The sequence below is a fragment of the Dermacentor silvarum genome, chromosome 9 (assembly GCF_013339745.2).
Source record: "Dermacentor silvarum isolate Dsil-2018 chromosome 9, BIME_Dsil_1.4, whole genome shotgun sequence".
Classification (NCBI taxonomy): Eukaryota; Metazoa; Arthropoda; class Arachnida; order Ixodida; family Ixodidae; genus Dermacentor; species Dermacentor silvarum.
Window position 1 is genome coordinate 60,844,143 of NC_051162.1, and position 72,089 is coordinate 60,916,231.

At 46.1% G+C, this 72,089-nt stretch overlaps 1 protein-coding gene across 3 annotated transcripts; it reads left to right on the forward strand.

Moving 5' to 3' along the window:
• The first annotated feature begins 7,770 nt into the window (after positions 1 to 7,770).
• LOC119465272 (uncharacterized) lies at positions 7,771 to 14,008 on the forward strand. 3 transcript variants are annotated; one of them, XR_007463443.1, is made up of 5 exons: positions 7,771 to 8,404; positions 9,478 to 9,546; positions 10,263 to 10,324; positions 11,382 to 11,462; positions 13,753 to 14,008. XR_007463443.1 is itself a non-coding variant. In XM_049656045.1 (4 exons), the coding sequence occupies exons 1-4, from the start codon at positions 8,239 to 8,241 to the stop codon at positions 13,845 to 13,847; spliced, it is 411 nt and encodes a 136-aa protein (XP_049512002.1). In that variant the 5' UTR covers positions 7,778 to 8,238; the 3' UTR covers positions 13,848 to 14,008. The 3 variants fall into 3 exon arrangements, 2 of the variants coding, with proteins under 2 accessions (XP_049512002.1, XP_049512003.1); XM_049656045.1 differs by lacking the exon at positions 10,263 to 10,324 and having other exon boundaries at positions 7,778 to 8,404; XM_049656046.1 differs by lacking the exon at positions 7,771 to 8,404 and having other exon boundaries at positions 9,339 to 9,546.
• The last annotated feature ends 58,081 nt before the right edge of the window (positions 14,009 to 72,089 follow it).

The following is a 72,089-nucleotide window of genomic DNA, read 5'->3' on the forward strand; positions in this document are numbered from 1 at the left end:
CGCTCGGACGCCGGTTATTCGCTCCATGTATTCCGGCCTTAACGCGCACCGACAGTGAACGCTTCGGTGGTCTCAGTACTACGACGCCTCGATGCCAGCATTCGAAGGGACGCTGGCATCAAGAAGCACTACCAACGCCACCTAGGTGGCGTTCACCGTACTCAGCACAGCGGAGCGTGGCCTCCGCAATTAGCTCTGAAAATGTTTCTGAAGTTGATCGCGGAGGCTGCAATTGCGACGCGCTGTACGCGCTGATTTGACTCGGTGACGATTCAGTTACGTGCTTTGTCTTGCGCGTTGTATTAGTGTGTCAGTTACGTGCTTCGTCTTTCGCGTTGTGCTAGCGTGTGCAGCGTAGTGCAGCTTCCATATGCACGACGGTTGCTCATGGTCATCGACGTTGGTAGTCGTGATGGAGGAGACGTGCCACCAGGCGTCAGCGTGGGTGTATCAACGCCTAAGGGCTTTGCTTATTTGTTCGCTTTATTAGTTTCTATTCTGTTTTCTCTTCCTGCCAATTGTTTGTAATACGTTTGTATTAACCCACCATGCTAAAATTCTATTTTGGGATTGCAGTATCTATAAACTAAATAAATAAATAATACCATGTTTGCCGTTATTCTCGCAGGTACTCAACACAAGTGAGCCTCTTTACTTGTACTACACCAGTCAAAAGATTTCCAATCTTGAGGAGTGCCAGGGTGACGCATGCATTGAGGAAATGTACACGTGTGCGCATATGCGTAAAGTGAACCTCACTGAAACAACGTACAATTTCACAGAGTCGTTTCTTAATTTATCACAAATATGGTAAGACTCTTTCGTTCAATTGTTACTATGGATGATGTTATGAACTAACCGTGCTGTTTGCCGCTCATACACTTCAACAAGAAAAAAGAAAGCGTCGACCAAGTGTCGACGTTAAAGGGGACAATGTCGACGCAAGTGGTCGTTGCAATGAGACGATGGTGATCTTGAATATGGGGCCACGGCACGATTCACGCTTTTGCGTTACACGGTGCTCCACGAGCTTCGGAAGTTCGTGCGCAGCTGGCATGCTCTTTGGCGAGATGGGCTTTAGGCGCGTCGGCGCACAAACTCAGCCATCGAGCACGCAATCTCTGCGGGCTTGCATTAGGGGCGCTTACATTTCCTTTCTTCATCGTCGACTGCTATCTTGCGACGCACCGGGGTGTTGCCGTTAAGAACCTCGAGCACAGTATGAGCTGCCCTACCGTGCAAAGGCTGCGTCAAAGTCGGCTAATTGCTCGTTCAGGAGTGTTATTCACCTGACAATTGGGCATAACCAAGGAATTTTTTTTCAAACTTCCTTGGGCATAACCTGCATAACAATTTCAGGCACATAGAGATTATTCTTAAATAAAAAAAAAACGTTCCACTTCGTGAACGCGGGTTAAGCGCAAGCGTATGTGTGCCATTCCTACATACTTGCGAGATCAATGACATCGACACTTCAGGCGCATTTCTGCCGTCGTTGTAGCTGCGATGCTCCGTATAAAGTTCAAGGGCTATAACATTGTCCTCGCGCGCCGTATGCTGTATGTTCGAGCGAAAGCGTGCGGCGGCGAGTCGAATCGCGCCCAAGTGAGGAAAGTGGGAAGGCAGCGCGGGAGGGAGGGTGTGCTGCTTGTACTCTGGTAGCAACTGCGCATTTTACGCAGGAGCGCCCGCCGTATCTTGAAAGCGATCTGCAGATGCGATGACTTCGGTGTCGGTCGATTCGCTTGCGTTGCTCCTCCATCTTTCTCGCACGGCGCTGGGTAACTAGATCACGAGACGAAACCGGTACCTCCAACCCAGCCTGCTTCGTCTACCTTCCTCCTCTGCGAAGCTTTGCCTCTTTTGTCCTGTCCCGCTTCGCTCAACGCATCCTAGACTTTGCTCTAGGATGCGTTGCTTTGCCGCCCGCTCCGTGCGCTCCTCCGTAATTTCCCCGGCGCGTGATTCTCTTCCCCACTTCAAGGCGCCTTCCTCCTTCGCCTGCTTTGTGGCTTCACACTCAGCATGGCTGTAGGTTTTCCAAAGAACCTATCAAGTGTTCGCAACGTTTCAGCCCTGGTGTCCTCATGTGCCACTTATGCATACCTTGCTAAAAATTCGAACATTTGAATTTTTTTTGTACCATACTTCCGGAAGTTTGTTCACGTAAAATATGTCAAGCAAAATAAAATTTCCCAGAATAGAACGTTCAGGACAGAAAGGGTTAATGGCAACTACAATATCGGCTATACTCGTTTGCTCTCTGTTGTTGCTTCCTGTCTCTTAACGTAACGCCTATCATTTTTCTTCCTTCGCTCTTTCCGCGGTACTTAAAAGTGTTCCCGAGCTTCTTTGTACCCTAAAAAGGTTCTGCCCCTCTAATACCACCGGTTGAAATAAATTATTGTACACTTGTCTTTCCAACACAGTTAAGCTCCCAGTGAGGATTTGGTACTGCCTGCCGTGTGCACTCCAACTCATTTTTATTCTTTTTATTAAATTTTTTTTTCTCTCATGATTAGGGACCCTGTGAGTAATTGACCAAGATAAACGTACTTGTGCGCCGACTGTAGAGATTGACTGGGGGTCATGAATTCTTGTTTTCTTGCCCAGCTATTGAACATTACCTTTGTCTTTTGCACAATAACCTTGATACCTACTCTAGGACGTTCCGGTTTAGGTTCTCATTTGTTGCAATTCATACCCAGTGTCGGTGAACCGGACAAACCGAAGCAAACCGAAGGTTGTTGAGATATTTTCAACTGATCCTCGCTCCTAAGTCTTTGCGTCTAATAGCTTCAATACGTCTATTGATGCACTGAATGTCATTCAAGGAATTGTCTCCTTGCCTTGCTTTTCCTATCGACAAACAATTTAGCTAGGGAATATTCGTTTAAATTTCACAAGATAATCGCCTATGCAATGTCCACTCCTTGATTACGCAATGCCTCCATGACTGCTGAATCCAATGACTTTTCATGCGCTATGAAAGCCATAAAAAGAGGTTGGCTTTACCTCCGAGATTTCACAATTAACGGATTGATGACATCAATCTATGTAGTTGTACTTGGCTGGAGGAACCACGAAACAAAGTGGACACATGTTGACGCTCCGCTTATTGGCGCTGCACCGGAGTCAGGGCAGCCTTCTTCCTGCCGCTGTTAGCAATGTATGCTCACAAACACTGGTTCTTTTCCGGTGTCACTCAGGTGCCACACAGTAGTTTACGCAGAGTGGGCAAACACTTCACGATACAAACACTAAAGGTTTTCTGTCTGTCTCGTGGCCACCCGCAAGGTTTCTACTTTATTTATAACAGTGATGCAAACGCATCATGATTTAGATGGAGGAATATGCTCACAAATGCTCAGCACTTACGTCGCTTATTTGGCACACCTAACTGTGCTGTGGGGAACAGACGTGTGCGTCGTAGACGTTTGGCAAATTCACGAAGCCTTCAATATCATCCTGCTAATTGGTTGCAGCTGAAAAGCCCGTTGATTAGCTGCGGGTAGTTTCTATTTCAGAATTTGTCGGGCTTTAGCTATTGGCCCTCCTCTTTGTTTATTCGCCGCATCCCTGTAAATCTCAAACTGTTCTCTAAATGAAAGTACGATTGTTTCAACTTGTGGACTTGGTCGAGCCCATCGACGTAGATGTCTTGTTTCTGGGAAGCGTTGTGTTGTGCCCCGGGAGAAGATTGTCCATTCCTTAGTTATGGGAAAATGTAAAAAAAATGAAATAAAGTGACTAGATGATCACATTCTGTTGTCCTTTTGACTTTCTTGCTTGCAATCACTCTATTCGAGTTCAGAATTGGTATTAAATTGCGGGTGCTCTTCTAGTCCTTCCAAGTAGTGAGACCTGCAATTGCGCTCACCACATTTGCATTGGCCACTGAAGTGTAACTCATTGTTTAACGGTCAATCATAGGAACTACGCTTCGTGTGTGTGGCTGCAGGAGGAACCACAATTAGCAGTAAGCTACGCGAGTGCAAGACCTACCACTATTTCAAAGAATTCGGCCAATTGGGTGAACAGTCGGACTGGATGTTTTTCAAACCGAGGACTGCTGACGGTCCAGGCCAAGAACCCGCTGCTCCTCAGAGACTAGAATTGGAAATTAGTAAATCTTGGGCTGGAAGTCGCTATCTCCCACTGACTTACTTCTTTTAATTATTAAACCTTAATACCTCTTGTTACGCTACGGAGCCGACCCGCCTCACGCGTGGACAATCCATGCCAATTCCTGGCCGTAAAAGTGGATGTACAACGAAGCTGTTGCCAACGTTAGACCACGTTAGACAAGCACCACCACCGCATGTGACGCACGTCACGCGCGCATGCGCGTGTGCGGAAGTGCAGCATACATCCCGCTTCTTCTAGGCGATCTGCCAAGCGCAAATGCCTTATAGAACTAATTGAACGTTTTAAAGTAAATTGTCTGAGAAAGTTCGTAAAGTACTACTTACACATACGCTGCCGACATGGCAGCTTCTGGTTGCAGTTCGAATATACAACAAAACATTATTTTTTTACACGGAATGTCAAAGAAAAATCTATTTTCCACTTGCTATTTGAGGTCTTTCTGAGTGGCTGGGGCCGCTAGGTGGCGGTACTGTTTTTGGGGGAAGCACTGAACGAGTCCACGAAAAATCTCGACTAAGTAGAGACTAACTGCTTCGCTGTAAAAAAGAACCAAAAAGTTCCCCTTCGCGCATAGCGTTCGCCGCAAGCGTTTCCCGGTAAAAATTACGGTTGCACAAGCTGCAGCTGCCATGAAGCCGCGACTGTAGTATACGAAATGAGTGACGTAACTGCACTTTCATATGTAAATGAGGAGCGCGCCTAGCAACTCATTTCAATTATGTTGTGATATCACTATGGAAAGGCCACGCATAGTTAGGGCTCCTGAAGAACAGCGTGAACACGGTGAATGACGACGGGGACAGCTACCTCAATATGCACAACGGCGTCATGCTCAGTCTATAGGCAGGATGCAGCGGTTCCGTCCCAAAGCAAGCCACGCCCAGTTAAGACGCGTGATGAGCAGCGCGAAAACGACGAGCGAGGAAAGGAACATCAACGTTAATACCGTGTCACGTAGTAGTGACGGTAAAGAAAACAGTCGCAAAACTGTGTATGACGAAACTGGTTGTTTATTGGGCGAACCTGTGCCCACAAAAGCAAGCTACACTCAAAGCACAACGATAGCGGCGAACACAGTCGGCGATCGTCCAAAATCTGATCAGCGGCGAAGCACAGAGAAAGGAATTCAACAAGAGGGGACACTCCCATAGGGCCCAGCAGCCGAATTGACTGCAGCGTGCCAAGCGGTCGGTGTCGATCACTTACATCACTTCCGGTTTCGGTTTTGGGCGCGCGTATTTTGAACGCAAGCTAGCACGCCAGCTACGCCCCCCCCCCTTTTTTTTTTGCTCTTCGTGCAAAATCGGTTTATTATTTAGTAAAAATGATTGCGAACGATCTCGTAAAGTCCCATCGAATCTGTGCCACGTGCAATTTCACAAAGTAGACGCAAGACCTTTTGTGCAATGAGGAAATATTTATTTTGCTCTATATAAAAGCTTGTTCCGCGCTTTTTGTGCGTTCATCCAACGTTGTGACACCAGCAGGTAAGGCAGTAGTTCCTGTATGAATCTCCACCGGACGGCACCAGCTGAAAGAAAAGTAAATTACAAGCATGTTACATTTGCAAGCACGTAACAGCATGTTACACGCATGACTCATTTTGGTATTTAGACATACTGCGTGTAGAGGCGAAACGTGCGAAAGCGGTGAATGGGCGGCATTACAAACAAAAGCAATTCGCTTTTACATACATGGCGTAGAAAATACCCGACTCATCCCAAACATATATGAAAACATCTGATTTCCAAGCGTTCCCCCATTTCCGGGCATTATTTCCTGCACTTTGGCAGCACAAATACACGAGCGACTTCGCGTTTCCAAAACTTGGCCTCGGGCGACGCGACGGTACGCTACATACATAGAGACGGACGCAACAGGCACTCAAGACAAATGCGTGGGTGCAATGCCTTTTTTCAGTCCTTTAGAAGACGTAATTTTCGAATTACAAGTTTCTGATATGTTCGTCGTTCGCGCGTTATGCCGGCGCCAGCAGCACACCACATGTTATCACTCTTGGCAATCGCCCATCGCGTTTTCAACAGGCGTGAGTACCGAAAGAAGGTATATGTTGTTACGGAGCCACAAAAAACGTCACAGACTTGTCCCTCTAAGATTCGTTACACGCCAAACTACCTTTATCACCACGGCCGAGCTGCTTATTGCTAACTGCGTCACAGCGCGCTGTGCGGCCAGCGTGCCTCAAAAGTACCCCAGAAAGTAACGAAATTACTTTTCAGTAATGTCTGGCGTCAGAGAAAGCGGCACAAACTTCTTGCAAGATGCACGAGCAAGATGCACCACGGCTGAGTTCTCGCTAACTGCGACACGGCGCCCTGCGCGGCCAGTGTGGCTCAAAAACCGAAATAAGTTACAATAGTCCCATAGGAAGCGTCGGAAACATGTCTCAGCACGATTCATTAACTCAAATTAACTGCGCCAGGATGGCCGAGCTGTTTTTCGTTAACTGCGTCTTAAGTCTCGGTCCCGTGTCGTAAGCCTAATTGCGTCGTAGACTGTGAAACAAGATTTCTCACCTTGCCGTAGTCCAATAGTGCAGTGGTGTCTTGTCCCAGTGCAGAAGGAATGCAAGAATACGCCGAGAACCCAATAAACCAAGTTAGATTTAAAAAAAGAAAAAAATAAGGAGACAGACGGGTCGCCGCGCGCGAGCGCTCAAACGCGCGCGCAGCCATCCTCGCTGGCTTCGGGGGAGTGTCTGGCGGATGACGCATGTATCTGGCGCGTCATTTACCTGTGGCTAGGTAAGGCAAGGAAAAAAAGTCGCAAAGTTTAAGTTCATTTATACGCAAAACATTTTAGTTTTCGCGGCAAAGAATTAAAAAAAATAAATCAATTCCTGTTAACTTAAGTTTACTTTCTTTTTTTTTCGATGCTCGCGGCAGCTAACGTTCGGTGTAAAAAGTATAGCGTGACGTATGGTGACGTGTTTCCTGTTGCCAGTTTTTGCCGAGTGTCCCCTCTTGTTGAATTTCTTTCTCTATGGGCGAAGCGCGTCGGCTTTTATACCCCAGTCATCGAAGGTTCCAGATTAATCCCTGATGCCCGCGTGTCTTCCAGAAAGTTCTAGACAATTCGCGTCGCTCATACAATCAGATTACATGAGCGTCGGTGACCGCAGACGAAGGATAGAAGCATCGATAACGTTTAACACTTGCTAGCCGGTGGAAAGCGGCCACCGGTGAAATATACACATGTATACGCATCAATACCCACGACGGCGTCGTGCTCAGGCTCGGCAGCACCTAGCCCAAACCTACATCACATTGGTCAACGGATCAGGTGATGCCACAATTTCGCTGGCGAACCACCTTCACAGATTGGATTGGAGCGCCATTTTTTTTCTTGATGTGCGTCGCTGTAATGGACTAGGTTCTATGCTGCCATGTTACGACAAGTCGCTCTGCTGCACAAACAAAGTGAATACGTACTCACCCAGCAAGACACTTTTTCTGGGTTCGGAATTTGCTTCAGTCCCATGGCAAAGACGCAAATTACACATGAACCCACACATTGTGAGACCCCTCAACGCAACCCGTCAGGCCAGAACCACCGTGGAATTAGCAGAGAGTAGGATAGGCGTACTTTTCAATCCACCTCTAGGATCCGCGTACACTCTTAGTCCGGTCCTGGATAATAGCCTGGCTAGAACCGGCACCCTTCGACGTACTGCTTAATATAACGGCTATGGGCAGCCCGACAAAGGGAGATATACGTGACACTCTTCAAGCGGCCTCCAAACCAACTAGTACTGCCTATATGCGCTCGTTGTTACGCGGCCGCTGTCCGTATACGGCCCCTCACACCGATGTTCGTGCGCGATGCGTGACGGAATGCGCCGAAGCGGCCGAAGCATGCCGGAGCGCCGTAAACAAACCCACCGCGCACGCGCGAAGGAAAAGAAAAAATATATACAAGAGAGAAGAAGTTTCGGATTGACATCGGAGGAGTCGCCGAGCCGCGCGGACGCGCCATGGCGAAGCTCCCGTTCTGCGGACTTTTCGTGCAAACTGGTTGCAAAGATTGGAACTGTGTTGGCGGCGCCCTTCGCGTGCGCAGCAGGGCGATATGTTTTCACCAGTGGACACGAAAGGTGTGTTGCGAGGCCATTGCAATGCCCCGCAATGTGAGCGCGACGGATTTTGCCGTTCCGCGAACAACGTACCTGCTGCACCATTCCAGGCCGCTTGGTGCTCATACTGTGGGCACAGCCCAGTACAACATGCTCGAATTGGTGAGTGGCACTTCTGTTTTTTTGTTTTTTTTTTCTATTTATGTGTCGTAAGGTTTACTGACGCGCGTATAGGTACTGACGCGCGCAGTGCTACACAGTATGGCTAATGCAAAAAAAAAAAGAGGGCAGGTAAATGTAGCACACTGTACACGACACAGGGCAAAGAGAATCCGTGTTTAGCAACTATATTAAATGCCATGTACGTAAATTTTACAGCGCTACTCAGTCGAAGCGCGCACATGTGCGCCTTGAAGAAATGTTTTGCAGGGTAAAGCCCAAACCGCATGAGAGCGATTTAATTCGTGCGCGACGGCGACGATCGACAGCTTCGAACGACGAAACGGGCCGTCGCGCGAACAGATCGCTTGGTTCTGGAAATATAGAATTCGTCGCTCGGTCGCCCGAAAGTGCTATGAGCGACTAGCCAATAGCGCGAAGCCGAAACAGGATGTACAGAACATCAGTCGAGTGCTACGAATTGTCGCACGGAACGAGCAAACGACTTTTTGATACGTGCAAGGATAAGAACCAAGTGCAAGACTTTTAGAAATATTTATGCTCCTGTTTACAGTAAAACACAAATTAATGAAGCACGCGTCACGCCAGTTTCGGCGCGTATTTGCTGCCCACATACGGGTAGCACCGGGGAGACGTCGCTAAAAAGTCGTCGCTCGCATGCGGTACGTACTGTAGACGACGAGCGAACGCGACAGCCATCTCCATCGCGTCGCTTGTCGCAGTCGTGCGCAAGATCGCGGGCATGCACTTTATACTTAAATAATATAGTGTGTAATTTACACTAATTAGGCCCCAACCACGAGACACATAATTATTTGACTATATTTGACACGAAGAAACCTAGAGCGAGTTAAATCGTGTGTCAACGTTGTGTGTAGTCTTTCCTTTGCATTAGGTTATTCCCGGAATGCATTACCAGTTGACAGCTTATCATATGATGCGTACTTTGTTGACATCACATTTGTCTTTAGTTTACTCGTTTGTTTTACGACCTAATTACGAAATGCCGGCGTGTTACATTTTCAACATTTGACATAACCCTGTATGTTTTGTAGGGACAACCCAGGATGTGTATTTCTCAGCACCCAGTCAACTGCCAGAAGTGACTCATACACAGGCCACCAGTAAGTGGACATCTGCTGCAATTTCACATTATGCAGTCGGCTGCTGGCTTGTACTGAGTTATTATTTTTAATGAGGTGGTGATGTCGTACTAACGTGCATTTTGACCACAAAGGTGCGATCTGGGGCCGTATTCTGAAACGTTCCACTTCGGCGAAATTTCTTTTTCGCTTTCAGGCGCTCGATGATTGGCTGTTTTAGCAAAATTGGATGAGCTGATTGGCTGGTTGAGCCCAACGTCATTCAATTTTGCTCAACCAGCCAATCAGCGCGCACGTGAAAGCGAAAAATAAATATCGCAGAAGTGGAACGTTTCAGAATACGGCCCCATGTCTCATAGAGGTATATATGGTTGCCATTCTCTGCAAGGGACATGTACTCGTGTTCGTGAAGCATTTATATTAGGCAGTATTGTCGCCCAATGAGTCATGTATCAACGCTGTAACTCGTCAGTGCCGGCAACTAGTTGTGAGAAACACACAATATATTATGACGCTGTAAAGTTATTTCAATAATTTGAAGGAAAGTTTTGCAGCGGGAAAAAAAGGCTGCTATTCCAGGTAAACAAGTCTTTTTGTCACAAGTTATTTAACCAAACTGTGGATGTGTGACATTCGTGACGTATGAATGGATTTAATGAATGAATTTTGCGACTTAATTATGAAATGCCGGCGTGTATACATTTTCAACATTTCACATAACCCTGTATGTTTTGTAGGGTCAACCCAGGACATGGGTTTCTCAGCACCCAGTCAGAAGTAACTCAACCACAGGCCACCAGTAAGTGGACATCAGTTGCAATTTCACATTATGCTGTCGGCTGCTGGCTTGTACTGAGTTTTTTTTATGAGGTGGTGATGTCGTACTAACGTGTATTTTGACCACAAAGGTGCGATCATGTTTCACAGAGGTATATATGGTTGCCATTAACTGCGAGGGACGTGTGCTCGTGTTCGTGAAGAATTTGTATTAGGCAGTATTGTTGCCCAATTAGTCACGTATCAACACTCTTAACTCGCCACTTCCGGTAAGTAGTTGCGAGAAACACGATAAATTATGACGCTGTAAAGTTATGTCATTAATATAAAGGAACGTTTTGCAGCAGGAAAAAGGGTTGCTATTCCAGGTAAACATGTCTTTTTCTCACAAGTTATTTAACCAAACTGTGGGTGTGTGAAATTCGTGACATATGAATAATTTTAATTCTGCCTTTAGTAATGCTTCTAAAAGAGACTAGAAATGGCATGTGACTACCTCTCCAATAAGCAGATCATACATATACAGTCATAAGTGGTAGTTCCATGCAGTGTCGCACTCTATATAACCTTTCCGGTCAGCAGCATTCAAACTGGTGACTGTATTTTCAGAAGGAGAAGTGCACATGGCACTGTATATGTGTGAACTTGGTTTTCTTTGTATGTGTTGGCTCACTGACACAAACAGTGCAAAAATCAGTTGTACCATGAGGCTGACGACGACTTCTGCTGCTAGAAATGCTGCACTTCATATTTTCTAGTACTGCATGACATTTAAAGCAAAGCTAGCACATCAAATGATCAAGAAAACTAATAGCTGTTAAAGCTGTTTGCGTCAAGGAAAGCTTGTCCTTTATGGACTCTGGTAATCTGCGAGCAATCCACTGATGTTTCAGTAGTATTATCCCTTACTGTGTGAGAGGCCAGCGGCAGTTAATAATGTTAGTGTTTAAATGGTGTTTTAATTATGTGCATTTGTTCCAACAAAGTTGTCTAGATTACTTTATTGTGCAGTGTACAGCTTACGAAAGTGTCAGCAACTACTGAGTTGTTAACATGCATATGCATTCATCTCTATGCAGGTGGCACTCAGCTGTACCACTGCACTGCTGCTGAAATTGCCAGCACCAGCGGCTTTGTAACAGCTGTTTCACAGCATCTCGGTACGTGCTAATGTACAGTTATGTTATGATGGGCTAATATTATGACCACTGCTATTCTGTATTGTGACAGATCCACATGATGAATGATGTAATGGGTACAGTGGAAACCTTTGAATGTTCCTCTACTATGGTACATAAGAAGGTTCGCCTTTTCGTCACTGGAGCAGGAGAGAAGAGCATGCAGGCACTCCTGAATGCTGAACATGAGAGAGACATTGTGTGTATATATATATATATATATATATATATATATATATATATTGAATTGATTTGTGCAGCGCAAAAATACAACGCAGACCACAGAGAAGCACACATGTTAACAGATTTGATACATCAGGTGTGCTCCTTTACACAAGAAGGGAGGGGAAAGGGGAGAAAGTCAGAAAAAAAAGTGGAGATGAACAGAAAGCAATCGTGCCAAAAAGCATGAAAAGCATCGTGCAGCCAGGATCACCAGCAGGACATCTAAAAAGCGCAGTGATAAAATTACATACAGGGCAATCAACCCAGATCACTGCAGCCATTACTGCAATCAAGTTGTTTCCTTATGTCATATAAGGAAGTGATGTGGGCCCAAAAATGTTTAGAGCTAAAGGATCATCTTCTATGCTAGCCTCTTCGCCCGCTTTTTTGTCATATTGTTATCAGCTGCTTATGTAAGGGACAAAAAGTAAGAGTATGAGCTGTTTCCTGGTTCCCCATTCCATGCAACATGTCTTTGTGACTATACATGTGCATGCAGATGATCCGTAGATGAAAAATATTTAGTAGAATCTCGTTACAAGAGACCCTTGGTTGTAAGAGACATTTGAAAATGGTTTGGATGGTTTTGCAATGTTTGCCACGCTTAACAGCATTGCATGCAAGAGACACCTTTGTTATTAAGGGTGACTTTTCAAGTATTCTTCACTATTTCGAAGCGACACAACCCAGACACATTCACTTCGTGCACCTCGTGTGCACCGAAGGACTTAAAGATCATGCAATCCTCACACAAGTTAACTGCACATGTCGCCTTAAACATGAATTAGAAAAGGAGGACAACGAGGACAGTGCAGCACAGAAAGTGTCGGCAGTTGAAGCTGACGAACGTCTAAGAGTACCTCAAAGGTATTGCGAGCAAGAAGGAGACTTGCAAAGTGAAGTGTGTAAACTCCAGAAGTTGGGAAGGAAGCTAATACAATCTGCAGTCACTAAAAAAAGTGCTGTGAACATCTTCTTTAAAGGGCCCCTAAACCACCCAGAGGTCGAAATTTGGTTGCGATGTTGCAGTTGTACACGATACGGCAATGAACACGTAGCCACGTAAATTTTTCACACCGGTGCAGTAATAGCAGAGTTACGTGTGTTTGATGATCGAAAAGTAGTCCCCGCTCATTTCACTCTATCATCTGGTACGCGCCGTCTGCACGGTATCGTCTTTTCCTCGCCCAGTACACCTCCAAATGTAATGTGACAGGCCATCGCCAATGCGCTCTGTTGCTGCCGTGCCAGCCTGTCGTCCTGCTAGGGGTGCTGCTAATGACCTCGCCAATATAGTGGAATCGTATGGTGACTGTCTGTGTTGAAGAGCCTCATCGGGAGACCCTTCTGTCGGTGTTTCTGTTCTTTGTCCCCACTGGCTGCCCACAATGGCACGGTGAGCAATGCGACGAGGAAGAGGGAGCGCGCGTTTTGCTTGCAGACCTTGCCGGCAGTCGTACACTGTCGTTCGACCAATCCACAGCACCAGAAACCGGTGACATCATCAGAGACAGCCTGGTGATGTCAGGACGAACTGGGGGGGGGGGGGGGGGGGGCGCAGGAAAAGTTTGGAGAGGCGCACGGGGTGGTTTTCTTCATTTTGTGGCGCTCCCGCGGTGCATAGCACTGCCCCCGCGTTTGGCATTGTTGATCGTGACGGCGTTCTAATTTCAATGCGAGTGTTTACTTGAAATGTTTAAGAAATATCGAGAGGTAGTTTAGGGGCCTTTTAAGCCACCCTGAGCAATTATTCCTTCAGATATATCTAAACATACTTTAGTGATGATGCATAATAAAGTGATCTAGTTTAGCTCCTCATTGTTTTTCAAATTTTTGGTTTCAAGATACATGTTTCCCATGCCCTTTGAGTATCTCTTCTGATGAGGCTTTACTGTAATGAACACACACCATTGTGTAACTCCTGCTGCAAGTATTATTCATTAAGCCTGGTCACTGATGTGCAAAGGTTGTGATTAGGTTTTGATGTCCGTATTTTTGAGAGCTATGTTTATTAATTCAGGCTGTTCTTATTGGTCCTTCGATGCAGGAGACAATGCCTACGAAATTATTGGCCCTGATGACGAGAGCCCTCAAGGGGCAAACGACATCTCTGTTGCAGAAGTGAGCCCGATACCACCTTAAGTTACCTTGACAGATGACACGGCTGCAATAGATACAGAGACTGCCGTGTCTACTGCAGCTGCAACAGTGTACGAGGCAAGCAGCAGCACGTCAGCATCAGCAGTAGTGTCAGAAGGAACCGAACCAGGCCTGGTAGGGCAACATGTGTGCTACCACTGTGACTTTTTAGGGGCGAAGCTCCTTAAGGCGGCACCCGTTCGTCCCTCGTCGTAGTAGTAGTGTGTAACCAGTCTGAGAAAAATGAGAAAAAAATTCCGAAGTTGTGTCCGTAGCGCGGAATCGAACCAGGGACCCCTCGCTTCCGAGCGCGCGGCGTTAGCCCACTACGCCACGAAGCACACATAGACACAAGCACCACGATGGCAATAAATACCCAACATTAACGAAAGGCCGCGTTTCTAGCGCGTTTCTAATGCGTTTGTGCTAGCGCGTTACGGCCAGTGTAAGAAGCTGGTGTAAGACGCTGTGGCCTCTCCGCCTTACCTTCAACGCGTTTCGAACGCGCTGCCCAAGGCGGTGGCAAGTCAAGTTCAAGTCGAGGAGCGTTTATGAATACGGGGGGGTATACTCTCTCAGCAGTCATGTGATGGCGTCGGCAAACGCGGTGCACGTTCCGGCATGTGTAAATGGCTGCGTAAGATGCTGTGGCCGCTCCCCCTTACTAGAGAGTACTGCACGTCTCTAACGCGTTTGTGCTAGCGTCCCCTTAAGCGGGAGATCCGATGATTCCCTCCGGAGCTTCGCCCACTCATCATCATTCACCCCGTGGATATGCTGTGATTTTTTTGTAGTGCATACACCTCATCTGCTCAACATACGAAAGCTTTTCACCACGACTGCGAGCCAGTGTTCTTGTGCAGCGAGAGCAAGACTATGTTTGGTGTTATAACACAGTATAAGCATGTATAACACAGTATTCAAACCTATTACAGTTGTTGCCTCCCCTACCAGCCCACATAGCGACGACAATGTGGAACGCATGGTGGGACACACCTCTCATCCATTAGAAGATAGTAGAGAGACTGTCAGTGTGGTTGCTAGATTAACTGGTCATTGTAGCCGACTAGCAGGACAACACAGGTGTCATAAGATTGTTGTTGATGTTGTTGGTGAAGAGGTAAAAAAGTTGTCGCAGTTTCACCTGAAAGGCGAAGCATCAATTGCGATAGCAAATTTGTAGAGAGATATACGGAGTAATGATATTAGCTTTATCAGCTGTATAAACTTGGACATGCAGCAGCACCGGCAACGCGCCGAACTGTTGTCGACGCCGTCGGCATTTTGCCCGCGTTCGCTCAAAATGCGTGCGGCGTTGGTGACTGTTGCCGGAGCCTCTGATATAAATAGGCACTTGGTGCCGCAGCTAAACGTCGCCTCCCTTCCCTCCCCCTTCCCCCCCTCCCCCACGGTCTCTCGCGCATCGGAAGAAGGCGCGTTTGCTCTACATATATGGTGATTGTAAAGGAGGAAAGAGACGCCTACTTCTGCAGCCCTTAAGGAAGCACGGCGCAGAACGCGCGTTTGTTCTCCGCCGTGCGTTCACTCCCCGTGAAAGAGCGCGTCCCTCGCGCCCTTTCACTCGCACATACAGCGTTCGGCGGCGCGCGGCCACGATTTCATCTCCATTGACGTCATACGGAACCTCACGGCGACGGCGACGCCGACGGCAGAAATCTGCTTTTGAGTGTCCATATAATTGCTATCGCAATAAAAAGATGTTTGATGCAGCTGAAGCATTGATATTGAGCAAATGAAAAGTGACCGCCTGAGAAAGCTACACTATCGAAATTTGGGTATCTATATGCCGCCAACTCTGGTAAAGCTCACAGGGAATGTAAAGACTTATGTTGTAAAGTTAGCAAACCTCCTTCAAAATGTGCTAAGGCACCCAAACATTGTTGACTATGTAAGTGAGCCCTGCAGAATGCAGACTGACTCTGTACTTCGTGACTTCTGGGATAGAACAAGGGTTCATTCGCATCCCATTTTTAACATACACAAGAAAATGTTGTTCTTTTCAACCTGTATTATGATGACATAGAACTTGCTAATCCGATGGGTACCAAAGAGGCAAATTGGGCAAGCTCAGTGTATTTTATTTAAGAATATTAAACCTGCCACCTTCTCAGCGTTCTAAACTGTCTAGCATCTTTTTGATGCGGGTCAGTCACACAGCTGACCTGAAGAAGCATAATGTCCAGTTAATTTTTTTTGAAGATTTCATTCAAGTGTTAAGAGCCAACGAAGGAATCATCTTTGATACAGACAGAGGCCGTGAAAGGTTTTTTGGTGCTGTGATGACCGTTACAGGACATTCTTTAGCTGCCCACTCCTTAGCAGGTTTAAAGAATCTTTTGGCCCGACTGCATTTCAATCCTGTTGAACTTGCCTTGAACCGTAATATAGTTATGCGCAACATGTTCGACATGGAGTGGGTAACCTGAGATCGGAGAGTGAAATCAAGTTGCAAATGCAAGGAACTGAAACAAATACCATCAGTTTCAAATAGGAAGCAGCTTTCCAAAGAATTTGGGATCAACGGAGAATCAGGGCTGACCTCATTTCCTTTTTTTTGTTGACAAAAGATATTTTGTAGCACCCGATGCATATCCTGCGACCACTCCATGTGACCACTTTCCATGCTATTCTGCATGATACAGCTCAACCTCCAGAAACGAGACCACAACTTGTCTGTAAAAAGCTTTCACAAAAAATTATTCATAACACTATTAACACAGCAGCATTTTTTGTGGGGTTTGAGGTTTCCGGACGTTCATTAATGCAAAAAGTGAAAAAGAACAAGTTTCGTACTTACTTCTCTTTAACAAGTGCGAGGGAGACACCACTTTTGTAGTCATACATCTTCATCACACTATCAAGTTTCTAAACGCCTTTTATAATTATTATTACCAGTTACTTATATCTGAGTGCATTGTATGCATGTAGCAATTGTAAAATCAGGTCAGTTTGATCAGATGCCTTATCTGGAAGAGAGCCCTATAATAAAGAAATTTGAATTAAAATAGGTACGTTAGACACAAAATCTCAGCACTTCATTGCGTGTGGTTTAAGCATTGCTCAATACTTTTCTGGATGGCAGTTTCAACTGGCACAGCACTGTGCTTTGCCACAGTCACATCTGTCTTCAAAGTGGTGTTTACCTGTTGTGTTGGTCTCTTTGTGTAGGCACAGAGAAAGGTTTTTTTTTGCATTCACGTGTTTGTACTATGTTTATATAAGGCAGTTACAGAATGTGTGTCACTATAACGACCTGTTCTTTTGAGCTTACACGTGCAAATAATGGTGCCCAGATGGCCGCACTTCTATGTAGGTGCACCGCTAGCTTCGTGTATGTTCTCATGTTTGTATAAAGCTTATATAAGCCAGTTACAGAATGTATGTAACTAAGCACTGTGATAATCTTCAAAGAACTGCTTGGTTGGTTTTACACTTTTGAATTAGTACTCAGGCAGTGGTATTTACATGTAGGCCCACTGCAAGCGTTCTGTGTGTTCCCGTGTTTGTATTATGCTTTTACAACGGAGTTGCAACATGTACGTCACTAAGCGCTGTGATATTTTTTAAAGAACTGCTTTGTTGGTTTTACACCTGTGAGTAATAGAACTCAGGTGGCACTGTGTAATCATGTGTACGTACACAGGGACCATTTGTGTACATTGTGCTCATGTAAATTTAAGCAGTTACAAAGTTTATGTCACTTATCATTGTGATTTTTGTTGAACAATTACTGTGATCGTTTTACACCTGTGAATAATAGTGGTCAGGAGACAGTACTTGTGATGTATAGTTGAATTTATACAGTGCCAAGACATGGGCTGTATACGTACCAAAAGAAATGCATGTCATTATATTGTTGTGATGATTATTACTGTTCGGATTTTATTAAACTGTGATAAAATTGTTTCTTGTGTCAATTGAGGTATGGCAATTTATCACGCAACCAAACCGAGGACCTGAACGTGTGCATACAAATAAACAGCTAATTTAAGAGTATACTGCTCATATTCTGCTAAACCACTTTAACAAATCTTGTAATACAATGCTGGACGAATGACAGAGCTGACTGGGATGTACAGAAAGATTTCTGCACTGGCTGAAGGACTGCCCCACACTGGAGTTGGTAATGTTGCATATATGGGAGTAAAACAGAAAGCGCACTTGTATTAAAATGTGACAGTCACTGCAGAAACATAAGGCAGACGAGCAGATGTGGCACTTTTATTTCAGGGCTCTCCATGCCTACTACTGCATTTCTAGTCTTCCTGTGCTCTGCGTATAAGTCCCTGCTCAGCCAAGCTTTCTACTCCATGACAGTTGTTCTACAGGGTTCGTAGAAATATTGAAGGAAAAAATTCAAGGGTTTTCAAGTACTTTCGGGGCCCCAACATATTAGCTTCAAGGACCTCATGAATGTGTTTAGTAGCTTGGACAGGCAATAACTTAACTTGTTCAACAACGACATCGTTAATTATAATGTAAACAAAAAAAAACAAGTAGCATTTCACTGATTTCAAACATTTGAAACTGTTAATTTGCCTTTCACCGCCCATCCCTAACGCACACACAAGGAGGCATTTCAAGAAAGTGGTTGACGTTTTTATGAAATAGCACAATTAATGCAACATTTGCAGTTTTTGAATACTGTTTGATTTGATAGTGTATGTGATGTCATTTCTTGGCTCAACTTTTCACCATCAAGTAAGCAATAGTCATTTCTAGTTTCTTTTTATTGTGTCTGTAGCTCTCGATTTACTCTTCAACACGGCTTCTCTTCGAATGCCTCTCCTGTTGAGCTTTTTGCTTCTTCTGTTTCTCCATGTACACTAGGTACTGGTTCCATGCGCCTAAAACTTGTATACGCAGCTCCTTTGTATTTCAGGTTTAAGGATTTCACGTTCCTTCTATTAGCTCCACAGACAAATTCTCTGTGACGCACGAGAGTGTGTCACAGAAATTTAAAAAATGCTTGGCAATGTCTGCTAAGTCTAGTCAAGTGTACAAATTTAAGGACTTTCCTTTACTTCAAAAATTCAAGGGCCTTCAATGCCTTGAAAATGGCATTTTAGAAATAAAGGGTTTTCAAAGATTGCTACAAACCCAGGATTCTAGCACCTAAATAATTTCACAAGCTTATTTTGGCAAGGAATTCAGAAATTCATGCTTTTTAACTAACACTGCACTATCTGTACATGGAAGCTACGAGAGCGCAACCATTTTGGAGTAAAGAAAAATACTGAAAGCCTTCAATACCACTTTTTTTTCTATGGAGCTTCGTCTTGCCTAGTTCAAATGTGCCTGGTTTTGGTGGGTGTTTCTGGAACATTTTCTGTGAGAAGCAGATGACGAAACGTGCACAATTCGGGGCAATGCACTGTGCCATTGACACTGAGAGGAAACGGGGAAAAGGAAGTTAACCCCCCCATGCCCCGAAACTTACGTGCACCTTGCTGTGGTGTGCATGTATCGCGGAAGAAGAAACAGCGCAAACACAAGGACGACGAAAAAGCATGAACCACACCAGCGCTTTGTGGTGTGGTTCATGTTTTTTCGTCGTCCTTGTTTTGCGCTATTTCTTCTTTCACAATGCTCATCCAACTAGCCGGCAAGTCCATCCTGTGCATGTATGTTGCACACACGCATGAGTGCAGATGGCCTTAGAAGCTTTCAGAGCGAGCGCTGCCACAGTACACAAGCAGTGCACGCACAACAAGTGGACACATTAGTAATTTAAACATGCGTGCCGATGCATGTGACGCGGCTATCGGCATACGCAGTCTCCAATTGCTGGAATGCATGCGCTCCAAAATGCTAACGACCCGCTCCTAATTCAGGGCAACAGCTTACAGCGGAATGAACCAAACTGTAAACCAATGCACTTGAAAAGAACGCATACATGGTATAGTGTGAGGCACGTCGAAATGGCTTCGTGACACTGGTACCGGCGTCGCAGTTGACCGTATACGAATGGAACTGGCGGAAAAAATAAAAGAATCCTCCCAAGTACACACTCGAATTAAATTCACATACGTGGATGGTTGGCGCTATACTTTATATCCGCGTATTTCCGGAGAATATATAATACATGGATTGGAGAAGCACTCGATCGTGAGCAGAACGGCACATCTGTTATTTTCCAGCGGTGACGACAAGCCGTGAAGAATAGTTCTCACGTTGTCTTCCTTCGATCGTTAGTCGTAGTATCACGTAGTTGTGGCGGTGAAGAAAACAGTCGTAAAACTGTGTATGACGAAACTGATTGTTTTGTGGGCGAACCTGTGCCCAAGAAAGCAAGCTACACTCGTAGCACAACGAAAGCGGCGAACACAGTCGGCGATTGTCGAAATCTGATCAGCGGCGAAACGCGTCGGTTTTTATAAATGAGTGATCGAAGGTTCCAGAGTAATCCCTGGTGCCCGCGTGTCTTCCAGAAATTACTAGACAATTCGCGTCGCTCATACAATCAGATTACATGAGCGTCGGTGATAACAGACAACGGATAGAAGCATCGATAACGTTCGAGAAACTTCCGATATACGTGCAGGCGCGTCCTGTGCCTAGCGATAACGTTTAACATTTGTTAGCCGGTGAAAAGCGGTAACCGGTGAAAGATAAACATGTACGCGTGCCAGCAGCAAGGAACACAAATGATGCAAACACAAACATATTCCGATACTCAACAGCACAGCACTGCAGAGAAACGCCACCCACCGCCGCCGATTCCTGAAATACATTTGGTAGCTATATATCCCCGTAAAAGAACGCCCTGAGCGTGGTGGCGCTGTGGTGTAATCTTAGGATGTGTGCTTTCGGATTGTACAAATGCGAGTGTACGCGGGTTTCGATTCCACGTGATGTGCAATACGGTGTTGTTGAATCTTCATGAGTGTGTAATTTGCCCTGATGAATGTGTTTCTAATTAGGCTATGTGACTCCTAATTGCGAAACTTGCAGCGATAATTGCGGATAAAGTGTAAATTTGCTTTTTTTTACCCGCAAGTGACGTTCGGGACGCATACGCATAAGGCCGCCTTCAGAGCAGTCACGCCTGTGGTAGGCCGCAAATAGCCAGGAAAAAATTTGACTTAAAATCCTGCATAGCTTTGCTCACGCCTATTCTGAAGGCCGCTTGGAATTGGGCCGCCTAAACTTGAGCCGCTTGAAAATGGGCCACTGTCTCTGGGGGGCCGCCTATGGAGCTGCATAGCGAACGGTATATCAGCGGCCGTAATTTGATCTGATTTCCTGCCTGCGCGCGTGGATTCTAGCCAGGACTTGGCTAAGAGTGTAGTTTATAATTACAAAATGTGTCAGGGATGTACCGAGTTTTTTTTTTTTACGTCGCCACCTGGATCGGTCTACTTTAATTTAGACAGTTCAGCATTGGCCTATTTTACCAGGCGCGGACCATCTAAATTCCTGGGTGAAGGGGTTATAAAAAGCTTTAGAATAATAAAATAATCTAGTGCATAAAGCTGTTTGAGTGAAATGATATTTAGGTATCATTTCTTGTCTAACTAAATCATTTTGTAGACAAAAAAATACCACAATGGCTCATCTTTACGACATGTACAGACGGCTACGTGAGCTTAATAATTGACATCATGATAATTCTGTTGTCTACTCGGTGAGAAACACACGTCGAATACCTCCGTCCCACAACATTTCTCATGCAACATTACGAGAAACGTCGTGGCAGTACGAGCAACATTACGAAAAATGTGATGGCAGTACGAGTAATACGACAAGTGGCAAAAATGTATCGCTTAGAAACGGCACTAGGTTTTTTCTGAACGGTCATTGCACTGAAACACTATGGGAGTAACTTTCTTTTTATCAGTGCAGGCTAGCAGCTTAAATGAAGCCACAGTTTCGTTTTCTCTCAACGCCACGATAATTGTTCTCTAGAGCATTGCCTGCATGAAGTGAGGTCGAAAGACTGCATGACTACCGCACGTTAACTGTGATATCGAGTCAAAGTTACACCAAGCAGAACGTTTCTCAACGACTTCTGTTATCCCTAAAGTAATAAGCACAGCGTTCAACTTGCACACAGTGGGTACTTCTATTTGATTCCGTGTTTGCGCGCCTGCTTTTCAAGGACAATCACTCATGGCTTTATTGGTCACGTAGTCGCTGTCGTCCTAATAGTGAAGCTTTTTATAAACGAGAATATGTAATATTGCAGACTTCCTTTGGTTCAGGCTAGCGTTAACTTGTAAGCGTACGCATGACGCATTGTAGGCGGCGCCGACGAGAGAATAACTCGCTTGCATTGGAGCCCAAAATTATCAATAATGTATATATCGCATGATCCAGACAGATTAACGAACTGGAATAATGCGGTGATATTGTGACGTTGTAGTGATAGTCAAGGAGGCCGCAGTAGCAAAATTGTAAGTATGAAATTTTACTCTCGATTACGTAACATTGTGACCAGAAAAAACAAGTGAGACTCAAAGCACAATGATATTAATGAGCACAACTGCGAGTTGGTACGCGGGCCAATATCAATAAACTTGTCAATTTTAGGTACGGTTGTGTTAAATGAACATTTTATGCGCATTTCAACGTTGACAAAATATTAATGTTACTTGCAATCATTTTCATTCTACTAATAAATTATCTTGATATTTCTGATTGTTTATCCTAGGGTGAACACTTCTTATAGTGCAACGTTTTTTAACAATACACGGCCACCAGTGGAAATGACTTACACCTATTCATCAGGTGAGTCTGGCTTTGCTCCATGTAAAGCAAATTATCTAACTTGGGTCGAAAAATTTTGCTGAACGCGCAAGTGATTGCAATATAAAATTACTGGGCCCGATGGCGCAGTGCAAAGGGGCTGGTTGAAATCGTAATAAAAGACAGCTAGATATTTTGAAACAAAAATCTGCTTGATAGGAAATACGAAAAAAAAACTTATCTAGGTAATCATCCGTACCACTTCAGCGCTACCCCTAGCAGAATCGTTCGGCAGCCTGAAGAGAAAAAAAAAGTTCAGGGCGTTTACTTTGCTAAGAGCAATACGAACAGCTACCTGTTTCGCGCCTACCAGCCTCGGCCATTTTCCATGTGGGAAAGCGATCTCACAGCCACTACATGAACAGGCATATTTCAAAGCGCTGCGACAGCGTTGGCGTCCAGCTATAATATGTATTGGCCTGATATAGAATTAAGATTTTTGTTTTTGCGTCATGAAAAGTTACAAACAAGAAGCAGCGATAGTTGTAACTAAGATTTTGGCGTTGCATTAGGAGCACGAATCTTACATTGCGGTAAATAAAGTTGTAGTGACAAGAAACACGTACTTTCGCATCATTTGTCTTTAAAACTTTGGATTTGAAGAAAGCTAACGTTTACTCATGGAACAAAAATAATTTTTTAGTCAAAGAAGGCTGTTCGAAGATATATGACAAAAGCCCACTGAACAACTATGGTCTACAATAAGTTGGTTGTACGTGTTCCTACAAGCGGAGCTTTATGATAACACACCACACAGTGGTTTCGGGTCTTTCAGGTGAGTATCCTGACAGTGCGTGTTGTGCAGGCAGTATTTGCGAACACTGCAAAATGTAGAACACCTTGAAGGATACAAACACCCCGTGGTTATGCCAAACTTGCCTAGTTATGCCTAGTGGTAGAGCGCCCGCCTCGGCTGCGGGATGCTATGGGTTCGATTCCCACCGCCGCCGGGCACCCACTGGTTCAAATGGGTACAAGCGTGCCCCGGCCTGGCGTTCGGCTTTCTTCAGGGGTGATGCGCTTTGGAAAGGAGCCTGCGCCCTGATTTCCCGTCGAAACCAACGTGAGCACGGAAAAAAAGTGTGGCGCCCCAAGCACCTATTGAGGTGGGGGCGCCTTCGGTTTGAGGTCAAACACCCCTTTCCAAGCGTTGAGGTCCCATAATGGCCGAGCACCAGGCCGGGAGCTACGCTTGTATCTATTTTACCGGTAGGTCTACAAGGCCGTCTGTGGTTGGACAAGAGGCGCCGAGAGACAAGAGCTGAAATCTCTATTGGGCCCTCTTTCGAGATGTGAGCCCCCACGACAGCCGAGCACCAGGCCAGGGGACATCTCTACAAATTAGAAAAACCGGTGGGTTCACGGCGGCACCGGGATTTGAACTCGGTACTTCCCGCATACGAGGCGGATGCTCTACCGCTAGGCCATCGACGTGGCTTGTCAGGGCCTCAAGAAAGGTGAACAGAAGGACAAGTGATATGGACCGTGTTTGGCTGCCGGAACGACCTAGCCAAGTGGATGCACCATCCCGCTCCACTCAATTGACTCTACAGGAAACAAGGAAGCGTTCTGTCTCCGCTGGCCGCATAAACAAACGTTGTGCACATTGGTACTAGCACTCCAGCTGATCAACAGCTTGTATACGACACAATGGTGCATGCTATAGTTTGGTGGGAAAGCACTACATACGACAAGCTAAAGCTATGCACACGTTTTATTGGGCGCAGATAAAAGTTGACGATTCAATTCCTTGCGTCGACCGTACCATGGAGGTGTGATGCCAATACTTCCGCAGGCGACGACTCTCACAACACCAGCGTATGCCTGCTTTGCCAGGTGCGAGCCGTGGCAATGTATGTACTGCCTAGCAACAGTCACCTCTGTTATAATATCCAGAAATATTGTAGACCTCCCTAATTTTGGACCGATTCCTTCAAAATAATCTAAGATTTATAAAAGCTGCTACATTGGGCAAGGTATTTCAGCTTTGATTGCGTGGGAATAGCGCGGAAAACGAGGAAGGGGACAACAATGTTCTTGCCGGTCTTAATGCTTTACATTGTTGCGAGAACGAGCGAGATACCAAAGCAAACATATTTCATTTCTTGGTGTTTGATGGATCTTTCTTGACTAATTTGCATTTCGCTTCCGGAAAGGGTGTTCGTTCTCAATTCTTCCATTTCTTCGAGCGGTAACAGCGTCTCTCCTCTATTATTTGTAGTGTCCATGCCATAGTGTCTACTCGTCGGTTTCCCAGCTTGCTTTACTCGCACTATCACATTGAAGACGCTGGTGAATACATTGCAATAAGTTCTTATCTTTTAATTGCGAGAGCATTTCTCAGCCTACCCCGGCCCACTTTGACCTGTTATTATGTGTGATCTCGATAGGATGACTCGCTAGCCACCGTCAAAACAGAAAATTAATTTAGAAAGGAAAGAGTTAGGTACCCTACGAAGAATCGAACCCGGGCCCGCAGCGCAAAGAGCGAGTATGTTTTTTTTTTTTTTTTTGCCGGCAGAGAAATATCTTTGTGTCTTTATTTCGTTCTTAGTAATAAGAGGTACGCACATACAAAGCAGGTCAGTTAGTGATAAAACAAAAGTAAACATCATTCGGCTAGAGTGTACTAAATTAAAAAGCGTTCACCGCGGCCATCACGTACACCAAAGCATCAAGCTCCTAAAACCACTCTGGCAGTTCAATCATGTGCTTTAGCCAGCCGCAGTGACTTTGCTGCTATCGTCTTGCCCTTCTAAACACAGCATCGCGGGATCAAATGTCGGCCGCGGTGGCCGCATTTCGATGGGGGCGAAATGCCAAAACGCCCGTGTGCCGGGCATGGGGCACAGGCTGGGGATCCCCTGGTGGTCAAAATCATACCGCAGTCACCCACTATGGCATGCCTCATAATAAAATCGTGGTTTTGGCACGTAAAACCCAAACATTCCATTCAAACCGTGTGCTTTAGGGCATCGGGCGTGCAGGTAAGACTTTCAATGAGATGTTTCTTCGTCGACCTTGCACCTACGTGGGTATTCAGAACATCTATGCCCGTTTACCGCACGCTGCTCATGAATTCAGGTATTGTGGACGTCGGCACTCCCATTGCGTTGCCGCATGGCAAGAAACGAATAACGAAAGGGCTTACCAGGAGTTCTTTTAACAGCCGAGCTGTTTAAGCCGGCCGTAAGTCTGTGGCGCATAAACAGAAAATGTGGGCCGATCCTAGGCGGTTGTGCAGAAAGGGTCCAAGCGCAATGGCACATACCCCTGTGAACTAGCGAACCTGAGCCTGGCTAAGTCTAGCTAAGCATGGTTGGGACTACTTAAGCTTAGTCAGTCATCGATAGCCAATCAATAGCTAATCAATCAATGATCAATAAATTCAGGCAAAAGCTGGGGATGACTTGGTAGTGCTTAGCCTCGCCCAAATACGTGGCCAATACCTTGCGATATCCAATCGATAGCCAATCAATAGCTAATCGACAATCGATCACTACTAAATAAATTCCGGAAAATGCTGGAGATGACTTGGTAGTGCCATAGTCCCTGAATACTTTTTCTTGTCATGAAACTCCACTGTCACTCTATGGGAGTGCTTGACATGTCGCATGAAGCCGCCGCTCTGCGGTGCCACCGCAGTTGAGGGGGCCCCTTTCTCCGTTTTAAACCCGGAGAGACTGGAGACGCGGCCGGCGTGGGCTGAAAGCGCCTGGGTGCGCGTGCGTGCGTGCGTGCGCGTGCGTGTGTTTGCGTGTGTGCGTGCGTGCGTGTGTGTGTCTTCGTGTCTGCATGTGTGCGTGCGTGCGTGCGTGCGTGCGTGCGCGCGAGTGCGCGTGCATGCGTGTGTTTGTGTGCGCGTGTGTGTGCGTGCGTGTGTGTGCGCGTTCGTACGTGTGTATGTGTGTGCGTGTATGCATGCGCCTGCGTGATTCTACATTTGCTTCAAATAAAGCTCGCGATTCAAATACTATTATGCGTCGCAGTGCGGCAAGGAGGTATGGTAATGAGTGCAACGGACCGTCAATCCTCCTCACTCTGGTCGTGCGAGTTACAGATTATTAAGCGCAGTGCTGAGTGGGTCGAGCATACTAATTTGTTTGTATTTTTATAGGGTATATTGACAACGAAAATCGGGTTTGAAATCTGTCGCACATTAAGAATAATACGCACAAAAACTAGCAAGGCTTGCGATACATGAAAATGACAATATTTTCTTTCAAGCAAGCGTTTCATTCACGGCTACGATCTGCCAATGTACTTTTTCCAAACTAAGTCTGACGTCCTAGAACATATTATGGTACGTGCGATTAGAACATGTCACCATCGCCTGAACGGCTCCAGTGCAATCGGAATTCGGTAACAGCACACGCCCTTGGAGTCAGGTTGTCGTTTACTGGCAGCACCACGCCGCTAATGTCTTATTCGTTGTGCAGCGCATAAAAGTCGCTTAAAAGTTTTAAGTCGAAGCCGTTTGAGCCAACTAACGACTTATTTCTCATTAAGAAGAATTCTATGCCCGTTGTCTGCTGACACACGGAGCCGCCAGCTGATTTTGAGATTGTTTACTTTTTGTACGTGCCTCGATTTCAATTAGAAAACGTTCTCAGATGTTCAAGTTAGGATACTGTAACAGCTACGACAAAATAGAACATAAATAAAATCGAAAAGAAGCTGGTCTTTCGGCCGCAACGTGACCAGAGAAGAAAAAATACCGCCGCCGCCCGCGGCGGCCGCTCGGCTAGGTTACCTTTCTTTTATTTAGACGCCCCTAGCGGGAGGCGTTGGCTCTATATTTAACTGAGGCGGGAGTTTCGTGACTAGAAAAAGCTATTAAGGGACTATGATAGTGCTTAGCCTAGCCCAAAAGCCAGGACTAGCTAGGTGCCCATTAGCTCCGCTGTCTCTTTAGCATTGCGCCTCCAGTGCAAGCTACACAATTTTTTTCAGAGTTAGTTTAAGAGCGTCCCACAAGAACATGGAGTCATGTCAGACCAAGGATATGTACTGAATACTTTAAATTTCGTTAAGTATAATGCTGTTAACAGGCTACGGAACAAATAAGCCCTTGCTTTGTAGCCTAGGCTTCACAGAGAGTTCGAGAATGCAAATGAAAAAACGAATGTTGTCGTTGTATGTCTAACAGGCATTTTTTTCTGCAATTCAGCACATTGCGTTCGGGTCCTCAGCGATAAGACAGGCAGCGGCAAGGAAATATCAAGGACGCGATATAGTTTCTTTCGCGGCATGGAAGACGAAAACTGCACCGACGATTACGATATTCCGTATTGGGAAATTTGAGCGCCGCTCTATACGTGTTTTGATTTCGCGTTATATTGGCTAGCGCGGACAATGTGTCTCGCGCAGCACGTTCCAAGCGGAGCGAAGTGAGGCGCGACTGCCCCGCTAATCGGGAGATCGCGAGAGCCAGCGCGTGGGTGAGGCGTGGGCGCCATTCACAGCAGCTGCCGCCGACAGACAGACCTCCGCTCATGCAGCGATTTGATGAACAGACTAGGCGCGCTCCTCTGGCGCCATCTCCTATAGCCATCATCGCCACAGAGCCGGTCTTGCGCGGTACTACGTTTTTCTTCTCATGCTTTCGCCACTATCCTCCGCCTCCGCTTTCCGCGTCATGGCTCCGCCGCACCCTCCTCATCCTCGCGCTCTCTTCGTTATCGCCGTCATTCATCTCCCACTGCGCTCCGAGTTCGCTCTCATCCTTCGGTATGCTCGCTCGCTCGGTTACGAGGTACGACTACGACACCGACGCTCGCCTCAAGATGGGGCGCCAAAAAGCTGCGCTTTAAAATTCTTTCCAAAAATTCGCTTTTGCTTAAAGAAAAACATAAGCCAACTTTTTTTTAATTGGTGATGTTATTCGTTTATTTCTTGGTGATACCACTCACTCAGGCACAGAAGAACTTAATCTCAATTGAATATCAGTACACAGAAGTACATCACTTTGATCCAGCAAGAAAAATGTTAAGGCAGAATCCATCTCACGATCGCTGTAGACGGTAATACAATTAGCATTAAAGCGATGATGATGATGCATGGTGTTTTAATGGCGCAAGGGCCAAGTATGGCCAAAGAGCGCCATGCCAGTGTTTGTGAGTTTGCAGTGGAGCGATGAATTCTGAGAAGTAGATGAGGCGTGGCTGTAAAGGGGCCTAAAAATAATTGCTGTAATGTGCGTAAAATATATATGTACTAAAATCATGGCAATGACTAATGAGGTGTACTATGAAATGAAGAATGCATTGGGAAAGAGTGACACGATATCAAAAATATTTAAGGTGCAGTAATTGGCAAGAACCACAACTGCCTAGACAGAGCCCTTGAACCACAAGGGCCTGGAGGCATGTGCTACAAAAACTATCACAGCGGCATCCTCTAGAGAGAGGATGCGCTACGAACTTATTGGGCTAATAACATGTAGCACAACATCGTTCAAAAAGCCAAGGATTGCTTTGGCGTTAAAAAGTGGTTCTTCACCAATAAACATCATGAGATGAAGAGGGATATGATAGCGGTATGCTACAGGAAAATGTTTTCTTCTTTCCGTTTCGGCTTCCCGACACTCCAGCAGGACGTGGAGGACGGTCAGCCTCTCACCACATCTACCACAGGTTGGTGGTTCATCACCAGTAAGCAAAAAATTGTGGGTGCCGTACGTGTGTCCTATTCTGAGACGACAGAATAGGACATCAATTCGTCGTGTTTTCGTAGCTGAGGGCCAGAAACCTAACTGTGGTTTAATCATGTGAAGTTTATTATTTGTTTCAGCGTCCCACAAGTGCTGCCAGTGGGCTCGCAGTTTCCTTCGCAAAAAAGGCTTCAGATCTGTGGGAGGAATAGCAGCGGCAGGATTATTAGTTTGCGGTGTAGGTGATGTGGCTAACTGGTCTGCAAGCTCATTACCCTCAATGCCTCTATGGCCAGGCACCCAGCATATAATTACATGCTGGTTAGATATAAACGCTCTGCATAAAATGGAATACAGCTCAGTAAGTACAGGGTTTCTGTGTTTACACAGCGACTTCAATGCTTTCACAACACTTTGGGAGTCTGTAAATATAATAGTCTTTTGAAGTTTTGATTTCATTATAAACTTCACTGCCGATAATAGTGCATAGGTCTCAGCTGTAAAGATGCTTGTCTCCGAGTGCAGTATACCGGATTCCGAAAATGATGGACCGATGGCTGCATAAGATACCCCTGCATGTGACTTGGAAGCGTCTGTGTAAAACTCTGTACATGAGTATTTAGATTGGAGTTCTAGGAAATGCATTTTAATGTGTGGGTCTGGCGCATGTTTCGTGACTTCTATAAATGCTGTGTCACAATCTATGAGCTGCCACTGCCACGGCGGTAACAACTTTGCTGGAGGCATGAGACGTTGTTCAAGGAGTGGTACACCTACTTTGCTGAGGCTCCGCGCACGCAACGAGAAAGGTTCTCTCGCTGCAGGTCGATTCTGAAAGAGTGTGGTACTAGTCGTGTCATTTATGGTCGAATATGCCGGATGTTCAGAGTGGGCATTTACCTTTAAAAATACGTGAAGCTGGAGTATGTCCTTTGTAGGTGGAGTGACCACTCATTTGCCTCTACGTAGAGGCTTGCCACAGGACTTGTCCTAAAAGCACCTGTGGCCAAGCGGATGCCTAGATGGTGCACGGGATCCAGCATCTTTAGCGCGCTCGGCGTAGCAGACTGGTACACTATAGCCCCGTAGTCTAATCGTGTGTGTATAAGGCTCTTATATAGGTTCATGAGGCATTTCCTATCACTACCCCACGTTGTGTGCAACAAAAGTTTAAGAATGTTCATTGTCTTTAAGCATTTGTTCTTAAGATACTTTATGTGTGGGATGATTGTAAGCTTGGTGTCTAGTATTATGCCCAAAAATTTGTATTCGCTACTTACAGGTATCCGCTGTCCATACAGTTCTACGTCAGGATTAGCGTTCAATCTTCTGTTCCGTGTGAAAAGAACACAAGAGCTTTTATTCGGGTTGAGCTTAAAGCCATTTTCATCAGCCCATTTGGAGACTTTGTTGAGACCGAGCTGAACCTGTCGCTCACAGATTGCCAGGTTGCACGACCGAAATCCTATCTGTACGTCATCTACGTATACCGAATAAAACATACTGCGTGGAATGAATGAATGCAATGAATTCATCTTTACAATGAAGAGCGTACAACTAAGTACTCCACCCTGTGGGACCCCGGTTTCCTGAATAAAAGGTCTGGACAGAGTACTGCCAATTCTAACTCGAAAAGTACGGTTAGACAGGTAGCTTTCTATAACACTAAGCATGCTTCCCCGAATACCCATCGCGGACATATCCCGCAATATTCCAAAGCGCCACGTTGTGTCGTAGGCCCTTTCCATGTCGAGGAATACGGAAGAGAAAAACTGCTTATGGACAAAAGCGTTTCGGATATTTGCCTCGATACGTACTAGATGGTCGGTTGTTGACCGGCCTTTTCTAAAGCCACACTGATATGGATCGAGCAGTTTGTTTGCTTCGAGGAAATGCAGGAGACGGCAGTTACTCATTTTTTCGAACAGCTTACACAGGCAACTTGTGAGCGCTATTGGGCGATAGCTTGTCACTAAAGAAGGGTCCTTCCCCTGCTTAAGAACCGGAACGACAATTGCTTCTTTCCATGTAGAAGGAATTAATGTACCCAGCAGCCCATATTTTATTAAAACGTGTGAGTAGAGTCATTTGGGTGTCTGTGTGGAGGTATTTGACCATATCATAGACTACTTTGTCAAGACCAGGAGCAGAGCTCTGACATTTATTTAAGGAGGCTCTTAACTCGGCAATGGTAAAAGGGCTCTTGTAGGGTTCGAACCGTCTGCACTTACGATCTAATGGCATGCGTTCTATTTGCTCTTTGTGTTTAAGGAATGACTGTGTATAGTTGATTGAGCTAGACACGTACTCGAAGTGCTCCCCGAGAGCGTTAGCCTGGTCTTCCAAGCTATTTCCATAGTCATTTACCAGAGGAAAAGAGTAGGTTGATTGCCCCTTAAGCTTTCTGAGTCCATTCCACACTTTTGTTTCCTGTGTATAGGAATTAATTCCCGAGACAAACTTCTCCCAGCTGGCCCTCTTTGCTTGTCCCACGTCCTTCGCCCCTGTGATTTAATCTGTTTATATTCGATTAGGTTCTTCGCAGTTGGGCATTTGCGTAGTTTGCCGCAGGCTTTGTTTTGTCTCTTTCGTGCCTGTCTGCAATTATCATTCCACCAGGGAACCCGTCTTTTGGATGTAGTCCCATTTGTCTGATGAATGAACTTCTCAGCTGCGCCAATGATAAAAGCGGTAAAATATGACATGGTATCATCTATACTAAAGTTTCTTATAAAATTCTGTGATAGGTAGGTGGATTCCTTAAAACATTTCCAATCAGCTGAGGCTAGTTTCCAGCGAGAGACATGTGGAGGGGAGTCACATTGCGTTACCAAGTTTAGACTTACTGGGAAGTGGTCACTTCCATATGGATTTTTGATCACATGCCATTCTAAAACAAAGAAAAGGGAGGCAGAGCCAATCGATAGGTCTATTGATGAGTATGTATTGTGATGGACATTATAATAGGTTGGCTCCTTCTTATTGAAGAGGCATGCACGGGAGTTTAAAAGGAAGTTTTCTATGAGTCGACCTCGCGCGTCGCATCGCGAGTCGCCCCACATCGTGTTGTGGGTGTTAAAATCACCCACGAGCATGTAAGGCTCCGGAAGCTGATCAATAAGGTTATGAAGGTCTGTTTTTTCAAGTTTATGGTTCGGGGGTATATAAATGGAACATACCGTGACCAATTTGTTAAATAGGATAGCCCGAACAGACACTGCCTCAAGGGGCGTCCGAAGGGCGACGTGTCGACAAGCTACGGACTTGTCGGCAACTATTGCTACACCGCCGGAGGCGTTAGCCTCGTTACGGTCTTTTCGGAAGATGGTGTGATTATGAAGAAAGTTCGTGTTTGCACGTTTCAGAAGTGTCTCTTGAACACACAGCAACTTTGGATTATGTTTGTGTAGGAGTTCTCTTATATCGTCGATGTTGTGAATAAGCCCTCTAGCATTCCATCGTAGTATTTGTGTCTCCATAATAAAGAAAGTTTGTGCTGTGTGTTCAGAAGATAAAGACTAGCTCACGTTGCCATTTCCAGGCGCCGTGACTCGAGGTTTCTCTTTTCTGGAGCGGTCGAGAGATTCCCGCAGCTCCTGAGGCGCTGGTGGCGCCGTCTGGCTGGTTGTTGTGTCCATCGCCTCTTGCGAGGCGCTGGACACGCGCTCTTGCGAGCGGTTGGTTTGACGTGACGGCCTCGTCTCGTTGGACGAGACCCTTGAGGCCACCTGCCCGGAGGTCGATGGCCCCTTGTTCTGAGATGGCGGAGCAGCGCTAGCTGCAGCCGCCGAGGGGGCGGACGGCGTCGCTGGCGGCTCACTGCGTGTGGGCCAGCCAGCCGCCGGAGGTCCGTTGTGGCGCTGCCCCCTCACGCGCCACTTCGGCAAAGGTGTTCTTGGGCAGGTATGAAACCCGCCTACGTGCCTCCTTAAATGATATATTCTCTTTTACCTTGATTGTAACAATTTCTTTTTCCCTTTTCCATGATGGGCAGGACCGCGAGTATGCGGCGTGCTCCCCATCACAGTTCACACAGTGGAGACAGTTTTCGCATGATTCAGAGACATGATCAGTCGCACTGCATTTCGCACAAGTCTGACGGCCTCGGCAGTTCTGCGAACTGTGGCCGAATCTTTGGCTCTTGAAGCATCGAAGAGGGTTTGGCACGTATTGCCTGACACGTAATTTAATGTATCCGGCCTCAATGGTCTCGGGTAGAACACTAGACCCAAAAGTAAGAATTATATGCTTTGTCTTTAGCTCCTTACCATCGCGCCTCATCTTGATTCGTTTTACAGTCAAAACATTTTGTTCTTTGAATCCTTCCAAAAGTTCATCTTCGGTGAGCTCCAACAGGTCGTCATCAGAAATAACACCGCGGGTGGTGTTCATGGTGAGGTGCGGGGTCACAGTCACAGGAAAGTCTCCAAACGACACTAGATTCTGCAGTTTATCATGTTGTTTCTTATCGCGGATTCCAGAAGGAGGTCACCGCTGGCCATCCTCGTCGCCTTGTAACCTGGTCCTATAGTCTCTGTCAGAGTCTTTGCAACAATAAAGGGTGAGATCACTCTCACGGTCTTTTCAGTTTTCTCACTATGTACCACGTGGTAGCGTGGAAAGTTTTAATTTGTCGGCCAAAAAATTTAAGAACTTCTTCGGTGTGCCCTCGTTTCAGGCGGCGATCATGGAGTGGGGGGAATGGTTCAGCCATAAGTATTGGTGCTTGCGATGTCGGCCTCTGTGGCGAAGAAAATCATACCAAACCACCCCGACCGCGCAGGCCCTCTGCAAAGTGCTAGGTTTTGGCGAACAAACATTTAATTTCTTGCCGTGAAATCTGTCAGAAAAAACACCGCATATCCACGAAGTGAATAATGATGAGCGGGCGACGCACCGGGGGATCATACGGGCAAAATGCCGGAAGCGTTCCCCGGAAGCCGGAGTTTGGCGTACATATACTATATATATATATATATATATATATATATATATATATATATATACTGTACATGTGTACAGTATCTACAGCGCTTATATAGCCCTTGTGCAACGCAGCGCCCCTAGCGGTCTCTATGCAAACCAGAGCTACGGACAACGGACGAGGGACAAGGCCAGGCCCTAAGGTGCTTCGCCCCTAAAACAGTAAAGTACGACTTAACCACAACCTACCGACATGGTGGCGTCGGTTTGTAATTTGAAAGTACGAGAAAACATAATTCTGTTACGAAGAAACTCAAACACAAACCCCCTTTCCAGCATTTCTACCGAGACCTACAGCTGCGCGCTCGGGTAATTTACTTACGAAAATAATATCCAGATGTCGCTCGCATCCTCGGCAGGTCATATTGGTACTTCTCCTGCCTAATGAGTTTTGGACACACGCGCACGTCGGGGCAATAGCAAACAACTAATAAAATAATTTAAAAAAAGGTGCTAGGGCCTTCACATTTTAACATAACACGACTTATATGACCACTGGAAAAACGACTTCTCAGCAATGCATTTCTGTTTAAAAGTGAAGCCGACTCCAAGGGGATCGGTGTACGCTTAGTCTTTGTAAGCTGGCTTTCCCATGTTCTGGGCTGCAGTGGGAAAGCCAGCTTACAACGGGGCCCGCCAACGGGACTCGAACGGGGCCCGATAAGGCTATTGGGTTTCACTCTTAAAGGCGAAGCTTAAGCGTCCTCAAATTTTTCTTCATTCGATGACTACAGTATGATTGCAATAACCTAAAAAAATTATTCGCATATCTGCTTGTTTTGCTGCAAATGACGTCGAAAGAGTATAGTCTTCTGCCGCCCCAGATACGTAACACCCTCGCTTCTCTCACCCCTCACGTCTTTCCCTCCCCTCACACTTCTCCCATGATGGATGCAATGGAGGTTTTGCTGAATTCAATTCAAATTCACCGCGTTCGCCCTGCTCTCGCGCCATCTGTTGGGACCTTTTATTACTGTTGGCTTAAAGCCGGCTACAGAGCCGCGGCTTCAGTCGGGTTGTTGCCAACGCGTAGCGTCTCTACTACACGATTTCTAACGCCTTTATTTTTAATTTAACGCATTCATTTTTCATTTACTAACGCAAAAACAAGTCCAATGTGTCATCACCATCATAATCAGCCTATATTTTATGTCCAATGCAGGACGAAGGCCTCTCCGTGCGATCTCCAATTGCCCCTGTCTTGCGCTAGCGTATTCCAACTTGCGCCTGCAAATTTCCTACTTCATCATCCCATCTGGTTTTCTGCCGACCTCGACTGCGCTTCCCTTCTCTTGGTATCCATTCTGTAACCCTAATGGTCCACCGGTTATCCATCCTATGCATTACATGACCTGCCCAGCTTCATTTCTTCCGCTTAATGTCAACTAGAATATCGGCTATCCCCGTTTGTTCTCTGATCCACACCGCTCTCTTCCTGTCTCTTAACGTTAGTCCTAAGATCTTTCGTTCCATCGCTCTTTGTGCGGTCCTTAACTTGTTCTCGAGCTTCTTTGTTAACCTCCAAGTTTCTTCCCCATATGTTAGCACCGGTAGAATGCAATGATTGTACACTTTTCTCTTCAACGACAGTGGTAAGCTCCCAGTCAGGATTTGGTAATGCCTACCGTATGCACTCCAACCCAATTTATTCTTCTGTAAATTTCTTTCTCGTGATCAGGGTCCCCTGTGAGTAATTGACCTAAACAAACGTACTCCTTTACAGACTCTAGAGGCTGACTGGCGATCCTGAATTCTTGTTCCCTTGCCAGGCTATTGAACATTATCTTTGTCTTCTGCATATTCATCTTCAACCCAATTCTTACACTTTCTCGACTAAGGCCCTCAATCATTTGTTGTAATTCGTCTCCATTGTTGCTGAATAGGACAATGTCATCTGCAAACCGAAGGTTGCTGAGATATTCGCCGTTGATCCTCACTGCTAAGCCTTCCCAGTCTAAGAGCTTGAATACTTCTTCTAATAGCGTTGTGTATTCCTAATTAAATGAACGCTGCGGGTCACGGTTATGTACATACGAGGTCTGTTAGAAAAGTATCCGACCTTTGGCCGAAGAAAAAAAAACTGGCATAACTGGAGTGTTGGAAACCTAATCAGCCTCAAATAGCCTTCTTGGGACTCCACACATTTCCGCCAGCGGTGCTGCTATTGTTGTAAGCATTCCTAGAAGGCCTTTAGATGGAGTTTAGCGCAGCTGTCGTTGGAGCCATAATGTCCTCTCTTGTCTGAAATCGTGCTCCTTTCAATGGCCTCTTGATTTTGGGAAACAGCTAGAAGTCGCAGAGGGCCATATCAGGAGAGCAAGGAGCCTGTTGAACTACAGGAGTATAGTTTTTCGCCAAAAAAGTCTGAATCAAGTGCGAGTAATGTGCAGGAGCATTGTCGTGATGGTTGCGCAAATTTCCTATTGACCAACACTCCGGTCTCTTCTGCCACACAGCATCACGTAGGCGACGGAGGACATCCCTGTAGTACTCTTTGGGGATTGTTTGACCCTTTGGTGCATGCTCGTGGTGTACGACACCGCGGGAGTCAAAGAAAGCAGTCAGCATCACTTTGACGTTGCTGCGCACTTGGCGGGCCTTCTTTGGTCTTGGTGACGTGGAATGCTTCCACTGTGACGACTGGGATTTCGTTTCCTGGTCGCACCCGTACACCCAAGACTCGTCACCAGTGATTATGGTGTTCATGAAGTCGGGGTCACTGTTTGTGGAATCCAGCATGTCCTGTGAGACTTCAACACGAAGTTGCTTTTGCTCCACCGTGAGCAGCTTCGGCACAAATTTCGCCGTAACTCTCTTCATGGCCAAATCTTCGGTCATAATGGAATTTGCAGAAAAAGTGCTGATGCCCACCTCTTCCGCAATTTCCCGGATAGTCACACGACGGTCCCGCATCACCACAGCGTTCACTTCGGCAATGACCTGGTCATTGTTGATGACCGACCGGAGCGTGGTTCGCTCTCCACCGATGTGCGGCCGTCTTCAAACCGGTTGTACCACTTCTTAATCTGTGTTCGGCTCATAGCATCGTCACCGAAAGCCGCCTGAATCTTGCGAATGATTTCCACTTGTCTGTCGCCCAGTTTTTGGCAAAATGTGATTTAGTACCGCTGCTCCAGTCGCTCCGCCATTTTCCTTGCAATAAAAAATCCTACGAGAGCACTCCGCACTACCTCACTCATACGCTTCGTCTCAGCGACTGACGCTATCGGCAGGCGGGAAAAAATTCGCGCATGCGCACGAAGGTTCAAGGTCAGCTCATCCAAGCACGCTTGTTTCATATCTATCAGGTGTTCGCAAAAAATAACGTCAAATACTTTTCTAACAGACCTCGCTTATTTTGCCTCAAAAAGGCCTGAGGTTTTCTTTGCGCTGTATAATGTTGACGTGTATGACCACATGCCATCAGTGCTAGTAGCTTGGTTGGTTTTGGCCGGGCAGTTGAATCGAGTGACAGAAAGACAAAGTTTTGCGCATTTAGGTAGCCCAAGAATGACTATCGTCTTTAAAAAGGAATCATGTTGCTATAGCGAACGCGGCAATGCTACGACTATGGGGTAAAGTTTGTAAAGTGGTCACGATGATAAAGGTAGTAATCATCATCATCCTAAGTTTATGTCCACTGCAGGACAAAGGCCTCCCCCTGTGATCTCCAATTACCCCTGTCTTGCGCAAGCTGATTCCAATTTGCGCGTGCAAATTTTCTAACTTCATCAACCCACCTAATTTTCTGCCGTCCTCGACCGCGCTTCCCTTCTCTTTGTATACATTCTTTAACTCTATTAGTCCACCGGTTATCCTTCCTACGCATTACATGGTCAGCCCAGCTCCATTTTTTTCCGCTTAATGTCAACTATGTAGAATATCGGTTATCCCCGTTTGCTCTCTGATCCACACCGCTCTCTTCCAGTCTCTTAACGTTAGGCCTAACATTTTTCGTTCCATCGCTCTTTGTGCGGTCCTTAACTTGTTCTCGAGCTTCTTTATTAAAATCCAAGTTTCTGCCCTATATGTTAGCATCGGTAGAATGCAATGAATGTACACTTTTATTTTCAACGACGGTGGTAAGCTTCCAGTTAGAATTTGGGAAAGCCTGCCGTATGCACCCCAACCCTGTTTCATTCTTCCGTGAATTTCCTCCTCATGATCAGGGTCTCCTGTCATCCTGATCGCTTCGTATCACGTGGCAGAAAAAATGTCCGGAGTATAGAACTCGCCTCGAAGCTCATTTTACATCAGTGCGCCTCATTCATACGGCTTGAAGAAGCAACCAACCTCCTCATAAACGCTGCCTTCAGCATTCTCGATGCTGTTATCACCATTTTAAAAAATTTTCTACACCACTGGGGCGCGCAAATGGCCCAAAATCATGCGCCTCCATCGAATGCTGCTGCCTGTCCGCGGGAGCCAAGGAGGAAAAGCGTGCCGTGCGCAGCGCGCGCTGCAGGCACGCGAGGAGAATTGAGGAGGAAAGCGCGGCGGTGAGTAGTGTCGCGACGTTCAAATTATCAAGGGCCTTTAGGCTACATCTGTATAAAGTACCCATGTGGTTTTTGACTGACTGAATAAACTTTATTGAAACCAGCAATGGGTGGCGGCTGGGCCTATGTCTCCCACGTGGGGACGTCGAGGTGTTGCCCTCTTCGCCGCCTCGCAGGCTTGCTGGGTCGCCCAGAGTTGGTCGCCGAGGTTGGAGCTACGCAGCGCAGCGTGCCATCTCGACGAGATGGTCATGGGGTTAGTGTCGGGGTATTGTTGTGTACAGTCCCAAAGCATGTGTGGTTTTTGTGCGAGATAAGATAAAGTTATCCGAAATGCTGCGTTTTTGTTCGTTGAATGCGGCGTAGCCACTTTTGGGAGCCGGAAACACGTCATATATTTTGGGTTTTGGACACCACCTATATATTTGCGTTTGGGTATTCCATGCCATCGTTGCCATTTCCCCATTTTAAGACCCTGCTCTACCCCGAGGTTTGCCACCTAGTCGTGCATGATTACAGTGTACATTTCACCTTCTTCATTGCTACGAAAAAGCTATGGTACAAATGTATAGTGTTGCTAATCGGAGATATCGTGTGGTTAGCCTACCTGTCTTTCTTTGCCCTTTCTTTTTCGTTGCGCTACTCTCATCGCTAATTCAACATCCTCTTAGAAATACTTTATTTCTTCGGCATGACTCTACGTTAGAGCTTAGGCGTGTCTTGCCTTGAATTTATACTTCCTGTTTAGTTTAACTGCTACGAGTGCAAGCCTTTTATTGCGATAGAATTATAGGGCGTTATCCGCAGCACTCTTCTAAATAAAGCCTTTCCTCTTATTCTCTCTTATCTGAAAGGCATCTGTGTAAGCATTTACGTAGTGTAACATATATCAATGGCGCATTCAATAAAACTTATGTTGCCTTTTAATTCATCCTTCACTGTTATTCTGTAAAAGTACACAATGCTTTTTTTATAATGTTCGAACAATACAATAGTATATTCGTATGTGTGACCCTGTTGATCTATATTTCCGGTAGATTTTATTCGTCAAGAATATAGGTAATGCCTGGGGAGGTATTCAGCTGTTATTATGCAGCTCATTGTGAACGTTTGTATGTTATTTTTTTAATGACTCACGATGAATAGTGAAGCTGGGATGTCTTTGGTGTTTTCTGGAATATTTCAGGACAATTGACAAGTACAATTAATATGACGCTGCAATATAATGAACCAGATAGCTACAACTGCAGTGTCTTTACTGGGGAGAATTCAGACCTTCAGATTCCAGGTAAGAAACGCTGAATACGAGATAAAATCTCCTATTTCAATGCAGATACGTGAATGATGAATTTTTAGGTTTGTTCCTTCTGAGCGTGTAATCTCAAAACACTCCAAAGGCATAACAAATAAGAGTGTATCAAAACCTGCTTAAAACACTTCTCATTTGTATTGTTTGTTTTATAAACGCACGAGTCGCACAATCACGAGAAAATAAAGTCCTCCTAATTTACAGCGTGTAAGCGCCTATACAGGGTGTTTCAGCGAACACTCAAAATTTATTTAAGGTTGCCTGTGGGAGATGGCCCAATTATAGTTTATCAGCTGGTGTACTCGAAGAGGCGGACATTACTTGCACAAGAAATTGAAATGCATAATCGACTAATCAACAAAAATTCACTAATTAAGTTTTTAGCTAATTACCGGATGGCCCATATTGCAATTTACAAATTGTAGCCGTGGAGCTCGCAAGGCGGATCCACTTGGAATTAATTCTCAGGATGCCACCAGTTTCGAGATATTAATTCCTGAACTTTGCGGAGAAATGCATTGGCGTTCCAGTTAATTTTGTGCTTCAATGCATAAAGCGACGTTTTCTTAAGAAACTAACTGGAACGCCAATGCATTTCTCCGCAAAGTTCGGGAATTAATATCTCGAAACTGGTGTCATCCCGAGAATTCGTTCCAAGTGGATCCGCCTTGCGAACTCCACGGCTACAATTTGTAAATTGCAATGCGGGCCATCAGGTAATTAGTGAAAAACCTAATTAGTGAATTTTTGTTAATTATCCGATTATGCACGTCAATGTCTTGTGCAAGTAATGTCCGCGTCTTCGAGTAGACCCAGCTCATGAACTAGAATTGTGCTATCTGCCACAGGCAACCTTAAAGAATTTTTGAAAGTGTTCGCTGAAACACCCTGTATGTACAGGTTCAGAATTCTCAGAGCTTAAAACACCCAAGGTGTTTTTGCAATTTAGCTGTTGTACCTATATAAAGAAATCGTTCTGTGTGATATGATCCCAACAAGTATGTTGCTTTTAAATTCGTTTTTTACTTATGTGGTTTTACGTGCCAAAACCACGATCTGACTATGAGGCACGCCATAGTGGGGGAATAGGAAAAAATTGGATCACCTGGGGCTCTATAATGTGCACCTAAATTTAAGTAGATGGCTGTTTTCGCATTTCGCCCCCATCGAAATGCGGCCACCGTGGCCGGGATTCGATCCCGCGACCTTGTGCTCAGCAGCCCGACACCATAACCACTAAGCAATCACAGCCAAGTTTTTTTTAATTCCTTTAGGACTTTTATATTGTTACGGGGATCCCATGGGAGATATCTCATAGGTAACAGCAGTCACCTGGCGCAGCACGCGGTAGGCCCCGACGTTCCGCGACCTTAACTTTTCACAGAGGCCGACACGACTAGATGGGAGCCAGAGAAGGACGAGAGAGCCCGGTGGAATATCAGTATCCCGGTTTCGACGATCGTAGATGGCCTTTTGTGTGGTCTGCGATGACGAGATGCCGAGCGCGGGCTACTGTGCGCGCGATGAGCGCACGCGTGATGGCATCTTGCGCGTAGGAAATCATGGACGTGGAGGCCGCATCAGGAGGGTGCAAGGTGTCAAAGGGTAGTAAGGGATGGCGTCCAATCAGAAGATATAAGGGTGAGTAGCCGGTAGATTCAAGACGCGATGAGTTGTATGCAAATGTGACAAACGGAAGCGCAACCTCCCAATCGTGGTTGCTTTCGGAAACGTACATGGAAAGCATGTCGTTTGGTGTGGTGTCGTTTAGTCGTTTGGTGTGGAATGAAGATTGTTGTGCAATGAAGATTCCAAAACCAAATGTACTGATCCCGTTTGCGATTAACTTAGATTGACGGGAGTGGAATTGCAGAATGAATTGCTGAAAGCGCTAAGTGCAAAGCATGACGGTTTCTTCAGATTGTTTTAGTACATGCACTCAAGTACGAACGCATATAATTGCCCCAACAAAACCAAGATAATCATAAATATCGCGAATCGTTTTTAGCGCTACATTTTTCATGACTACTGCAACGTTAAGGCTCCAAAGTTAAGTTTATCCAAACATTTATTTCATCAAGTGCGCAACGTATAAACTGATAAAAAAACGATCTATGCACATTAATATTTTTCCTGCAGGCGATCGAAAACGAAGCTAAATACGCAGACAAAAGTTCCAGCAATGCCCAAGGAAAACACCACTTGTTTTCGAAAAACTGTGCATCATTGCCATTCCGTACACAGCCTTGCACAAACCTCAAAACAGTGTCATGCTCACAAAATTATAGTCCCTACGCCTTCGCTAAACAGAGACAACAGGGAGATAGTCGCACCGCATTAGAATAGTGTTTCCGTGTATTGACCAAGATTACCAAACGAAACCTGCTGAGATCTGATGGATCGCTGATGAAATGTCGAACTTTTTTGTACCTTTTACACCACACCATGACTGAGAACACCAAACTTGGCGATATTGAAAGCTTTCTATATCTCCGATCTCTATGCCACGTTGTTGCAGCAAGAGCTATCGAGGAGATTCCTCTACACGGAGAGTAGACACACCGACACCGTCGAAGTTCTGAAGGTCTGCTTCGACAACGCCAAAATTAGTGAGGCAAGATACCTTGAGAACTTACGATCCCTCACTCCGCAGAGCTGTTGATACAAAGGCACTGGATTGCGGAACACGTAGCACTCCGTGTTGGTGAACATCAGCGGACAGAAATGACGCGTATGTCCTGCACCATCGTGTGGGATAATGTTCTGCGAAGTTTTAATGAAGACCGTCGCATGAGACACTCATGATCGCGTACCATTGACAAAGGAGTCCTAATGTGGCCACAGACCGTTTCCATTGCTCAACGACAGAGTAGGATCTAAAACACCTGCATGAGTATATTCAGATTGACGTTTATTGCAGAGAACGAAGTAGCTACCCGTGGTTATATTCCGCAATCAGCATGAACCTGAAGCCAATCGTAGATACTGGCCGTCGTCGGCAACCGTAATGCTCAACAGTGCCGCGTCATGCGCCACATGCGCCTTTATGCAGCTGAAAAGCAGCATAAAGTTTCGAAAAGCTACTATGAAATGGACGACAACCAAGTAGAGACGTCGAGATAGTGGAGGCTTTCTCTGATACATTCGTTTGTGATACATCACAAACTCAAACAAGCAGGAAAATGCGACTTTCCATTGACGCGCCTTCTCCATTCATTTTTCTTAATTCGGCACACAAGTAATGAGTTCATTTCTGCTAATAACAACCTGAATGTAACCAGTGCTGCACAAGGCAACATACATCCTGGTCAAGTAAAATTATTTATGAACCAACCTCATGTGCTCTCTCTGTGATTATAATGTAACGTTCGCCAAGGACACCTTTAGTCAGGAACAAAGATTAGCCTGGTTTTTTAGAACAGTAATAGTTCCATACTAACAAACAGCAGGCCAGTCTCTGTCAAACCATTTGTAAGTAATACAAAAACTTACTTAAATACGATTGAAAGCATGCCCTAATAAATATAGTATTTTTTATTCAGTCCAGTTAGCATTCAGTATAGATGCTGCACTCATACCCATCACTGACCAAGTAAACAATGCTAATGACGCTATCGTGTTGCAGGATCAATTTTTGTACATCTCTAAAATGTTTTCGACGGCATTACCTGTGAAAATGTTTCATTGTGCTAAATGCCGCAGAAAAAGAAATGTCCCTACTTCACTACTACTTCCTCGTTACTTAGGAGATAGGACTCGAGTTGTTCGCGTTTGGAGCCCTTAAAGGGGCCCTGAACCAATTTTTACCGCAATAGAATAATGCGATTGAAGTTAAATGAGACTATTTCAGAAATACTTTGCCGAAAAAAAGTTATTCAATGCGCTCAGAAGAAGCGGAATTACTGGCAATGAAACACACCGCTCACGTTGCTTCCGCTCCTTCTTCAATGATTGGACTGCGAAGGCTAAGGCCTAGCGGGGTGTGCCCACAACGCTCCGCCTGCTTAACGTCACCATGGCGCGCAGTTCAAATTTGATTTTGGATTTTCACGTAGGCGCCACTATTTCCTATTTTGGCACCTACGAAGTGCCAAACGTAAGGGGGCTTCAGCCAAACGTGGATGTACTCATCGAGTCGATGTGCGCTCAGCCACTTAAGGGTATACAGGGTGACCACCCTGTATCTCGATCTCGATCAAACTTAAGTCGTCAGGTTTTTTTAATTAGGCGCTTAGATGTGCGTGAAGACCACCTCTACAGTAAGGTTATGCACCCAAGGGGACACAGAATCAGGTGGTAATTATTGATGTCGGTGGCTTAGTTAACTAAAATTGAATAATTATTTTTAGTGGCTGCATTAAGCGGGCAAGTTTGTATTGAAAAGTTAGACGCAATCGTGTTTCTACTCAGTTTTATTTGCCAGAATTCTAACGCATCCGTGCTCCGAGATACCTAACTGGGAAGTTTAGTTGACGCTCTCATGATTACGCATGCATGACAGTGAGGACTGGTGCAAAGCTATTTCCTTTTGCGATGGGCCTGCTGCGTACGGTGTTTAGTTTGACAACTGGATGGAGGCATAAGCAAAAGTGATAACTGGCACCCTTTAAGTATTGGCATGCCTAATCGCAAACTGCAGTACTCGGAACCACTATCGGAACACGGAACCGAGCGACCTGTAGTAATGGTAGCAGCTGCGATGCCGAGATAAAGGAGCCAGCGCTGAAGCCGGGGGGAGGGGCGGGATGGATATACGCGCATGCGTGATGGTGTCTAGACGAGTGCGCATTGTGCTAACCTGGGTTACGCAACATAGTTTGAGTGTTCAATTCCAAATATCGTAATCTTTATTGAAATCCACAAAGTTGTTACCCACGCTAAGGAATTTTTTGCTATGGCATTGTTGCAAGAATGACGAGGCCGATACACAATAAACTATTTACAGGATGTATTTACAGTAGTGGTTGCAGCGCTTATCAGTTCAGCTCACAGCCCGAGCCAAAATCACTTCGCCTGCTTCGTGGGGCGACCTCGCGCATCGTCCAAGCGACCGGCTAATATTGATGTAGCACTATTTGCAAGTCGTTGTGCGCATGCACAAATTTCACGTGTCTATGGAAACCCATTAAGATATCAGTGCTTTAAAAATGTTCAAAGTGCTTTCCTTCCACAGCAACGCAAATCATAAACCGCTCTCGCACTGACTGTGTAACTCTGCGCAGTACTTCTGGTCTGATGCTTGCCCAGGCAGATATTATCCAGTTCTTCATGTCATTGATGTCAGTTGGCCCTGTTGCAAACACCAGATCTTTCACGTAGCCCCAACGAAAAAAGTCAAGCGGTGAAAGTTCAGAGGATCGTGGTGGCCAAAACATCGCTCCTGAGCGCCGTATCCACTGTCCTGGAAAATGACTGTCCAAACAGCTCTCTGCAGAGGTGGAGAAATGCGGTGGGGCTTCGTCATGCTGGGACCATACTTTGCAGAGGTCGTTCAGGGGAAGATCAGAAACAAAGTTGTCGACGACAACACTATTTCTTGTGTGTACTCTTACTGTCGAGGTTGCCATCGAAAAAATAGGGTCCAATGATCCTGTCTCCAAGTATGCCACAGAACACATTCACACTCCAGCGAACTTGGTGCTTGTGTTGTCGCAGCCAGTGTCGGTTCTCTTTTGATCAATAATGGACATTGTGAACATTCACTGTGCCCTTCCGGCAAAACCGAGCCTCACCTGTCCACATTACTCATTGTAGGAAGTCATTGTCTTCATCAAATTTTATGAGGCCCCAACTGCAGAAGGCCAGCTGCCTTTCGAAGTCTGCCTCACTTAGGTCCGGGGTGAAGGCAAACATGGTACGGATGGAACCTATGCGTTTACTGCGTAAGCTGTTATGTGCTCATTCCAATAGCCGTTTCGGTTCGCGATGGTGTCCGCCGCCTCCGCCGAAATGTGTCCGGTGACCGTAACCGCTATCGGCTGCAAATGCGAAAAAACGTACCTGGTTCCCGCCGGGATCTAACCCGGGCCCGCTCCGCGGGAGTCAGATACGCTACCACTGAGCCACGCAACAGCTCGCTATCAGGTAGCGGAAAATGCCCTATAAGCGCGCCCTAGGCAGGCGCAGACGACGAGATGTGATTCAGACGAGGCGCGCAATAAACGCAATCCCGAGCCTCCGCCAGTGTGATGGTGCCATCTAGTGAAGGTGCCTACAAACGCAGCGTGTCCGACATGTAAGTTGCATGTAGCAGTTCCATGCTGCATGTAACTGGACCTGTTAAGTCAAGCAGGTTAGTGGCTATTTGTCACCAGCCCATTTTGAAGATTCCAATAAACAATCATCATCATCATAATCAACAACAACGTACCGTGCCGCGGGTCAAGGGATGTGAGATCTGCGCCACGTATTCTGGATACCTCTTCGGTACACGTTATGGCGTTTCCTCGCAATGTACGAACCGCTGCTGAAGAAGCGAATCGTAGAGCTACGTGCACGGCTACAACCAGACATCATCGGGTTCAGCAGACTGATGTGCAGAGCAGCATTACAAGCCGCAGCTCGCCGTCGACGCCGGGCGGACAGTTGAGATCGTTCTCGTTAAAACGAGGCGAATAGACTGCCGCGAAGACCCTGTATTGCGTAGTGCCGAAATTGGAGCTACTCGTGAGACGCTCCACCAGCTTACGCTGTGCTGCGTGTGCCGCGCAGGCGTGTGACGTTTTTAGCACCCTTAAGACTGTTCCGAAGCTACGTCCTGACTCATTGGCAATTTGTCGGATGCTGATTTCTGGCAACGTCAACTTCGAAGTCTTCGTTGACGATTGTCTCTCTTCTGTTGCGGACGGTGGACAGCGCCCGTTGTGCAAAATCGCCGAAACATGGTTATGAACGTTGACCTAGATGGAAGTGGACGATGTAGGTGGTGAGCCGTTCACACTCGCGTTGCTAATACGGCATTACCATTCATCCTGGCCATTGCAAGTGCCGTGTAAATTTCTTTTTTCAGTTGAATACATTGTGCCGGTGGAAACAGCCATGGCAGCACAGTGGGTCCCAACGCTTTTCTTGATGGTCGTTCGACGGGCAGCACTATTGCAGGAGCAGTCTACAGCAATGAAGCTAACATGTTGACAAGATAATGTCCCAGTGCGATCCAAATGGTACAGAAATTGTGCCGTAAATTTATCTTCCGCGATCGGCTGTAACACGATTAAGTGTACTGGGTACATCACATCACGCTGTTGTTCCTTGATTTCGCCAGCCAAGAGTGAGAGGGGCAGTTATCAATTTTGCCTATGCCTCCACCCCATTGTCAAACTAAACACCGTACATAGCAGGCACGTCACAGAAGGGAGGAGCTTTGCGCCCGTCTTCACTCTCATGCATGCGTAATCATGCGAACGGCAATTAAATTTCGCAGTTCTTTGTCTCGGAGCACGGCTAAGCTTGAAGGATTCCGCCAAATGAAACTGTGTAGAAACATGATAGCGTTAAATTTTCAAAACAAACATGCCTGCTTACTGCAGCCACAAAACGTTAAGTATTCAAATTTAGTTAATTAAGCCACCGACATCAATAATTACACCTCATTCTGTGTCCTCCTGGGCGCATAACCTTACTGTAGAGGTGGTCTTCACGTACTATCGACCAAGAAAGTAAACGGACCACGGCTCCGGCGGCCGGAGCGGCTGCCTGGCCACAACGGGGCGCTGCTGTCTCGCTCCGCGCGCTTGGGTCGAGAGTGCCGTGGGTGACGTTAAGCTTCTCCCTCACTCTCGCGCTGTGTCTTGTCACGCTTGACAAAATGTCTAGTGCGTCGTCCAGTTGCTCTGCGGTATTCAACCCGTGGCGCTGACGCACAGTAGCCGACGGCCGCAGGGAATCAAACCCCGGCACTGTGAAAAAACGAAGACCTGCTCTGTTTTTCTTTGTTTTGTTTTTGCCTATATTGACCTTACCTTTCGTACTAGTGTTTGTCGCCTACGTCCCTTGTTGCTCGATTTTCGGCAACATTGCGCAAGGCGCCACAGCGGCGGCTGACACGCGCTCTTTCACGCCTGCGAGATAAAGGCACGTTCGCGTTAGCGGCACGGCGACTTGCCGTGCACCGTTTGACGTTCTCAGGCTGACGTGCGCGGTCGGTTGTGCTCGCGCCCGTCAAGGTTTCCTTGCCGTGCAGAGAATGGATCCAAGATCCATTTTTGCGACGTTATCCGGCTGCCGCACGCCGACGTGACCAATCAGCGACGCAGTAATGGTGGTCGTAGCTACGTCGGCTTGCCCCCGACTTGACTCCTGCGGCGACGGCGCCGTCCGATTTTCGCTCCGTGGCTTTCTCCGTGTGCGCTCGCTACATCGTTAGGGAGATTCGAATAGGGAGATTACTGAAAACTGTACGCGATTACAGGTTTCTCTACGGCAAGACTAAGCCAGAATACAAGGACACGGAATTTAAAACCAGCAGAAGGGAAGTGCTGACGACGAGAGATGCGCTCAAAATCTTGCCTTCCCACCTTCGTGCAGCGAGTTAGCGAGGTTAGATGGTGTCACGTGTTTTGCGCACCGGCAAAGCTTGCCGTGCACTTTGAACACCTCCGTGCGGCCGTCGGCTACTGCGCGACAGCGCCATGGTTTGAATACCGGCTATGCGCGGTCCCCTTCATCAGCGACCGCCAGCAGCAGAGCAACCGGACGACGCACTATACATTTTATCAAGCGTGACAAAACGCCGCGCGAGAGCGAGGGGGAAGCTAAACGTCACCCACGGCACTCTCGACCCAAGCGCGCGGAGCAAGACAGCAGCGCCCCGTTGTGGCCAGGCAGCCGCTCCGACCACCGGTACCGTGGTCCGTTTACTTTCTTGGCCGATAGTACATCTAAGCGTCTATTAAAAAAATGTCGACTTTGATGATCTTGTATAGTCCTACGTTCTTGGCGCGAGGGCGAGCATCACTGGCGGCTAGTCACGCTACGCCACTTGCGTTACGCCAGCCGAAATGTCATCCCCTCTATGCTTAGACGCACACGCCATGGCAGCTCTCTTCGGAGCATGCGCAGAACAGTCCCCAACCCGCACGCCGCTTTGAACAGCTGTGTGCGACCGTCGGTGAAGCGGCGTGGGCGCCTTTTTTTTTTTTTTTTTACTTCGCGCAATGCATTGTGGGGTGGCGCCGTAGGCGCGTCCAACGTGTGGATGGAGCAAGTCGAGCAAGCATCGTCTCGACGTAGGGCACGTCCAAGCAGCGTCCAAGTGCGTTGGCCACGTCCGTTTACGTTGGCTGCGCCAGTGCGTCGAACTACAGACGTTGTGGCTCTCGCCAACGTGACGTTGAAAATAATTCCTTCAGGGCGTCGCTCCACGTTTCCCAAGTTGTATGGTGATGTCCAAAAGCGCGGTGACAATTCCGAGCTGTGCCTTTCAGTTTACTTGCGGCAATGAGACGGGTGGTGGCATCATCCCATGCGGCGAGCTGCTGTACCCGGCAGACGTCATTAAGTCAGACATTAACATTTTGTGCTGGAGACTGATCAAAGTAAGCAATCGATGACGACAGGTCTGGCAGTGTGGTGAACTGTAGTCGAGGGGCGTGGCAGCTGTTCAAACAGAAGTGCCAGACTTTCGAGCGTCGCGGGATCAAGGGTCAAACCTGAGTTGCCGGCGGTACCCGCCCTCTCCACGCTAGACCGTGGCGTTGCCTCACGACGTTGGTGAATGTCGGCTTCGAGGCGCTGAATGAGCTCTTCCTTAGGGCCGGTGTTCTCTAACTCGCGTCGGGCCAATTCTTCGCGGATAAGGTCGACTCCGAGCCGCGACATGGTCGTTGAATCAAGCTCCTCCCAAATAATTCCTGGCATGGTGCACCGCAAAGCGAGGCTGGGCGCGCGCGGGAGACTAGGCGAGTAAGCGCTAAGCCACAGTTTATGCGCGGGATTCAAGTTAGCTATGGGCTAGTGGTCAATATTCACGGCACTCTCCATATGACGGCCGTGCTTTTCTTCTGATGCGGAGTGAATACAGACGAGCGGTACAATGGCAGGATATCGTCAGGCGCGAGCCTTCGGCGGCGTGAGTACAATGACGAATGCGGTTGAAAAGGCCTACTGACCGTCGTTCTTGCGCTGCCGTGGCTGAGTGGCTTGGCAGAAGTTCGGGGTCGACTACGCCAGATATGAGGCTTGGGCTGGACGCAGGAAGACTGACATAGGTGGGAAACAGTTTAATGCGTGTTAAGGTTACATACAAATAACACACCGCCTGAGCACTCCAGCGACTGTGGCTTAACTGACTCGCCCATCGCGGGCAAACAACAAAAACAAGGCGAGGCTCCCGGCAACAGAAGCAGGAAAGGTAGGTGACGATGTCGGCGCGGCTACTCGCTGCGCAGGACACGTTGAGCAATCTATAGCAGCCCAGACCGACTGGGCCAAGGACATCACATCACTCACGCTAGAAAGGGTCGTTGCCTACGGTCGCTGTCGAAATCATAATCCAGTTGTGCTACGACGAAAAAAGAGTGCGTTTAAGTAGAGAGCCCTATTTTATTACTTCATAAGTTATGGCAAAATTACATTCAAAACAAACCTGGGGTAGAAAGTCAAGTACTTTGATCTGTGCTTCAAAGAGATTTTATATTTTACTTGGGCAATTTTTCGCATAATTAAAGTTTTCATCCACTTTCCACTTGTTTTCTTTTAGTTGCATACCGCGTCTTGCTTGAATATATTGATTTATAGTTATTCAACCTTCTTCTGTTTAGGTTTGATGACATGTTACATGTACATTCGTGGACGACTTCCGAATGGTACTCAGCCGCCCCAGTATTGCCAACAAGATTACTTATCACGCTGCCCACAGACACCACTGTACAAACCATATAATTGGAACTGCACTGTAAGTGACGATTAGACTAAAGAGGACAGCAAGTAAGAGAATGAAGACGAATGAACATATCAGCCACGTATACAATAAAATCTTTATTGCTAGCAGATTTATTGTTCAGTTGTGTTTCATTTAAATTATTTAAGGATGCTATGTTTCGTGAGGTGGGCCATTTGAAAATATGTTGTTTCAACTTAAAGTTATAAAAATATATCTTAGACATGAACGCGTTTACATCCTACATCCATTCATGACGAGATATGTAGGAATTGTTAGATAAAGCAGCCGCTGCGCAGACATTAAAAAATGAAGGCGCCGAGAAGACCTAACTGCACGTCTTAAAAATTGTCGAAGTGGCTTCACAGCTACGATAAATATTTTCCGCAAAAGTTCTACAATAGCATTTGCATTGCATATTAAGGGCACAAAACTCTAACGGAGAAGCTACATGCCTCTTGCAAGTTCTATTCAAAATGGTTCACTTAAAATTCAAATATACACATTAGTATTGTCTGGCTGGTACACAATTTATAAAGAACTTTGTTGGTTTCTCCAATTCTGAAGTAGCGTACTAGCTAAAATGCTCATAATATATTGCCTGAATCTACGGTAAAGCTTGAAGAGCAATAGAGCGGAAAACAATGCCTTGCTTCTTGTGGAAGGTGCAAGAAATTCCGGTCTGTAGCAGGTGTTGTCTTCTCTGTGAATAGAGGAATGACTTCGTAAATGCGAGATTGTCATGTAGCTGGCTGTTCAAAGCAATATTTCAAGGGTTGTGATTGTGATTGGTTGTGATTTATAATCACAATTATAAATTATTATAATTAAAAATATTATAAAATGGAACCAGTCTCGACAGGATACGACGTTTTCTGGGAAAAAACAAACGAAAGGAGAGCGCAAGAGAGATGACACGATGCCTGTCATCTCCCGGCTACACAAAAGAGGCCGCGCAGTTCTGTCTTGGCGTTCCTTTCGGTGTGGACCGTCTTATGTTTCTTGCTTGCTTCATTGCGTCCTCCTTTTTAAGCCTCGAAAGCATATGCTGCTTATATAACTTTTTAAGCAGCACCATGGCTCGGTCCCCCCCCCCCCTTTTTTTTGTGTGTGTACATGCCGCTCTGGTTTCCTAACTTCTTCTTCCTGTCTCACACGAGAAGCAGCAACACGCGCTGGCACGCGCGCGAGCGCGACAAGTATGAGAAGAAAGCGAAAGAATGCCAGGCAGGAAGCGAGGACAGGGAGGGAAAAAGAAGAAGAAGAAGAAAACGTCCTGAAACAATACAGTGCGATAAGGGGGTACAAGAAAAAAAAAAGAAAGCGCGTTCCGAGAGCCGTACTCTCTGTGTCCTGTTCCTTATTTACACAGGTGCGCACGAGAAAAGGCAGGCAGAATACGCCCACCCGCAGCACTCCTTCCTTCCGCCTTCCTTCACTTGCAGCCTCGTAGTCCTCGCTGCGACTTGCAAAACAGGAGAAAATCGCCTTTCACTCGCTGCTCTCGCGGGTGCCTTATCTGGTTTTGGCATATTGGGATGGTGGTGGTGGTGGGGGGCTACCAGCCAGTGTATATGCTATGAACTGGCACAGGCCATACCGCTCCCTCTCTTGCCCGCGTGTATGCGAGGGTTTTCTCTTTCTTTTTTTTTCCTTGTTCACTTTCATTCTCTGACAGTGCGTTGTCTAAGCTGATCTCTCTCGCTGTCTCGCTCTTTCATTTTTTTTTCGTGCCGTGTTTTTTTTTAACTTCCTCTCTCTGGCTTTATTCATCACCAAATCATCGGGGCACGGAGGCTTGGCTCCACAAACGTAGTGGCGCTCATATTTGAGCACAGCAATCTCCCAAGGTGCGTCTTCTTCCTCAACGAAGCCACCCTGATGCAAAAATACAGGAAAACCACCGCAATTTGTGCTACGTGCGGGAAGCCTGGACACCGTACGGACGTGTGCCCCGCGCCCGTGCCAGAGAACGAACGGTGCGCGCTATGCGGCAAAACTGGAGTGGACGCGTCGCAACCACACGAGTGCCACCCGAGATGGGTGCTCTGTAGCGGCCGGCACGTTGCCGGCTCTCGCGACTGCCCGCGCAGATATCGCCAACCAGCCCCCTCCATGCCCGCAAACCCACCGGCCGGCCAAACACGCGGACGAAGCCGGACACCGACTCGCCACCACAACGGACAGAGAGGCATCACCAGCGTGTCCGGCAAAGAAACCCGCGAGAGATCGACCTCCCGGTCCCGCTCCGGGAATCGGGCGGGCTCCCCATCCAGATCACGGTCCAGGGCGCGCCAGTCACGGTCACTGTCCGAGGGGCGCCGGTCACGGTCACGGTCCAAGGGGCGCCGGTCATGGTCACAGTCCAGTGGGCGCCGACCAGCTCTGCAGCACACCCGGCAGGGCCAGACAACATCCACGCCACCGGTCCTCAAGTTAACGGGACCTCAGGTGAGCTGGGCATCAGTGGTCGCCTCCCCTCGCACTTAAAATAGCTCTCGCAATACCGAATCGCCGATAATCGCACAGCTTCAAAGCACTATTGAGCAGCAAAATCGAACGCTAGCCCAATTGCAACAGCTAGTCACACAACAGAAGTAGGAAATTTCCCGCCTTCGACAGGAAATACAAGGAAATAAGTGTCCCCAGACAACCCCTACATCAGTTACTTCAGCAGACTGCGAGATGTCCCCGGCATCTTCCGAGACTCCAGAACCAGACACTCATATCACCCAACGCCCTAACTCCCTGACCACGCCGACACAGGCCTCAATGGTGTACTTGGTGGACAAGGCCTTGGAGCAGAAATTAAGCGTCTTTACGGCAACCATAACCCAAACGATAGAGCAATCCATCATGAAGCACGTCAGTGCGCTCGAAGAATGCAACGGAAAAAAACTGCACGAACTGGCAATGCCGTATATCACTCAGATGCAATCAATCATAGCCAAACACAATAGGCAAGTAACTCAACTCAACGAAGGCAAGCATTGCAAGGGTGTCAAGCTCCTGTCTGGACGACGTGATATGCCAGCTGCAGCTCTATCCATCAATCCAGACAGCGACGACGCCTCCACTACGTCACATGATGGCTAGTCGAGATCCGAAATTTACAGTAATTCAGTAGAACTGTCGCAGTTTTCGCCGTAAAGCAGCATCACTGCATCAATATATTCAAATGCTAGAATCGATACCAGAAATTATAGCTCTACAAGATGTCGGGCAACAGGGAGCAAAACTATCCTCGTACACGGCTTACGCTAGTGTCGATAGTATATCGGCAGTCACGTTTGTCAATAATCAATATGCAGCTTTACAGCATGACCTCGACCTCAGGGCCGCTGCCTTACAATATGTATTCGTCCCATTTCTGCCACGCAAAAAATGCCATCAATCAATATACGTCCTAAATATATACAGCCGGCCTGCGGCCCGACACCATACGTTTACGGAGGTCATCCGCAAGGCCAAATCCATGGCTACACGGGCTCCTATGATAGTGGTAGGCGACTTGAACGCCAAACATGCGGATTGGGGCTACATCATTGAAGACGTTAAAGTGCGTAAATTACATACCCTAATGACGCTCGATAGGCTCACGTTACTCACTGACGCGGACCATCCCACTCGGCTTGGCAACAGCGTATCGCGAGACACATGACCGGATCTCACCATGACTCTAAGTGCTCCGCAACCAAAATGGCTAAACTCCGAGGAAGCGCTTGGGAGCGATCATTACATCATCCATACCACCATAACATATGGTCGGCATAAAGTCCGCAATAAATCAACATACCTGGTTGACTGGCAAGCCTTTCGCAAAACGGAAAACTTCCCGTTTCACCAGCCGCCCAATTCCTATGACGAATGGGCACGAACCCTTATAAAACTCAAGCAGGAAGTGACCAAGACAATCTCAACTAACCCGGAAACACCAGCAGTTGATCAGCATCTGCTCCATCTCTGGGACGCAAGACATCAACTGACCAGACGATGGAAGCGCCAGAAGCTCAACCGCAAGCTCAGACAGCGCATCGCGGAGGTCACGGCACAGGCAGAGGAATATGCCACGAAACTCGCAAAAGAAAAGTGGTTCGCCAATTATGACGCACTTACGGGCACATTACACACTAAATCAGCCTGGCACCTACTCAGGTATCTAATAGGCCCGGAACAATCACGTGGAGCCACCCGTCGAAATCTTCAGCGGGCAATCCATGCTAATGCAGGGGACACAGCTCAACTCTTTCGAGATCTGGAGGACAAATACATCAATACCTCCGTGAGCGCTGACCATATTTCCGCATACAACGGAACCGCAAACCCGGAAATAGACCGTGACTTCACGACTGCAGAGATCAGAGGGGCAATTGACCGGATGCGTCGAGGAACGGCTCCAGGTCGAGACCAAATTACTACCACCCTTATGGCCAACTTAAGTGACGACATGCTCGAGCTCTTTGCCGACCAAATTAATAAGTATTGGAAAGAAGGTATGCTTCCGCAGGAATGGAAATCGGCTGAAATTGTCTTTATTCCCAAACCCGGAACGTCCATCAATATTGACAACCTTCGTCCCATCTCACTCACCTCCTGTGCAGGGAAGGTCATGGAGAAGGCACTTCAAATGAGGATCACTGAATACATGGAAGCTAACGACCTCTTCCCACATACAATGTTTGGCTTTAGAGCGCATTTATCGGCACAGGACGTTCTATTCCAACTCAAGTACGACATAATCGATCGCCCCAGCGGAGCCACGCAACAGGAGCGCGCCATTCTGGCGATTGACTTTCAGGGAGCCTTTGATAATGTCCGGCGCTCAGCCATCCTGACCAACTTGGCTAGAATCGGAATCGGACAGCGTACATACGACTAGGTGCGCGACTTCCTGCACAACCGTCACGTGACCATACGAGCTGGCGACGCAAAATCTGCGCCCATCACAATGGGGGACTCTGGCACACCGCAAGGGTGCAGTAATCTCGCCACTGCTGTTTAATATAGCACTACTGGACCTGCCTAGGGCACTCAACGAGATACCCGGAATCAAGCACGCTCTATACGCAGATGATATCACTATATGGGCCAACACAGGCAGCATGGGACAGATGGAAGAAGCACTCCAACGGGCAGCGGACACTATAGAGCGCATCGGCCTCGCTTGCGGACTTCGATGCTCCTCTACTAAATCAGAACTCCTGGTATTTAGAAAGCGTGGCAACCAAGTTCCGTTGAATATCCAACTCCATCAATCCCCGGTCAAGGAAGTGGAAACTATCCGCGTCCTGGGAGCATACATTACTAATCAGGGCAACAACAACGCAGCAATTCAAAATCTCCGCACTACCTGCACCAATATCTCCCGAATGATATCCAGAATTGCCAATCGACACCGTGGCATTAAAGAAGCGGACATACTGCGTCTCGTACAGGCCTTTGTGATCAGTCGTGTCACTTACAGCTTCCCGTACCTGCGCGTTCTCAAAAAGGACGAATTCAAACTGGACCGTCTACTCCGACTTGCATATCGGAAAGCCCTCACTCTACCACCATGGGCCATGAATGACAGGCTCCTTGAAATGGGCATCTATAATACAGCGTCAGAACTCTTCCAAGCTTTTACATGAACCAAGTCATTCGGCTCGCACGCACCAAAGCAGGTCGCACCACGCTAGAAGCACTGGGCATCAATCCACCCACTGAAGACGCCAGCAAGCGATCACTACCACCAGAATGGCAGCAGGATATCATCACTCGCCCGTTGCCACGTAATATGCACCCCGTCCACCACGAAAACAGGAGAGCTGCCAGAGCTACGACAAGTATTCGGATCACGCAGGTGCCTTCTTTGTAGATGCCGCCGGACCCCTGCACAACCGCTCCACGGGAACCGTTGTACACAGGGGACAGGTGGTAGACTGCATCTTGGCCACAGGAATAGACATCACAGCCATGGAAGAGGCCGGTATAGCCTTAGCCATGCGTAATACAAGAGTCACCTTTATCCTCACGGATTCCCAGGCGGCGTATCGCAATTTCGCAAGAGGTTAAGTCGGCCACCTCGCACACTCAATACTGCAACAGGCTTCGGCCAATCGTCAAGATATTAAGTGGAATCAGCTTCTGTGGGTACCAGGGCACGCGGGAGTTCGAGGCAATGAGATTGCTCATGCCTCCGCCCGAGAACTTCTACACCGGGGCTCCGCCAATTCCTCCACAGCACAACTTCTCGCTCACCAGGACTATCCTCAGCCCCTTCTTTCATATTCTGAGATCCTACAACACCTCCGGCTGAGTAGACGCACTTTACCCCCGCCTGATCCCAAATTAGACAAGGCAACGCAGGTAGCATGGAGACGCTTACAAACATTGTCCTTTCCAAATTCTTATGTATTATCAAAGATAGATTCTGTGACATAGAATCCGCAATGCAAATTCTGTCCCCAGACGGCCACGTTATACTACATGATCTGGGCGTGCCAACAGAATCCGCAAATATCGGCCAATCATAATCCGACGACAGTCGAGTGGGAGACGGCCCTGTCCAGCTCGGGCCCAGAACAGCAACAAGCCCTGGTCAACCGAGCCCGAATGGCGGCATAAGCCAATGGTCTTCCGGACTAGGAGGTCCGACCACGAAACGGCTATTAATTTTCAATAATAAATGTTTTATTCTCTCTCTCTCTCTGGCTTTATTCCTTGGCGCTTGTTTGGACCAAGCGAGCACACCGCTGCGCTCAAGCCGGAGCTCTTTAAGGGGGGAGCTTAACTATATGCCAGCAGCAAAGTGGTTCGCATATATGCCCAATGCGTGGGAGGGCGGCCTCAGAAAAAAACGAATTGGGGCAGGAGAAGTAATGAACGGCGCCGTAAGTTGGCCTCGGCTATAGGATAGGAAACTTTGAGCGCTTTATTGAGTTGACGGACGCGGAGGAGAAGAGTTTTCTTGTTTTCGGCGCGCTCTTGTTGTTCGTTCACTCGCCCGCTTGGCCGCTCCGGCAAATTTTCGCTTTAGGCTGCGCGCGCACCCCGAGAGCTATGGGGTCGACTTGGCGTTAGACCTGCGCGCGACCTGAGAAAAGAGATATAGGAGCCCGCGTTAAGAACGCCGGCAGAGCGCGTGAATCAACAAGTTTGGAACAGGAAGACCAGGGTGTTACGGGCCGAAATAAGAGGGAAATCTTTGTTTTGTCGTATAACCGATAAGATATTTCTCCACGTGTTTCTTTCTACAGTGGTCGCGCCCGAATAAGGTTGTTGCATTGTTATTATTATTTTTTACGAGGATAGCAAAGCAGCTGTTGCGGTCGGTTAGGCGTGCGTGTTGTCGGAAAAACAGCGCAATCTGATTCTAGCTCTTTAACTACGGCAATTGCCACGCGCTCCATCGTTCCGTCGTCGGCCAACCCGATCCCGGGTTAAAGTAAACAAGGACTATTCTTCTTATTATTATAGTGCGAATTACCGATCGCAAAGTAGTCACCCTTGTCCTGTAGATTGCCACACATCAAAGTTGCGCTTTATTGAAACATGACCACTGTCATGGCCACATTGGCATATAACAAGGAAAATAGGGTAAAAAAGGAAATTCGGGGGTTCGCACGCCGGACTGTTACGAACGTTCTTTCAAGCTTCCTTATTTTTCTTTCTTTCTTCATTTGGTCATTGTTCTCATACAATATATTTAGTCTCATTGGAAGTGAATATTTCAGACCGGTGAATTTATCTACACCTTCTATAGAAAGTCCCTGCAATGGCTTGCAGCAGAGGAAAACACAGTTTTATGAGCTGCAGACCAATAAAGCTAGCGATTGCGCAAGTGAATAACAGTGAAAAAAAAAGAAGAAAAAAAAACGTACATTTTTGCATCACCATAAAAGAGAAGCGAGGGTTGGCGGGACCAGCACGCTTCGTTTGAACTATTGGAGATCATTCTCCGGGAAAGGGTGCCCCGGACCGTTGCCGCTCGCGCGCGGCGCTGTATCTTGAGTGTCATCTGCGACGGCGGAACAGTCTACCGTGCGCTGTGTTTTCGCGGCTTGGTTCGCGTTGATGCGAGACGCAGCACGAAGTTCAATTCGCTCGCTGCTTTGACAGAGTTTTGACAGCGAGTTTCCGCGGTCATCGAGTGACATGTGGCCCTGTTACTTGCGCGCGAGTGACACCGTGCTCGGTGATTTAGTGATTATGCCGATGTTTACAAGCCTATACGGCCGATAAAACTATTATCCTTACTTCGTATAGACGATTTTATATTCGACTCATGGGCACCGCCATCTTGGGCTGTTACACAAACAATTTCTTAGTTTTATGAGAAGTTAGGTCACATAACATGGTCATGAAACGCTGAACGCATTTATACAACTGTTTTCATGCTTGCGAATCGACTGTAGTACCGCAAACTTCATTGTTAAAGAGAGAAAACACAAGCGCTTTCAGCCCAATATGGTGGCACCTAAACGCTTCCGTAAAATTGTCTATAGTTGTCCACTAATTTCTATCAAAATCGATGCTTCGCCTTTAAGGCGAAACTGCGACTTTTTTTTACTTAATACTAGCCTCCGCTGTTGGGAGATGTATAAAGTCATTGTGCACCTGCTGACGCTTGATAAAACTCAGGTAAGAAGTGGTATTTGATCACGATGACAGTGGCGCCAGTATTCCCAACCGATTATATGTGTTCCGGCTGGCCGCATGGCCGGCATTCTTACGGGGAAAACAGTTTTGACATCGTCGATGGTAGTTGCCGTGAAGTACTGATGGGTTCGATAAGAAACGCTTCTAGATAAGGTTGTCAAGGCGAAGGCACCGTTATCTGTGGCTTGTAAACAGCTTCTTTGACATCGTTGGGGCACTTGCAATTGTGTTCTTCGTTTGTCATCAATTTATCTCCAACCAATTAGCAAGTTGTGCTACGAGACCTAATACATCTGAAAGCTTAACATGGTTTTGTGCACCTTCAACGGTGATCTCTTTCACAAATGGCGGTGAAGCAATCATAGGAATGGAAAACGCATAAACTTCAGTAAAGACCTTGTGCGTGAAGCGTAGTAAGGCTAGGTGTTGCACAACTCTCTCCGTGCTTCCGGCGGTGCTTTATCATGGCAACTTACACTTGTTCGAAGTGACAGTCATCAAAGCCGTTCAGAAAAAAAAGTAATGCGGTTGCCACGCTCTATGCGATTGGGTGTTCTTCAAAAATTTTGAAGCCAGCTGTCTATCGACTATCATTTGGAGTTCTGAAATTTCTCAATAAATGAAACAGCATGTTTGATTAAGACAAGGATTTGCATGGGTCACTCGAGCGTACGTCATGACAGCAACAAGGCCACTGAACTAGAATGACGGCAGCGACTTTGGCAAAAAGTAAAAAAAGAACATTCCGCCAAAAAAAATAATCTTGAAACCTATTTTGTTACAATCTGAACCACTCACTAACACAGATCAATAAGCGATCTCGCTTTTACAATGAATTGGAGAGTATTTAGCCTCACCCACGCGCAGTGATTTTTTTTTCGCGCGTTAATTCCATTCCTTTGTATGTGGCGAAGTAGCATGCACTCTCTGGTTTTTCCCGCAAAATTGTTAATGTTCGAAATTTTGCACCCTTAATTTGTTCAGCTTTCATGCTCATGTTGATGCTGGATCAGCTTAGAACTGCCGCCAATTTAAAACGCCTCATAGGGAAGGCGTACTAGAAATCCAAACCCACCGTGGTTGCTCAGTGGCTATGGTGTTTGGCTGCTGAGCACGAGGTCGTGGGATCGAATCCCGGCCACGGCGGCCGCATTTCGATGGGGGCGAATGCCAAAACCCTCGTGTACCTAATTTAGGTGCACGGTAAAGAACCCCAGGTGGTCCAAATTTCCGGTGTCCCCCACTACGGCGTGCCTCATAATCAGATCGTGGTTTTAGTACGTAAAACCTCATTATTAATTAGAAATCGAACAATAAAATATTCCATCAATAAAATATATGTTGGAAGACAGCGCCAGTGTGTGTCGTCTCTCTCAGTCGTTGTCCTTCGCACTGCACATCCTTTTAACCATGGTCATTAGCCCCTTCCGGCAAGCGGTGCTGATAGGTCTATGTTATCGCTGTATGGAGGCAAGAAAAGGCCATATCAATCTTGACTGACTTGCTGTGTCCTGAAATGTTCGGTTGCAAATGTTTCACAAAACCAGGCTTTTGTACCCAGCACAAATAATTCTGCAACAAACGCAGCCCCAGATCCAGAATCTATAGCACATTGTCCTTTGGCAATTCCACGGAAAGTTAAGTCCCGTTACATTTTCGCATCTTCAGTATACTAACAATATCTTGGGTAAACTCGAAATTCTCCGCAGCTAAATAATCATTCGCAAAACGGAAGATTTTCATTGCCAATTCGCAAACCTTCTCCTTAATTTTTCTGTCCACAAAGCTTGGAAATGTGCTGCAAAGAGCTAAGGCCACTTTTGCCCCAATGGAAACACCAGATGTTTGCAAATACAAAGCATTATCCCACCACGCCACAATCGAATTCTGTCTAAGGCTCTTCGTGTAGTGGAATCGGACAAAAAAAGGAACTTTGTGGCGTTGCCCAACGAAATGTATTCAGGTATAGTGGGACAGGCAGTTAACAAGAATTTTCCAACAGCCTCGGAAAAGGCATCCAGTTTATTTATTTATTTATTGAAAATAAACGAGTGGGAAAAATGACAAGACGTGCAACTAACAACAAAATATTACAAGGCATATTGTAAAGCGATCTTGAACTCGTGGTTATACGTTATGCTTGCGATTGTGGATGGAAGGTGGTTCCATGCGACACTTGTTCTAGGAACAAAAAAGTCATTACACAATTTGGTGCGACAAGACGGTATACCAACCTTGAAGCGATGATCGGTCTTTGAAGAGATATCATGAGGTGGATGAAACAGGGAGTCCTTTAAATCGTTGTTATAATAACAGATTTTGTGAAAAAGATTAAGGCGAGATGACGTTCGACGCAACGAAAGGTCAGGCATGTTTAGGGTTTTCTTCATAGACGTGACACTGCAATGACGTGAATAATTCGATAAGATAAAACGTGCTGCGCGATTCTGAATGGCTTCAAGAGTTTGAATGAGGGTGGTCTGAGTAGTATCCCATATGGCGCATGCGTACTCTAACTTAGAACGTACCAAGGTTTTGTGAAGTGTTAACTTCAGGGACGATGTGGCATCAAAAAAAATTCGACGCAGATAGCCAAGCATGCGATTCGCGTTGTTAGTTACATATTCCTCATGCGTATTCCACGACAAATTAGAAGAAATGTGAACAGAAAGTATTTATAAGTGTCAACAGATCCCAATGGAATATTATTGAGGGAGTAAGTACGCGGACAATGAGTAGTAGCGTGGCGAGAAACTCGCATGCTTTTAGATTTAGTTATATAAGTGTCATGAGCCATTGATTGCACTATTCAAATACCCTATCTAAATCGTGTTGCAGATTGATATAATCAGCATGGTTAGAAATTTTCTGGTAAACTACACAGTCATCTGCAAACAGTCGGACAGTTGAGGAAGAAAGGCAAGTAGGAAGATCATTATTATGAATCAAGAAAAGCAGAGGGCCCAAAACGGACCCTTACGGAACACCAAATGTTACGGAAGAATTAGGTGAACAAAAGTTATTAGCTGTCACATACTGGCTACGGTTAGAGAGAAATTCCTTAATCCACATGCTAGTGCACTGGGGTCTATGTTAAGTTGATGAAGCTTAAAGATAAGTAGGTCGTGTGAGACGGAGTCATATGCTTTGGCAAAATCTAAATATATGCAATCAGTATCAAAGTCATGATTCGCGTTAATAAATAAGTCGTTGGTAAAACACAGCAATTGCGTTTCGCATGAAACTGCTTTACGGAACCCATGCTGATAAATACTAAAGAAGGAATTGGACTTAAGGAATTCGATGAGGTGCGAGTATATTATATGCTCTAAGATTTTTTACTGGAATGGATGTTAATGATATGGGACGGTAATTATTGGGGGAATATACAGCACCAGATTTATGCACAGGGACCACTTTCCCTATCTTCCCCTCAGAGGGCAGTGTAGACCTTTGTAATGACTGTTCAGAAAGCTCTGATAATATCAATGAAGTATAAACTTGTGTAAACTTCAGCATTTTTGATGAGATAGAATCTGGGCCAGCCGATGAAAACACTTTTAAATTGACAATAAGCTTTCCGACACCAACTGCATCACTAGCGATGGGATCCATTGATAAGAAGTTGGTTTTTGGTTTTTGTGGAAATGCTGTGGGGGTGCACTTATTAAAATTAGTAACAAACACATTGTTCAGAACATTGCAGCACTCGCTTTGAACTGCTGGAACATGAACATTAGATTGGATTTATTGAATGTGTGTCCTTTTAGAACCGTTAATAATGCTCCAAAATTTACGGGGGTTAGAAAGCAGTAGCAAAGGAAGAGTTTTATCAAAGAATTCCTTCTCTGCTTTTGAAAGCGCAGTACAGAATTCTCGGTTAAATTTTTGATAGCAAGACCAGTGGTCTGTTCTGGCTGTTAGCTTTGCGCGTCCAAATATCCACTTCTTTTTGTTGCACATTCGATTTAACGTGTTGTGAAACCATGGAGAGTGAAGACTCGATGAAACTTTTCTTTTAGTTATAAAGCGATCAATTAGAGACAAGGGTATGTTTTTATAAAGCAACCAGTTGTCCTCAACCGATCGCTGCTCAAAACCAGCGAAAAAACGATCAACAAAGGCCTGCAGTTCCCTATTCATTCCCGTAATATCTGCTTTACTGTAGTCTTGGGTGAACCTGGCTTTTTTTCTTGATGGAAACCGTGGCCGTAGAGTGAAGTGACTTATAGAGTGGCCGCTAATTCCCGGTGAATAAGTTAAACAGGAAGCTAGGTCTGGTGTAGTGGTAAGGACTAAGTCTAGAATGTTAGCGGAAGTGGTAGTTATGCGAGTGGGAAAGTGAACGAGCTGAGTTAAGTTGAAGTCTTCACAAAAAGTTAAAATTTTCTTGCTTTCAGCTAAGTTGTGTTTTAAGGAAACCGAGGCTCTTTCCCACCTGATGTCTGGAAAATTGAAGACGCCAAGTATGAAGAGGGGAGATTTTGGGTATCTGATGAACAGCTGATTGACAGCATCGTGCAGGTAATTACAGAAGGACAGTAATGCAGTTGGTGGCCGATAGCAGACACAAAAAATTATTTCGCGATAATCAATCAGCATGCTTACACACACAAGCTCAAGTCAAGATACAATTGGAATGACATGAGAAGCAAGCGTATCCGCAACCACCAACAGAACCCCACCAGCAGACCGGTAATCACATCGGTAAAATTTGTGCACTTTTCACCGACCAAAATGTCTTCGTTTTAAACTTTTGCAGACAGCCAGTTCAGAATTCAGAATTTTTATTATTACTAAAGGTTGGGGCATATTACAAGTATTTAGTATACAGAAGGAGGTCCCATAGTCAAAGACTATATCGGGACCTCCTGTACAAGATCAATTATGGTAGTTAACATCTTAAAGCAACAGTAGCAAACAATGAAGTAGTACACAAGCAAAAAGAAAAGAGGGTTAACAGAACACAATACTCAGTAAATTGTAAAGAATAACAAGGTTTAGCATATCTCATGGGAACAAGAACAATTGAAAAAAAAATAAAAATTAATAACCGTTTTATTTGCTTTGTTACAAGAATAAAGAAATAAAAAGAACGGATGAAACAAAAAAAAGACGTATCAAATAAACGGGACACAATAAATCCTTCTCGTTAGTCTTTCAACAATAAATGCTTTTTTAGTTCTCCTTTAAAGTTGTGTATAGATCTTGAGTGTTTCATTATAAGTGGAAGAGTGTGCCATATTGATATGGAGGTGAATTCTACGGTCTGTTTACCGTAGTTAGTGCGGACTCTTGGTATAAGAAAATTGTTGTTCAAGGCGAATCCGGTGGTACTGTAAATCATCAGGTTAGATGGTGAAAATGTGGTCAGTGGTAGCTCGTTATCCAGAAATCTGTAGAACGAAATACCTAGGTTGTATTTAATGAGTTCAGAGATGGTAAGAATGTTATTCTCATGTAGTAGAGATTTGGCATTAGAAAAACGTGAACGGCAAGTAATTATTCTTATGGCTTGGTTCTGAACTCTCTTGAGAGACGCAATATGAGTATTATAGGTGTTTCCCCAACATACTATACCATAAGTAATATGAGAGTGGACAAAAGAATGATAAAGTGAGAGTAATGTGGTACGCGTGAAGTAAGGGCGTGTTTTGATTAAGATGCGTATACCGTAAGCAATTTTCGTTTTGATGTGAGCTATATGATTTAGATATTTCAGATTACAATCAAGTATAATGCCGAGGAAAGATGAACATGAGCTTGGAGGAAGACAGTGGGGACCAAAAGTGATAGGTGGAATGGATGTTAAGGATCGCTGATGAGAAGAAAATACGACAAATTTAGTTGTAGTTGCATTAATAGATAACATGTTCACATTGCACCATTTTAGAATATTTTCTAAATCAGTATTTAGTTTAGTAACGAGAGAGGAGATATCTTTATGAAAGGTGAATATAGTGGTATCATCAGCGTATAGAATGCATTTTGTGAAAGACAGACAATTAGGTAGATCATTAACATAAATCAAAAACAGAAGTGGCCCCAGGATAGAGCCCTTGGGCACACCAATGTTAGTAGTTCGCTGACGAGAATACACATTGGAAATAGAAACCACTTGAACTCTGTTATATAAGTAGCTTTTTAATAGTAAAAGGGCAGGGCCACAAATGCCAATTGCCTCGAGCTTAGCGAATAGGATATTATGATTTATGCTGTCAAATGCTTGTGTTAGATCGATAACAAATGAGGCCGCAAGAAATCCTTCATCGATAAATTTTTTTAGTTGGTCAGTAAGATGGATGAGTGCCAGCTCTGTGGAATATCCAGGACGAAAACCAAACTGGCATGGAGAGAGGATATTAAACTTAGAGAGGTATTTCGTTAGCCATATTTCAATTAGTTTCTCAATGACTTTCCCGAAGAATGGTAGAATACACATGGGTCTGTAGTTATGTAGTAATGAGCCATCGCCTTTCTTTAGAACTGGGATGACTTTGCCACGCTTAAGTTCACAAGGAAATAAACCAGTCTTGAATAATAAATTAACAATGAGTGAAAGTACATTTGAGATTAAGTGCGCAATTAATTTAATGTTGGCAGGGTGCACCTCATCAATTCCAGCACTTGTTATTTTTAGATTATTTATAACAGAAGCTGTTTCTTCCGGCGTTGTAGGAAACAAAAAAATTAATGAGGAAGACGGTTCATCTTGAAGATCTGTGTGGGAGGAGGTAGATTGGTATGAAAGAAAAAACTGCTGAAAGCCTCAGTTATATCAGGAGGGGATTTGTGCTCAGCTCCATCACTTAAAATTCTGGATACCTGATCTAGTCTAGTGTTTCTGTTTAAAGAGGAGTTAACAACCTCTCCACTTTTTTTAGTGTTATTTGCTGCCTGTAAAATTTTTTGCTCGAAATACAGTCGTTTTGCTGTTTTTAGTTTACAGTTAAGCGTGTTACAGAAGCTTTTATATCGGGCCCGTAAGTTCGTGTTAAACGGTTGCTTTTTAGTTTTCCTATATAAGTTATCCTTTTTGCGCAATGCTGCTAATAAGTACTGCGAGATCCATGGAATATGAGGAAAAGCCACGGTTTTTTTTTTGCATTTCTTCTTGGAAGTGAACTGTCGTAAGTGTGATATAATTAGTTAAAATAATGTGGAAAAGGCTTTCTGCGGGTCGTTTAGGGATTTGATATCAGACCAATTAGTATTAGAAACAGCAGTTATGAAGCCATCTTTGTCCAGAACCAATTTAGTATGTGAAGGTGGGCTAGGTCGCACGTTAGAATTCAAACGTAAGAGGAAGGGGTAATGATCACTGATGTCGATTTGCAAAACTTTCGCCTCTGGTGAACAAAGCAAGTTAGAAAGAGCATGATCAATAAGTGTGCCAGTGCCATTCGAGACTTCGCGTGTGGGAACATCAATTAAGCAATCATATCCATAGCTATGGAACAAACTAGTATAGTTAATAGAGATGGGTGATGTTTCATCGAGGAGATTAATGTTTATATCACCCATTATAACAACATTTTTATTTTCTAGTGATACAGTATGCAAAATATGATCAAGATTGGTACAGAAATCGTTGACTGACGATGAGGGAGAACGGTAAATGCAGCCAAATATAAAATTCTGATTGTCTTGAGCAAGGAAGCAGTTACCGAGTTCGATCGAAACAGATTCACAATTAGTAACGGTTAAGGATAGGTCATGTCTTCTTTGATCAGCAATATTAGAAGAAATATATATGGCTGCACCACCATGACTGCTAGTTAACCTATTGCAGTATTCCGATTTATAGTTAGGGAGGCATTACAGATTTTTGTCGTTGTCAGATAACCAAGTTTCAGTTGTGGCAATTAATGAAAATGAACTGGTTAGCGATGCGAGAAAATTATCGATGGCATCGAACTGTTTACGAAGACTCCTCGCGTTAAAATGAATGATGGAATGAAATCCGTTTAAGAAAGAGTTCACTTGATCTGGTTTCAGTAGAGAAGCCATAATTGTTGTCAGGTTGTAAAATAGTCGGTTTTCGTCAATTCTGCCGAGGTCAGATTCGTCTCGAATGCGCAGAACTCTTCTGTTGGTAGTCTTCCTAGCCTTAATTTGGCAGTTATCGGTCCAAAGGAACATCCACTTTATTTCTTTCTTTAGAGTTAGAGCTTTGGAAAAGAGAGCCTTGTTACATGGGGTTAGATGCTCGTTAACAAAGACGGGAGCGTTGAACGAGCCAGAGAATACAATGTCACTAAGACAGAGTTTGGCTTTACTTGCTTTGCTAACAAAGTAGGCTTTCTTAGCTCTGGAGCAGAAACGAGCAATGATGTTTTTTTTGTCATTTGATCTGGTGGGTACGCGATGAACAATGTCCAGATCGCTAGGCGATACAGGGCAGCCAATTTGTTTCCCAGCGTTTGCATGATTGTAACGCAGTCCTCTCCTTGCGAACAGGGAATACCCTTTATCTCGACATTGCCAAGGCGAGAGTACTGTTCAAGCTCCTCAACTTTGCGATGTCAATGAATGGTTCTGGGATTTATGTTGTTTGTTTTCAACGATTAGCGTGGCATTTTGGCTGCGTAATTCCTCAACCAGCCCGTTCAAGTGCTCAGCGCTTGTGTTCAATGAATCAATTTCTTTCTTGAGGTCGACAACATCAATCCCAGACTCCTTCATTCTCAGCAAATCCTACCAAATACGAGCTCATGCGTGCTTTTAGCCATATTGTTAATCTTATCTTCCAGCTCCTCAATTTTTTTCGACAGTTCAGCATTCGTCGGCATGGTATGTGTATTAAACACAGATTCAAGCAAAAAAAGAAAAAAGAGTACACGGCTGTTGGCAGCAGCAGCAGAGGCGAAAAAAAAGAAAAACAAGCTTCAACGTATGAATACCTGCGCAAACAGAGGAATCAGGCTTAGACTTGGGTCGTACAATGCTGCTGCTGCCAGTGTACAATGCTGCTGCTGCCAATCCATCAGACCAACAATATCAGCAAAGCATGAATCAATAGCGGAAGACAATTCAAGGCGCTTATTCAGGATACTCCGGAAATTGGAAAGGAAAATAGAGGCGTTCTTTGCGCGGGATCTAGGCAGACATAGCTATGATGCACTAGAAGTGCCAGCACGTGCAGGTACAGTGGCCATGCTATATTGGGTATCTGCCGATCGTGGCAAATTAATTTCGCGTACGCTGTCAGTTATTGCGCAGTAAACGTACCTTTTTTTTATTCGTGATCAGTTTATTCATGCGAAGCTAGTACGGCTTCCCTGCTACCTTTCAAAATTCTGTTAGTTTCCTCCTTGAGTTTTGCGTAGTTCTGCAACATCTTGAACATCTTCAACAAGACCTTCTGACTGAACCCACGTCTCAGTCGGGCAGTCCGGTATTCCAAAGAGCAATAGGTTTCACGTCTGGATCTGTCTTCAAGATCTTCCAGTCGGGAAATGTGTGCCTGGCCTTCCATTCTGACAGCTTCAGTGATTAGACGTGGTACATCACTCAGAACTGCAGAACGGTTGAATGATTCGACGAAAGATTTAACCGCAGATAATCTTGCTGTTAAGTCAGCATCGGTTTGTACTAAGGCCTTCTGTTTTGTCTTTAGGTCATCAAGAACTCCCATGACTTCAACGTGACGGTGGTGAATTTTTTCAGAAAGTTCAGCGATAGCATCAAGTATTTCTTTGTTAGTAAGACCAGGGTTTAGTTCAATGTCTCCGCAACATAGTAAGAGCTTTGTAACAAATACGCATTCGCACAAACACTCAAAAAGCACCCTTGGGCACGATAGGAGCAGCAGGCAGACGTTGCTAGCCCGCTTACAGTAGAGAGAAGGAGGTTTACTAACCTGCAGAAAAAGCAAGATCGGGTTTATGAATGACTGCATGGCTTCCGCTCCACCATGGCCACTGAAGGGGCATAGGAATTCCAAGGTCCTTATATCCTCCCGTGTCGCTGCAGTCGCCAACAGTGTTGTCGACCAGCTGACCGTGGAAGGGATTACACCTTTAAGGCAGGGCTGATGACATGAAGACGCATTGAAGATCGGGGCTGTCAGCAACAGTGTCGATGAACAGCCGGCAATCGCAGGATCCGTTGGTTGTAGCCACGCGCCAAACCGGGCGATAAACTGCACAAAAAGCAAGATCGGGTTTATGAGCGATTGCATGGCTGCCGCTCCATGCCCACTTTGCGAAGACTGTAAGCTTGTTGCTGGCTTTACGTCTCAGTAATAAGCCAAATGAATGTTATATACTGAAGATTTTTCGCGAGAATAGAATGAGACTAACATTACCATGAATTAGCGCTAGAATTTCTAGATCTAAGGCTCAGGTTTTTGCAAAATCGTTTGTGCTGGGTATATAGGCCCGTTCTGTGAAACCGTTCCCGCCTTGCAACACAGCAAGGCATTCAAAAATTGCACCGCCTTTTCGTGCAATTCGTAGAAGGGCAGCAGTTGTCCCTTATGTGCATAAGCTGTCACATGGCCTCAAAAACTTTCGAAAACCGATATGGAGTCAGAGTTGCTTGCTTTTCCCCGCAGGGGCGTCTACGTCAGCAGGCATTTGGTGTGTTGCGACACCACGGACCCGAGCGCACGAGGCTTGGCCCCTCCCGCGTCTAACCGTGCGCGGCTTAGCCGTGTCCGGGGAAAAAGGGATCCTGAGGGTTGAGCCAATTACGGGTGTTTGGACCTTTACGGCCCCTCGGCGGAGGCAACACACCCCTTTGGCCTCGGCTTCACGTAGACGGCACCACCGGACTGACCCACCCGGGGAAATCGGTACTCGGTAGTTGTCTTTTCCTATCCTTCTCTTCAATCTTCGTCTTTCTCTCTCACTTTCAATCTTTCCTGTCTTCTCCTCTCTTCTATTTACTTCCGACTTTCCAGGCAGCGAGGGTTAACCTTGTGTGGTGCAACCAACCTTGGCTGTACATATTTGGTTATAGTAGTGGCGTACAGCTGGCGTTTTGCAGGACCTGTCTTTTCCAGGTCCTGCAGCGTCCCCTCGTTGGGCTCCATGGTGGGTGGCTGGCGTCGCTGCCGAAAAATTCTATACCTATGGCTGAACAATTCCCCTACTCCCTGATCGCAGTCTGAAAAGAGGGCGCACCGAAGATGTGTTCCAGTTTTTTGGTCGCCAAACACAGAATTTCCCCCGATTTCATGTCATTCACTCTGAAATGTCTGACACATCAGTACGTACAATTTCACCTTTCCTTGTCTCAGAGTCTTTGACTGATATTTTTGGAACAGGCTACAAAGCATCCAGGATGGCAAGCGGGGATCTCCTCTTGGAACTCCGTGATCTCAAGCAATACGAGAAACTGCCCAATCTAGTGTCATTAGGAGATGCCCAATTAACAGTAACCCCACACCGTACTATGAATACCACCCGTGGCGTTGTCTCAGATGATCACCTGTTGCAGCTGAGTGAGGCTGAACTCCTTGAAGGTTTCAGTGATCAGAATGTCATCAATGTTAAACGGATTAAAATGAGGCGAGATGGCAAAGAACTCCTGAGCAAACATCTAATACTTACTTTCAACTCAAGTGTCCTGCCCGAGTCCATCGAGGCCGGGTACATCAAGCTTCGTGTTAGGCCATACGTGCCAAATCCCCTTCGATGTTTCAAATGCCAGCGGTCCGGCCATAGTTCGCAGAACTGCCGAGGCCGCCAAACCTGTGCGAAATGCAGTGCTCACGAACACTCCTCCGAGTCTTGTGAAGGTTCTCTACATTGTGTTAACTGTGATGGGGAGCACGCCGCATACTCGCGGCCGTGCCCATCTTGGAAAAAAAAAAGGAAATAGTAACTATTAAAGTAAAGGAAAACATAACCTTCAAGGAGGCACGCAGGCGGGTATTGCACCTGCCAAAAACCAGCTTTGCCGAAGTGGCGCGTCAGGGGGCAGCGCCACAACGGCCCCAGGCGGCTGCCTGGCACACGCGTAGTGGGCCGGCGGTCACACCATCAGCCCCATCGGCGGCTGCAGCTGGCGCTGCTCCGCCATCTCAGAACAAGGGGCCATCGACCTCCGGGCTGGTGGCCTCCAAGGTCTCTTCCCTCGACACGAGGCCTTCACGTCAAACTAACCGCACGCGAGAGCGCGTGTCCAGCGCCTCGCAAGAGGACATGGACACAACACCAAGCGTGAGGGCGCAGCCAGCGCCTAAGGAGCGGCGCGATTCCATTGACCGCTCTAAAAAAGAAAAATCGCGTGTCACGGCGCCTGAAAAGGGCCCGTGAGCTAACTTTTTATTCTTGAACGCACAGCACAAAAACACATTCAAAATGGACACACAAATTTTACAGTGGAATGTGAGAGGACTTCTCCATAACGTGGACGATATTAGGGAACTCCTTAATAAATATAATCTAAAAGTGCTGTGTGTTCAGGAAACACATCTAAAATCCACACAAACAAACTTCCTCAGACAATATGCTATCTTCCGTAAAGACCGTGACGTTGCTGTTGCCTCCTCCGGAGGTGTAGC

Bases quoted from the DNA above. Each gene is read 5' to 3' on its own strand.
- LOC119465272 (XM_049656045.1), top strand. From the start codon at position 8,239: ATGTTTTCACCAGTGGACACGAAAGGTGTGTTGCGAGGCCATTGCAAT. The intron at 8,405-9,477 runs GTGAGTGGCACT...TATGTTTTGTAG, and splicing joins AGTACAACATGCTCGAATTG to GGACAACCCAGGATGTGTAT. The intron at 9,547-11,381 runs GTAAGTGGACAT...ATCTCTATGCAG, and splicing joins GACTCATACACAGGCCACCA to GTGGCACTCAGCTGTACCAC.